The sequence below is a fragment of the Oncorhynchus kisutch genome, linkage group LG2, assembly GCF_002021735.2.
Source record: "Oncorhynchus kisutch isolate 150728-3 linkage group LG2, Okis_V2, whole genome shotgun sequence".
NCBI classification, from domain to species: domain Eukaryota; kingdom Metazoa; phylum Chordata; class Actinopteri; order Salmoniformes; family Salmonidae; genus Oncorhynchus; species Oncorhynchus kisutch.
Genome location: NC_034175.2, coordinates 45,548,877 through 45,620,819, shown reverse-complemented (window position 1 = coordinate 45,620,819; position 71,943 = coordinate 45,548,877). Strand labels below are relative to the sequence as shown.

The window sequence follows — 71,943 nt, the reverse complement described above, 5'->3', positions numbered from 1 at the left end:
CAAAATACAGCTATTACATTTTCTCCGCGCTGTCTCGTACTTGTTGCCCATATGAGAGCTTTGGTAGAGAATATGTGATCATCAAACGATATGACAGTAGATAGGCTATGGATATTTTTTAAGGGGTCTGAATAATGCACTGTATTCTGTCATTCTTTGAAGGAGGTTATCAGGCAAGCTTAGCAACTTTGCTCAATGGACTTTTGTTTAACAACTGTTACAATGTTTTTATGATTCAACAAAGCTATACTCGGGATGTGTTCTGCGCTTCCTGTGCGCACTCTGTGTTGAGATAGCCTACTGCTGAACGGCGCTGAATGCTGCAACAAGTATTAGACATTCATTCATGGTCCTCATACGCCAATTTCGAAGTTGTTCCAAACGTCAAATTTCAAAGTGTTTAGGGTTAAGCTTAGTCATTAACTCCAAAATATTAAGGTTAGGTATTAGTTCAGAATGGTTAAGGTTTGGGATAGGCTTAAAACGAAATATGCAACCTTTTACACCAGAAGAAGATGCTTACGCCCATCCACAACACCCTAGCAAAACTGAAACCTTCTTGAAGGTAACAGCGCTCACTGTTGCCCCTAGTGGCTGGTTTCTACATCTCCCGACATCCTCAGACATTGATGGACGTCTAATACTGACATGTATCATGGGTGACCTGGCTGGAATTAATTGAGGAACATGATAACACTCTGAATTTATAAACAGCCTGTTTCAAAATTCACAACAATGTCATTGGCGATCAAAGATATACTCATGACTAAATATCAGTTTAATTTGCTCTGAAATCATTACATAGTGACGCAGCCAAGTCAACAAGGTGGCTCAGTGCTCTCTTATTTGGGGAGAACCCTGGCATAGAGACCATATCTTGGTTTTAAACGCTTTAAATGGTCACTGGATAAATATGAATTATTACCTGGATTAAAACTTGGTAGATTTGGGGGAAAAGATTCATTCCTTGCTGTAACTGTATCTGAATACATTTCTATTTTGCATCAATTATTGTGTAATATGTATTCAGTGAACACACCTTTGATCGCACATGGGATAGAAATTAGGACAATACGAGTTTCAGTACATTTTGATGGGTAGTGCAAGTATATTTTCTAATGTGAAAACAGTGTAAGGGTTTTGAGTTTTGTACTAAGAGTTTTGAAAATTCACCACATGCTTGTGAAAATAGCACCAAAGCGATTTGAACAAAAATGGTAGCAAAGGGGTTATTTTCCAAAGAGGTCTTGTTGCATGTCATGGTTTCTTCATTCAAGCTTAATATGTTAAATGGCCATTTCAATAATCCACATTATGTCAACATTTTAGTTTTCATAATTTCTGCAGTATCAATAACAGGATATCCTAAAAAGATATTGAATGAGATATATCACTCTTGTTCTTATCAGTTGATGCAAGTTCCTGTTTTGCAGAAAATGTGCTCCTTCACATTCAGGGTAAGCTCTTTCAGGAATTCTTCACTCTCAACCTAAAAATGTTTTCTGCATATGTATTTTATTCCCTCTTGAAAATAAGTATGTAATTTATTGTAAAAACAAGTAAAGCATGGTCCTGATGTTTTATTATAGGGTCTTGTGTAGAATGAAAGTTCCTGTCCGACTTTACAACAAGGTAACATTCTATTTTTTGTTCCCCTTGTCTTGAAGTTGGTGGATGGTGGTCTCATGTTTCTGCTCCTCAGTTTGACTAGGATTTCTGCCCAGAGAGAAATGTCCTTAAACCCCACTACAATAGGTCATTACACAGGTATAGCATCTTCTTCAGATTTCACACATTTCTACATCCCATTATTACAATGTATAGTGAATATATTGTACTTTGAACAATAGACCTCTTTTCCTTCACATGCAACTTAATCGGGTAATGTATGTTCATGTTTTGTCAGAGTCCCCATGTCAACTATTTGACAAGTATGAAACTACTGTGACAGAGGGAGAGGCCCTTAGTTTGCCAGCCTACTATGACCTGAGTGAGTTGGTTTGGGCCAGCGTGACTGAGTTTACCTGGTACAGAAACAGAACCCAAGAGCTCCCGTCCTCTGAGGAAGAGCGTGTGCATCATCATGGACCGGTGCTCTTCTTCCTCCCCCTTTTAATCAACGACTCTGATCAGTACTACACCTACTGGTAATACAACAACTGTGTGTGTGTGTTTAGGGGTTACATTGGTAATTGAGAGCGAGGGAGCCCTGTTTGGGAGGGTGAGGGTTGAGTCTAGGGTTAGTGTTGAACCTGGATGTGTACATAGGGCTAGGGTAGGCATGCACATTTACAAAGAACAAACCTTAGGGTCCCTTGTCTTGCATGAACGTTGAATAAAATTATATTTGAACTTACTCTGCCGATTGAAATTTGAGACAAAATATCCACAGAAAACTATTATTACCAACTTCAAAACGCAGAAGTCTGTGTGTGGCAATAAAGATGTTTGCTCCTGACCAAGCACAAGACGGAAGGACATGCACAATGATGCATGCATATTGACACAAATTCTGCAGGTGTTTACATGGTTTTGAGCATGTGCCAGGTGATAGAAATTTCAACGGCAGTTGGGTAAATAATACTTTCCTGTGGATATTTTGTCTCAATATTCGACCCACTGAAGGACCAACCACACAAAGAGCTGGTAGGGTAACATGTAATACAATTGTATTCAACATTTTGGCTTGTAAGGAAACTTTCTAAGTATATACTCTTAGAAAAAAACATTTGCTATCTACAGCCTAAAAGGTTCTTGAGCTGGCCCTCAGTTAGAACCCTGTTGGTTCCCTTTTGGATAACTGGTACACTGTATATGCTTATGTTCCAGGAGAAATGCAGCAGGCACCTGCCTAATTTTTGTGACAGAGGTGATTGTGGTCAAAGTCCAACCGTTCGATCATTCAGTCCTGTTTAACGATATCTCAGAGTCAGCAGACAACATTGCTATCCCATGTCCTGAACCCGTGGAAAAACTATGCCAGGATGGAAAAGAAAACTTAACCTGGTATAAGGTACTGAACATGTCCGGAATGCTAACACAAACCTCAAGTCTGCAAAACTATTCAACATTGGTTCTCAACTCCTGTCCTAAAGCTCCTAAGGGTGGCACCGGCTCTTAATGAGTGGAATCAGGTGTGTTACTGCTATTTCAGCAAAGAAGTTTGTCAAATTGTTTGTCTTTAACTTCAGAATTTCAGTCTCATTCCAAACGAGTCTGAGAGAAATCTGTGGGTGTATGGCGCCTCCAAAGCAGACGAGGGCATCTATACGTGTGTGTGCACGTGGGAGCACAATGGGACGGTTCTCAAAACTTCTGCATCCAGGAGACTAAAGATCCAAGGTATGTAGGTTGTGACTTGATGACCGCTCTGTCAATCCTCTCAGCAGTTTATTTATTTGATTTTAGCTTTGCTGAAACCTCATCCAAGATGGCAGCAGGGTCAGCAAACATGGAAACTCTAGGCTGCATTACAGCAGGTTATTAGGCTACACTAGGTACATTAGCCTCCATTTATATCAAACAGAATCAAAAACATCAAAAGTGACCCTCATATCACATGTGGTCTTTGTGACAGCAACAATCATCAATAACAACGTTTTGGATGTATCCAAAAGTATCTTTCTGACTAAACTGTGTGTTTGTCTCCTTCAGCTCCCTCTGCCTCGCATCCTCCTCAGATCAACCTGCCTATAAACGGAAGCACAGAGACCACTGACCTGTGTAGGGATCAAACCTGGCTCAAATACTTGTGTTGTGCTTGATTTGGTTTGCCCGGTATATCTCTCTGTCTTCATAGTATCTCTTATTCTTCATAGACACCACAAAGAAGTTGAGGTGTGAAGCGTTTTGTGGGCAGAACATTGAAGACGACTGTCACGTGTCGTGGGAGATAAATGGAGTGAAAGTGGGCTTGCAGCAGCAAGGCTACTCGGTGAACACCACCAGGTAGGTACACACATGCACACACACACACATGGATTCATGCATACACACAAGCACACACACACTTGTTTTTGAGAACAAGGTAACAGAATTACCAAATTTCCTTGAAAGCAAGACCCCAGATTCACCGTTGAGAATTCGCTGTGTGAATGTTTTGTGTGTATGTGTTACTGTAGCGAGGTGGAGGTATCTTCAATGCGGAGTATCTTCACAGCTATCCTGACCATAAACACAGTGACTATGAGGGACCTCCAGTCAAAGTTCACATGTGTTGCAATGAACGACCAGAAATGGGATTATGCAGTGGTTACTCTCAAGCTAAGAGGTAAGTGCACACACTCTTAAACAAACATCACACAGACACACGTCACACAAACACACAAAATCACACATGCAAACTCTGTAACTTTCTTGGTGTTGTGTTCTCCCTGTCTCCCCCCCCCCCCCCCCCCAACAGGTTTTATGTTTATGGGTCTATGTGTGGTGCTACTGCTCTTCTTCTTGCTAGCTGCTGTGGCCATCAAAGTCTTTGACATCGATCTGGCGCTGCTCTTCCGTGGAGTTTTCAAATGCTGTGGTCGATCTGAGGGTAAGAACATCTAGCCACCCACTGAAGTGTAATGATGCTATTTCACAAAGATATTTCATTGTACAGAAATGCTTATTCAGCCTACATGATCTATATAGTATTGGATACCATATAAACATATTACTACATTTAGTTCTTAGTCACCACACTGAAGCATGGCCCACCGATTGTGCAGTGCAGTTGTCTGCAGTTGGCAGTAGGCCCTTCTCAACAGGCCACGGTTGGGGTCAATCCCACTGCAACAGTAGAAGTAGTGGCCCATTCATTATAAAATAACTCAATTTCAGTTCAACTAGAATTTAATCAAATCTCTACAATCTACTCCTTTCCTGCTGAGGTTTGACAGAAACCTCTTTGTCTGTGTTTTCAGATGGGAAGGTCTATGATGCTTACGTTGTCTACCAGATGGATGGCGTAGACAAGGAAAGGGAGGAGAAAGTGTATCACTTTGTGAGCATTGTTCTGCCCACTGTCCTGGAGCAGAAGTGTGGCTTTAGACTCTTCATCCACGGCAGAGACGACTTACCTGGAGAAGGTTGGTTCTTTCAGACTGTGTCCTACCCTCTGAGAAGCAAATGTAACAGAAATAAACATCAAAAGTTATTAACTTCTCCCGCTTCTCTCTATTCTGTTGTCCCCAGACCGCTTGGAGTTGGTGGAGGCCTGCATACGGCTGAGCAGGAGGCTGATTGTCATCCTGACCCCCAGCTCAAGCACATTGTCAGGCTCAGGAGGTCAAGGGTCATGTGGCTACACATCTTTGTTGACCACAGCGGAGGACTATGAATGTCAGGTGGGGCTCTACCAGGCTCTGGTCCACAGTGAGATGAACGTCATCCTCATCCAGCTGGGGGACATGGGGGAGGGTGGCTACACACACCTGCCCCCCGGCCTGCAGCACCTAGTCCGCAAGAGTGCCCCCTTAATCTGGCATGAGGGAAGGCGTGGGTCGACGCTGCCCAACTCAAGCTTCTGGAAGAGGGTGCGTTACATGATGCCTTGGCCGCGCTCAACTAGTTTTGACAACCAGTTAATATGACTGTTCTATGTGAACAATCAGGTCTGAGGACTTGAAGTGCGTGTGGAGGTCTGCGATTCTGTTATAGAAGAGAACACCCCCAGGTTCTCTGAAAATCCTTATTCCATTCATAGTAATGTCATTAATTATTCCAGTGCTGTGCAGAGATATACACAGGTTAGCTGAGAACGTCACAAAAACGATGTGTACAATGTGGCAGAAGGCCGTGTGTTGTTGTGATTCTGGATGGCTAGCAACAATGACAAGAAACTGCCATGTGGGGAATAGTAAGTGGCTAATTTCAGCTAGTTTTATCTTGTTCTTGATACCATGTCTTGTTTTTAGGTATTTTGACTGATGTCAAGTCTATGCTAATATGGCAAAATGTGCTTGCTTACTAACCAACAACTGTAACAATGTATTTGTGAGAGAATAAGTGTTCATTGTGCAACTTTTTTATGTTTTCAATAAACATTGGAGACTAAACATAGTTTACATGTTGTCAACAATCTAAACCAACCCCGTTCTGTTTTGCTCCATATTTTTGCACATGTCTGTTTTGTTGCTAAACAACCAACCTGTCTATGGTGCCATAGTGACGGGAGGGAGGGAGTGAGTGAGTGAGTGAGTGAGTCAGTCAGTCAGTGTGTTGAAAATATACATTTTTGGAGTGAATTTAACTAATCTGATGCCCTGAAGATAGTCATTGAATAAACTGGATGGGGAAAAGGACACGACTGTAAACCTGAACAGTCAGCATTACAGATACCATGTAGGCTAATTATGAAAGTGATAACTGCTGCCACAGAAGATCATCAATCAAGAGATTTATTGTTGTATTTTTCTGTGATGTTATATCAATTCCCGTTGTCATTTCATGTTGTTTTCATGTGTATCTGAGCTATTGCCTTTCAAGCTGGCAGAAATACAGCAGGTATGACGAGTTTTGTATTTCTGCCTGCTTGAACAGCAAACAGGTCAGATACACATGAAAACATGAAATGAACACAGGAATCGATAGATCGCTCAGAAATGCACAAAAATGATATGACATTCAAAATGGGTGAATGTTCCCTTAAGGTCTCATAATAGCCTAGAACATATCAATGGTAAAAGACTAAGCAGAAAACACAGGATGGTAAAGGAAATATAACAAACATATAGTTCACAACAACTGACTTGAGAAAGACTGATAATGTGAATATTTTGCTAATGGGACCACAAACAAATCATAAAACTAGGAGATCTACCAGCCAGTTTCTCTAGTTGATTTTCATTCCTTTATTACTACTGATACAGTATGTGATTGAGGTAGAAATGTACAACCTTTAACTGCTTCCGGTGCTGCAGTCTTTAATCTTTTAACCACACTTTGGTTTTGGTAGAAAAGTCACTGCCAGGAAATGCTTATGTTTTCTTTTTTTTATGAATAAAAAAACATTATTTTATTCACCAGAGAGTGTGTCTGAAGTTACACATCCCAGTATTACAACAGTTTCACTGTTTTGAAATAAAATGTTCAATATATGTTCTTAAACATCCTCTTGTTATACGCTTTGGGGTTCGGTTCAATTTCGTTTTTGGATTTTGTTTTGGATTTCAAGGTTGGTTCTCTTCGGGTGTTGCTTGCCTTGATTGGTGTCATCCTCGTAGGTCAGGATGTGTTGCACCATCCTCTTGTCTCACCAGTTTGGTTTGTGCCACGTTTATTTGCACTCTCTTGCCTAAGTTGGTGTAGGTTTTCTTTTCCTTTAATTTGGCTGATATAAGGCAAATCTATTGGGCGTCCATGGTGGGTGTTAAGATCAGGCTTGGAAATAAGTCATTTCAAATCATTTCGTTACTGTAATTGAGTAGCCTTTCTGTGCAGGAAGTGCAGAATTACATAGAGCTTGACAACATATTTTATGACAAACAGTTTATATATGTCCTTTACCATTATAAACTAATTTGATTTCTAAGTTAAGAGTTTAAATTAAATATGTAGACAAAATAAATATCTTTCTTCTAAAAAGTGGGCTACAAAGTGGGGTTGTGTCCGCGACAAGGTCGTCATGGCAAAAAAATAAACAAGGGACCGCAGAGTGGAGATAACTTCAGACTTCCTGTCTCCCCTATCTTAGACATAAAGGCTGTGAGAACTGGTTAGAACCTAAGGAAGTGGAGCCAATTACCTATCTTTTTTTATATAGATACTAAAGAAAAATAATGCAACAAGTAAAGTGTCAGGCCCATGTTTCATGAGATGCAATAAATGATATAAGAACATTTCCGTACATTCAAAAAGCAAATTTCTCTCAAATTTTGTGCACAAATTTGTTTTACATCCCTGTTCGTAAGCATTTCTCATTTGATAAGATAATCCATCCACGGGTGTGGTATATCAAGAAGCTGATTAAGCAGCATGATTATTACACAGGTGCACCTCATGCTAGGGCCAATAAAAGGCCACTTTAAAATGTGCAGTTTTGTCACAACACAATGTCACAGATGTCTCAAGTTTTGAGGGAGCAGGCAATTGGTCATTTTAATGTCATTTTAGAGAATTCATGTCCAAGGTCATTCACGTCCAAGGTCATTCACATCCGACTTCTTCACCTGTAGGATTGTCTGAGACCAGCCACCCGGACAGCTGATGAAACTGAGGAATGTTTCCGTCTCTAAAAGCAGCCTTTTTTGGGCTGCTCCCCTGCCCAGTCATGAAATCCATAGATTAGGGCCTAAAGCATTTATTTAAATTGACAGAAATCTTTATATGAACTTTAAATCAGTAAAATCGTTCATTGTTGCATGTTGCGTTTATATTTTTGTTCAGTAGGTTACCTCCCCCTAGAAGGGGGTATATAGCTCCTTGTGTAGATGAGGTATATATAGACTGTAATTTGTAAACAAACAAGATCCTCTCTGGTATATCCTGAGTTCCTTTCCAGTATATCCTGAGAATTCCTTTCCGGTATGTCCTGAAAGTTACTCTCCAGGTTCATCCTGAGAGAGTGATCTTGCTTGCGATTGCTTGAATAAACCTCTTATTACTGATAAATTAGTTCTGCTGATTCTTCTAACGAGTTTTCCTCTACAGTATGAGTCATAATACCCCTAAAACCTAGAGGACAAACACGGAAATGGTTCCAATAATTTTCCCAACATACATTTTTCCATAGGGGATTTTTAGAACACTTCATGTTCTATGTTTCATGTAGGTTTTGATAACCATGTAAATCTCTCTCGGACAAGGTAGATTATATGAAGCTTATATGAAATCCCTCTTTGCCCTCCGACGAACAATCAAACAGGCAAATCGTTATAACAGGACTAAGATCGAATCGTACTACACCGGCTCCGACGCTCGTCGGATGTGCCAGGGCTTGCAAACTATTACAGACTATAAAGAGAAGCACAACCGAGAGCTGCCCAGTGACACGAGCCTCCCAGACGAGCTAAAAAACTTCTATGCTCGATTAGAGGCATCAGCTGTTCCGGACGACTGTGTGATCATGCTCTCCGCAGCCGACGTGAGTAAGACCTTTAACAGGTCAACATTCACAAGGCCGCAGGGCCAGAAGGAATACCAGGACATGTACTCAGAGCATGCATGTACCAACTGGCAAGTGTCTTCACTGACATTTTCAACCTCTCCCTGTCTGATTCTGTAAAACCAACATGTTTTCAAGCAGACCACCATAGTACCTGTGCCCAAGAATACTAAGGTAACCTGCCTAAATGACTACCAACCCGTAGCACTCAGGTCTGTAGCCATGAAATGCTTTGGAAGGCTGGTCATGGCTCATATCAGCACCACTATCCCAGAAACCCTAGACCCACTCCAATTTGCATACGTCACCAACAGATCCACAAATGATGTAATCTCTATTGCACTCCACACTGCCCTTTCACACCTGGACAAAAGGAACACCTATGTCAGAATGCTATTCATGGACTACAGCTCAGCATTCAACACCATCGTGCCCTCAAAGATCCTCACTAAGTTAACTTCTTGATGACTTGGGGGGCAGTATTGAGTAGCTTGGATGAATAAGGCTGCTACTCAGCCATAAAAGCTAGAATATGCATAGTAGATTTGGATAGAAAACACTCTGAAGGTTCTAAAACTGTTTGAATGATGTCTGTGAGTATAACAGAACTCATATGGCAGGGGAAAACCTGAGAAAGAATCCAACCATGATGTGGGAATCCAACCATGAGGTTTGGTCGTTTTCCAACTCATTCATGGGATATTGGTCATGTTGCACTTCCTACGGCTTCCACTAGATGTCAACAGTCTTTAGAAACTTGTTTGAGGCTTCTACTGTGAAGGAGGGGCTCATAAGGGCTCTTTGAGTCAATGGTCTGGCAGAGTGCCACGGGCTCGTGACGTGCGGTCATGAGAGTTAGCTCGCGTTTCATTGCTTTTCTACAGACAAAGGAATTCTCCGGTTGGAACATTATTGAAGATTTATGTTAAATAAAAACATCCTAAAGATTGATTCTATACATCGATTGACATGTTTCTACGGTCTGTAACGGAACTTTTTTGTCTGCTCCTAGTGAACACGCTTCGTGACTTTGGATTTGTTTACAAAATGCGCTAACAAAAGTAGCTATTTGGACATAAATGATGGACATTATCGAACAAATCAAACATTTATTGTGGAACTGGGATTCCTGGGAGTGCATTCTGATGAAGATCATCAAAGTTAAGGGAATATTTATAATGCTATTTCTGACTAATGTTGACTACACAACATGGCGGATATTTCTTTGGCTGGTTTGGGCTCTGAGCGCCGTACTCATATTATTGCATGGTGTGCTTTTTCAGGAAAGTTTTTTTGAAATCTGACACAGCGGTTGTATTAACTTCTTGGATATAGGGGCCCTCTTAATTTATGGATAAAAAAACGTGCCCGTTTTAAGCGCAATATTTTGTCACGAAAAGATGCTCGACTATGCATATAATTGGCAGCTTTGGAAAGAAAACACTCTAAGGTTTCAAAACTGCAAAGATATTATCTGTGAGTGCCACAGAACTCATGCTACAGGCGAAACCAAGATAAAACTTCAACCAGGAAATGGGCAGAATTTTTGAAGCTCTGTTTTCCATTGTCTCCTTATATGGCTGTGAATGCGCCGGGAATGAGTCTGCCCTTCCTATCGTTTCTCCAAGGTGTCTGCAGCATTTTGACGTATTTGTAGGCATATCATTGGAAGATTGGCCATAAGAGACTACATTTACCAGGGGTCCGCCCGGTGTCCTTTGTCTAAATTGGTGCGTAATCTACAAGCTGCACGCAGTCATCCAGTGATTGAGGCTTTCAACGAACGATATATCATGAAGAGATATGTGAAAAACACCTTGAGGATTGATTCTAAACAACGTTTACCATGTTTCAGTCGATATTATGGAGTTAATTTGGAAAAAAGTTCTGCGTTTTGAAGACTGAATTTTCGTTTTTTTTTTGGTAGCCAAACGTGACGCACCAAACGGAGCAATTTCTCCTAAACAAATAATCTTTCAGGAAAAACTGAGCATTTGCTATCTAACTGAGAGTCTCCTCATTGAAAACATCTGAAGTTCTTCAAAGGTAATGATTTTATTTGAATGATTTTCTGGTTTTTGTGAAAATGTTATGTAATGCTAACGCTAAATGCTACACTCGGTGCGCTAGCTGTTACACAAATGCTTGTTTTGCTATGGTTGAGAAGCATATTTTGAAAATCTAAGATGACAGTGTTGTTAACAAAAGGCTAAGCTTGAGAGCTAGCATATTCATTTCATTTCATTTGCGATTTTCATGAATAGTTAACGTTGCGTTAGGGTAATGAGCTTGAGGCTGTATTCACGATCCCGGATCCGGGATGGCTCGACGCAAGAAGTTAAGGAGAAGTTTATCTAAAGTTCCATGTACAATAGTTGTATCTTTTATCAATGTTTAATACTGTGAATTGATGTGGCTCTCTGCAAAATCACCGGATGTTTTTGGAACTACTGAACATATGGCACCAATGTAAACTGAGATTTTTTTTATATAAATATGAACTTTATCAAACAAAACAGATATGTATTGTGTAACATGAAGTCCTATGAGTGTCATCTGATGAAGATCATCAAAGGTTAGTGATTATTATTATTATTATTTTTTACCCCCTTTTTCTCCCCAATTTCGTGGTATCCAAATGTTAGTAGCTACTATCTTGTCTCATCGCTACAACTCTCGTACGGGCTCGGGAGAGACGAAGGTCGAAAGTCATGCGTCCTCCGAAACACAACTCAACCAAGCCGCACTGCTTCTTAACACAGCGTGCATCCAACCGGGAAGCCAGCCGCACCAATGTGTCGGAGGAAACACCGTGCACCTGGCGACCTTTGTTAGCGTGCACTGCGCCTGGCCCGCCACAGGAGTCGCTGGTGCGCGATGTAACAAGGATATCCCTACCGGCCAAACCCTCCCTAACCCGGACGACACTAGGCCAATCGCGAAAGAGCCTGGGCACGAACCCAGAGTCTCTGGTGGCACAGCCCTTAACCACTGTGGGAGGCCCCACCCGGGAGGCCCCTTTAGCGATTAGTTTTATCTCTATTTCTGATTATTCTGACTCCTCTCTTTGGCTGGAAAAATGGCTGTGTTTTTTGGCTCTGACCTAACATAATCGTTTGTGGTGCTTTCGCTGTAAAGCCTTTTTTTAAATCAGACACTGTGGAGGGATTAACGATAATTTTATCTTTAAAATGGTGTAAAATACTTGTATGCTTGAGGAATTTTAATTATGAGATTTTTGTTGTTTCGAATTTCGAACTTTCACTGGCTGTTGCGGGGTGGGACGCTACTGTCCCAAATATACCAGAGAGGTTAAGGACCCGGGGACTAAACACCTCCCTCTATAACTGGATCCTGGACTTCCTGACGGGCCGCCCCAGGTGGTAAGGGTAGTTAACAACACATGCCCCACACTGATCATCAACACGGGGGCCCCTCAGGTGTGCGTGCTCAGTCCCTTCCTGTACTCCCTGTTTACTCATGACTGCACGGTCAGGCACAACTCCAACAACATCATTAGGTTTGCTGATAACACAACAGTGGTAGGCCTGATCACCGACAATGATGAGACAGCCTATAAGGAGGTGGTCAGAGACCTGACCGTGTGGTGCAAGGACAACAAACTCTCCCTCAACGTGATCAAGAAAAAGGAGATGATCGTGGACTACAGGAAAAGGAGGACCGAGCATGCCCTCCATGCCCCCATTCTCATCGACGGAGATGTAGTGGAGCAGGTTGAGAGCTTCAAGTTCCTTGGCATCCACATCACAAAGAAACTAAAATGCAGACCAGCTGGTGTGTTTACGGACATATTCAATCAATCCTTATCCCAGTCTGCTGTTCCAACATGCTTCAAGAGGGCCACCATTGTTCCTGTTCCTAAGAAAGCCAAGGTAACTGAGCTAAACTACTACCACCCCGTAGCACTCACTTCCGTCATCATGAAGTGCTTTGAGAGACTAGTCAAGGACCATATCACCTCCACCCTACCTGACACCCTAGACCCATTCCAATTTGCTTACCGCACCAATAGGTCCACAGACGATGCAATCGCAACCACACTGCACACTGCCCCAACCCATCTGGACAAGAGGAATACCTATTTGAGAATGCTGTTCATCGACTACAGCTCAGCATTTAACACCATAGTTCCCTCCAAACTCGTCATCAAGCTCGAGACCCTGGGTCTCGACCCCGCCCTGTGCAACTGGGTACTGGACTTCCTGACAGGCCGCCCCCAGGTGGTGAGGGTAGGTAACAACATCTCCACCCCGCTGATCCTCAACACTGGGGCCCCACAAGGGTGCGTTCTGAGACTTCTCCTGTACTGCCTGTTCACCCACGCATGGCCATACACGCCTCCAACTTAATCATCAAGTTTGCGGACGACACTACAGTGGAAGGCTTGATTACCAACAACAATGAGACGGCCTACAGGGAGGAGGTGAGGGCCCTCGGAGTGTGGTGTCAGGAAAATAACCTAACACTCAACGTCAACAAAACAAAATAGATGATTGTGGACTTCAGGAAACAGCAGAGGGAGCACCCCCCTATCCACATCGACGGGACAGTAGTGGAGAGGGTAGTAAGTTTCAAGTTCCTCGGCGTACACATCACGGACAAACTGAATTGGTCCATCCACACAGACAGTGTTGTGAAGAAGGCGCAGCAGCGCCTCTTCAACCTCAGGAGGCTGAAGAAATTTGGCTTGTCACCAAAAGCACTCACAAACTTCTACAGATGCACAATCGAGAGCATCCTGTCAGGCTGTATCACCGCCTGGTATGGCAACTGCTCTGCCCACAACCTTAAGGCTCTCCAAGGGTAGTGAGGTCTGCACAACGCATCACCGGGGGCAAACTACCTGCCCTACAGGACACCTACACCACCCGATGTCACAGGAAGGCCATAAAGATCATCAAGGACAACAACCACCCGAGCCACTGCCTGTTCACCCCGCTATCATCCAGAAGGTGAGGTCAGTACAGGTGCATCAAAGCAGGGACCGAGAGACTGAAAAACAGTGTGTGAGAGCAAGGAGGCCTAAAAACCTGACTCCGTTACACCAGCTCTGTCAGGAAGAATGGGCCAAAATTCACCCAACTTATTGTGGGAAGCTTGTGGAAGTCTACCCAAAACGTTTCACCCAAGTTAAACAATTTAAAGGCAATGCTACCAAATACTAATTGAGTGTATGTAAACTTCTGACCCACTGGGAATGTGATGAAAGAAATAAAAGCTGAAATGAATCACTCTTTACTATTGTTCTGACATTTCACATTCTTAAAATAAAGTGGTGATCCTAACTGACCTAAGACAGGCCATTTTTACTAGGATTAAATGTCAGGAATTGTGAACAACTGAGTTGAAATGTATTTGGCTAAGGTGTATGTAAACGTCCGACTTCAACTGTAGATGTTCCCATTTCAGTAATCAAGCAAGCTAGTAATATTTACTTTTGTCTTTCATACAGGTGAACTGGAAACCCAGTGTCAACAGGTGGGTTTGCAGCCAACATTTTCTTTTGGGAAAGAGAAATGGCCCTGTATTTACCAGAAAAGGTAGCTCATCCACCATGGCAGAAGATGAGGATCCAGAAACATCAACCACGGCAGAAACAGTTCCAGGTTCCTTGGCCGCTGAAGGATGTAGGAGGCTGCTGTCTTCACAGTTGCAAAATGTTCTCACTGTGTTGCATCTTGAGGAAAAATTAACGCAGTTCAATGTTCTACATGAGAATCAGCTGTATACCCGCAACAGGTATTTAGCATCACAGCTGACTGATGAAGTACTTCCAGACAAAGGCATGTCCAACATCGTTGTTGAACACCTGGAATGTTGCAAGGACTGCGTTGTCTACTTTGCCAAGTAGAGGGTCGAGGTGCAACCATTTGAGGATTAAGTGTTTATGGCACTTATGAAGTTGCGTCACAGTTCCACCAACTTGCACCTGGCTCAACTATTCCATTGTTGTGCAAACACTGTCAGCAATGTTACCATCACTTTCATTCACACGATCCACAATCTTTTTTCAATAGCATCATGAAGACTGTTCCAAGTCAGAAGAACCTAACGTGCTTGCCTGTGTCTTTTCAGGGTTCCAGCAAAAACTTCAGAATGGTCATTGACAGTACGTTGAAGTTGCTACTCCAAGTCAGATGGATCTGCAGAAGCAAATATTCTCTGTGTACCGTTCAATGAACTCCATCAAGCTTCTCCTGGGAGTTGCACCTAATGCTGTGATAACATACTGCAGTGATCTGCATGCAGGATCTGTGTCAGACAAAGCCATTGTCCAGAAGTCAGGGTTTGAGAAGATCTTCATGTCTGGAGATATGATTTTAGTAAGGCAAAGGTTTCTTGGTCGAGAGCTTGAGGCTTGCAGGAGTCACTGTAAACATCCCACCATTCCTGAACCACAGAAGGTTCAGAAAGTGTGAGATACATCTCACAGAAGAGAGAGAGAAACAGGATCCATGTTGAGGGCAAATGCTTGACTAAAAGATTCAAAAATGCTGAGATTCATACCAACCTTATTGTTAAGAGAATTATGTTCTCAATGTTCATAAACTGAACTTCAATTAACTACTCAGTCTGCAACCCAGAATTTGTAAGATACTGGTTGAAATGAAAACAGTCAGAGGCCCAGCCTACAATTGTCAAATGTTTATTCACGAGAACGTTCTGAAGTCCACAATACAAAGACATCCATTTTATAGCGGCGCACGTACTTCCACACAAACAGTAGGTATCCCAAACACATACTGTATCATTACCCAGCCGACAAAGATTATGGGACCGTGAGAAGCACTCCCTGTCCTCCCCCAAGATTAGGGAGGCCGTGAGAAGTACTCCCTGCCCTCTCCCAAATCTCTCAGTGGCCCCTAGCCAAGGTTGGCACCAAATTTAGCTCAGACAGTCTGTGTTTAAGATACTATAGAGGCATATTGTACAGATATATTGTTTTGCCCATATTCTGACTAATACTACACACATCATTTATTATAATTTTACTGACTAAAACTACACACATTATTCATAATAATTTTATGATTCTAATCAATTCCATACAATTATATGGTTTCAGGGTGGAATATTCTAATCATTCATTTAAACATGTAAATTCCATCAACACTTATCTACGTTGTTATGGTAATGTGCTGGTGCAGACTTGCTGTGCACATGTAAGCCTCCAAGACAAACTCATCAGAGAAGTAGCTGATGATTGGGAAACAATCATCATCAAATATGATACATTTTTGCGTAAAACATTGAATGCATCAACTTGTTGACTTCATGTCACCTTTTCCACGTGTTTTTGACATAAGGTGTGACATGCGGAACATCAGGCTCACCCCATGAGCAGCAGTGCATGATCAACGCCATCCTCAGCAAGAAAATCTGCTGGAAGCGATGGCTCTCCCATCGTTAGATTTACTCTCTCTCTAGTTAAACAGTCCAGATTTACGCAGGGCGTGTCCTATCCAACTCTACTTACTACTCACTTGGACATCAATGGAGACAGAGTTCCAGGCAACGTCAGTTATATTGAAATATTATCAGTTAATCATTCCACTTAAACTGGCTGTCTAGTTAGCAGACAAACTAACATACTGTGCAGAGATGAGCTACATTACTTTAGTTGGCTGCTTTGAGCAAAACTTGAATGCAATGTAACATATTCTAGGAGCCTATTGTTTGTGAATGATCTTTATTAATTTTAACTTGTTTTTTAACAATGTCAGGTTCAGACAGAGATGAGTGGGGCCTTCGTCAAGTACAACATGGGGTTAGAAAATAGTTCAACATCACATATCAATTCCCACTGTGCCGATGATAAAGTTATCTACATTATTTTAGTTGTCTGCTTTGAGAAAAACTTGTATATAATATAACCTTTTCTGGGAGCTTAGTGTGAGTGTATGCACTAAGCAATTGTCCCTTCCAGTGATGTGGAGCTACCCTTGGACCTGGTGCCAGTAAGGATGGTCTTCACAGAGGCGATAAGACCCTCCCTCCTCCTGGATATAGAAATCCTTCGTCTTCACTGCCTCTTCAATGGTAAGGTCCCTGGCACCATAGGGACACTTGACCTCCACCACTGCTGTGGTGCCCACCAGATCATCCGGTGAGGCACCCAGGATCCCAGACCCCGTGACCCAAAGCCCTGACTCCTGCACATCCATCCCTGTAGCCATTTTTATTACCTTTTTATTATCTGTGCCCCACTTTAAAGACAACACCCCATCCAACAACTATGATCGGATAACCCTTTTTAGCAGCAATGGTGTAATGCGTTTGGCCCTAACCACTGCTCCATAATTGCTGTCCGTCAACCTCCTTCTCCTCATGGTGTGCCAGTTTGGGTTGGTGCGCTGTCAAACTGTTGCCTGCCGTATAGCCTCTTGCTGCTCAGATTACAGCACCATGCCAGCCAGGATGCCTGCATGACCCAGGCACACTTTTTTAGAAGTCCTGAATGGCATGAAGCTTGGTAGCAGTGATGTATTGGGCTTTACCCACAACCCTTTGTAGTGGTTTGCGATCGGAGGCCTAGCAGTTGCCATAACAGGCAGTGATGCAACCAGTCAGTTATTGCAAGACTTTCTTGAGATACAGTTGAAGATTGTACCAAAGCAGCATACCACCCTACATACCCACTGCTAGTTTGCTTCTGAAGATAAGCAGGGTTGGTCTTGGTTGGTCCCTGGATGGGAGACCAGATGCTGCTGGAAGTGGTGTTGGAGGGCCAGTAGGAGGCACCCTTTCCTTTGGTCTAAAAATATATATCCCAAAGCCCCAGGGCAGTGGTTGGGGACATTACCCTGTGAAGGATGCAGTCTTTCGGATGGGACTTTAACCCTGGTGTCCTGGCTAAATTCCCATTCTGGCCCTCATACCATCACATCATTCTGGCCTCCTAATCATCCCCAGCTTACAATTGTCTCATTCATCCCCTGTAATTATTCCCCAGGTTGTTGCTGCAAATGAGAACGGGTTCTCAGTCAACTTACCTGGTTAAATAAAAATAAAAACAAAGAGGCCCGCTCCCTTCAACCTGCTTGTGCAAGAGATCTGCTGTTTTCCCCCCTCCTTAGTGAAAAACGCCATTCAGTAAAATAACAGCATGAGAGTTGATTCTCAGCTTGTCTTTCAAAAGGTTTATTATTGCCAAAATATGGAAGCAACGGTTCTGCTAAATACAATTATAATTTAAGCTAATATAACATATTCAAAATGGATTAAATTGAATGTATTAAATTATTTATATTATATACAGCTTCTCAGAGTTTGGGACACACATAAGTAGTCCAAGTCTATGGTAGGACTTGAAAATAAACCATGGGTATATGTAACACATGGGTGTTGCATTGTGATATTGCTGTATGAAGGGGGTGACTGATATGTATATGTACCTGGTTAGTATACGGTCCTGAGGATGGAAGGATGATGTTGGTGATTCAAAGAGCCTCCCCTGTGCATTGCAAAAAGGGAAATCTTAAAGTCTACAGTTAATATCTTATATTTACGCAATAAGGCACCTCAGGGGTTTGTATAATATATGGCCAATATACAACGACTAAGGGCTGTTCTTATAAACAACGCAACTCGAAGTGCCCAGATACAGCCCTAAGCCGTGGTACATTAACCATATACCACAAACCCCAGAGGTGTCTTAGTGCTATTATAGACTGTTTACCAACGTATTTAGAGCTTAGAAAATTATTGATCGGCCCAAACACCAATCTCAACGTCTACAATGAAGAGGCGACTCCAGGATGTTGGCCTTCAAGGTAGAATTGCTAAGAAAAAAACAGATCTCAGACTGGCCAATAAAAAGAAAAGATTAAGATGGGCAAAATAACACAGACACTGGACAGAGGAACTCTGTCTAGAAGGCCAGCATCCCGGAATCGCCTCTTCACTGATGACGTTGAGACTGGTGTTTTGCGGGTACTATTTAATGAAGCTGTCAGTTGAGGACTTGGGAGGCGTCTGTTTCTCAAACTAGACACTCTTGCCTCAGTTGGGCCTCACACTCTTTCTATTCTGGTTAGAGCCAGATTACACTGTTCTGTGAAGGGAGTAGTACACAACGTTGTACAAGATCTTCAGTTTCTTGGCAATTTCTCACATGGAATAGCCGTAATTTCTCAGAACAAGAATAGACTGACGAGTTTCAGAAGAAAGGACTTTGTTTCTGGCCATTTTGAGCCTGTAATCGAACCCACAAAATGCTGATGCTCCAGATACTCAACTTGTCTAAAGATGGCCAATTGTATTGCTTCTTTAATTAGCACAACAGTTTTCAGCCATGCTAACGTAATTGCAAAAGGGTTTTCTAATGATCAGTTAGCTAATCCAAGTTTATCATTTTAAAAGGCTAACACAACATGACATTGGAACACAGGAGTGATGGTTGCTGATAATGGGCCTCTGTACGCCTATGTAGATATTCCATAAAGAAATCTGCCGTTTCCAGCTACAATAGTCATGTAGAACATTAGCAATGTCTAAACTGTGGGTATATATATATATATATATATAATATATATACAGTGCCTTGCGAAAGTATTCGGCCCCCTTGAACTTTGCGACCTTTTGCCACATTTCAGGCTTCAAACATAAAGATATAAAACTGTATTTTTTTGTGAAGAATCAACAACAAGTGGGACACAATCATGAAGTGGAACGACATTTATTGGATATTTAAACATTTTTAACAAATCAAAAACTGAAAAATTGGGCGTGCAAAATTATTCAGCCCCCTTAAGTTAATAGTTTGTAGCGCCACCTTTTCCTTATATACTGGCGCACTATTGTTTGTACAGATGAACATGGTACCTTCAGGCGTTTGGAAATTGCTCCTAAGGTTGAAGCAGACTTGTGGAGGTCTACAATTTTTTATTCTGAGGTCTTGGCTGATTTCTTTTGATTTTCCCTTTGATGTCAAGCAAAGAGGCACAGAGTTTGAAGGTAAGCCTTGAAATACATCCACAGGTACACCTCCAATTGACTCAATTAGCCTATCAGAAGCTTCTAAAGCCATGACATAATTTTCTGGAATAGTCCAAGCTGTTTAAAGGCACAGTCAACGTAAACTTCTGACCCACTGGAATTGTGATACAGTGAATTATAAGTGAAATAATCTGTAAACAATTGTTTGAAAAATGAAAAGTAGATGTCCCAACTGACTTGCCAAAACTATAGTTTGTTAACAAGAAATTTGTGGAGTGGTTGAAAAACTTGAAAAAAGACTCCAATTTAAGTGTATGTAAGCTTATGACTTCAACTGAATGTCGTAACCAAAAAAAACAGTTAAACAAATCAAAATACATTGTTTATTTCAGATTCTTCAAAGCCGCCACCCTTTCCTTTGCCTTGATGACAGCTTTGCATACACTTGGCATTCTCTCAACCAGCTCCTCGAGAAATGCTTTTCCAACAGTCTTGAATGGAGTTCCCACATATGCTGAGCACTTGTTCCCTGCTTTTCCTTCACTCTACGGTCTCTCACAATTGGGTCGAGGTCAGGTGATTGTGGAGGCCAGGTCGTCTGATGCAGCACTCCATCACTCTCCTTCTTGGTTAAATAGCTCTTACATAGCCTGTAGGTGTGTTTTGGGTCATTGTCCTGTTGAAAAACAAATGATAGTCCCACTATGCGCAAACCAGATGGGATGGCGTATCGCTGCAGAACGGAATGAGTAGGTGTCCATACTTTTTTACTGGTACTGTATATATATATATATATATATAACTACGTGAATTATTATTCAATACAATATATAGGCTTGCTTAGATGTAACTTTTTGCAGTGTGTGTTTCTGCCATTGTCTGTATTGATAGTTCATGTCAACCACAGGTCGCACCTTAATTGGGGAGGACAAGCTCATAGTAATGGCTGGAATGGAGTGAATGGAAAAGTATCGTACACATTTAACATGGTTTCCATGTGTAGGATACCATTCCATTCATTCTATTCCAGCCTCCCCTCAGCACCCTCCTGTGATGACTTGGTCTCATTAGAATGACATCTGGATTCTGCTGCAAACGGAGAAATTAATTCAGACAAACTGACAGCATTAGAAATCAACCGTGATTAAATCCTTTAATATTCTTAATTGTTTAATTGAATAAACAGATATTTAGAAAAAGGACAAATTAGTGGCACATCTTGACTCAACTTTTAAGCCAAAAAGGGTCAGATTTCAGTGTCGTATTTCTAACGTTACCCAATTCTTAAGTTTCGAAAACTTGACCAAAAATGAGAAATTCAAAGTTAGTGGGATTTTTTTCCCCCAAGTAAAAACCCACAGGTTAACTTCTCTGCATGTTCTGTTGCACTGAAATATATACACCTTATACACAGAGCTGGACTGATAGATACCTGAGGGAGAGGTGGTACTGTGGTTTGGAGTTATGGGAAGTAGACTGGAGAACATTATGCCCCAAAACTTAGAACATATATCTCCTAAGCTACTGTGACAGATGTAACAGGAGTTGTAACAGAGGTATCGAACACAGAAGCATCACGGGACAGTAAGTATTATTAAAATGGGGCCCTCTTAACTATTACTGTAACTAGGAGCAGATTCTCATGGGACCCTCATCTCTTCAGCTTTACAAATAGCTATACTTTAACTAACCCTAACCCATTTTTTCTGGAGTGAGAAATAAAACACGAGTTCCCCGTCATTTTAACAGAGGGCAGACTTATGTGAATCTTACTGAGTCAGTGTCCCTCACTACTTGCCAATCAAAACCTAATACTACTGAGAAAGTGTTGTCTAAGTTCACACACACAATGCAATGAAGCTGCACTCTGTCTGTTAAGGCTTGCATGAATCTGTCCTGGTTAAAAAAACATTTAACGCAAAAAAAAAAAAGAACATCAACATAGGGAGACAAGATGGTGACTGGGAAACAGAATGGTGTTCTTTAGACTAGTGATGACGTGTTGCTATCATGTTTGCATGTTGCACTGACAATCCTAGTTATAAAGGAGTCACCCGCCTCCCTATACACCAACCCCTCAGACCACAGATGGGGCGGGTAACCATTAAGACTACCATCATAGAGTGTAAATAATTGTCCAGTGTGTAGAGATAAACAATGTAACATGTTTTAAAAGCAAATGCAGTGCCTGAGCCTAGGGTGGCGCTGTGCCATACAATGAATTGCAGCAAAATAAAATGAGGGAAAAAAATTACAAAATAAGAACTATTCCTTCCTGTGCAATTCAGGACTCATAGCTTTAGTAACTTCATGTTACTCATTGGTGGCTACTGATAATAAGGTCCTATTGATCCTCGCACCTCAACATATACCTTGGCATAATAAACCCATAAACATGTCAGTACTACCCCGGAGAGAACTCAACTACCCACAGTGCACCATTATGGATGAAGGGTTGGTGGAGTGTGTCTGAATAGAAGACTGTAGTGGAGGGAGAGATGAGGTGGGGAGGGAACCTAGCAACCAATCAAACAATCACCCTTGCCTAAGCAAACTTGAATTAAGGCAAACATTACTACAGTCTAGAGCTGAAGAGCAGAATCAAATGTCCTTTCAGTAATGAGGTTACAAGTGGACAGTAGTAAGTGCTGGGTTTCCGTACACTAATGCCACTACCAACCCCATCACTGTTTTAGGAGAGAAGGGGGTGGCAGTGAGACCAGCAGCTCTCAGCTTCATTAGAACATCTCATTAATTCAGTAAGTACCGCATTTCAATTATAAAGGGTAGCTGGGGGTTATCATTGTCTGTTCTGACTGGAATTGGTGGTTAAGGTTATTATAAGAGGTCACACTAACAACGGGGGTGGTTTAGCATGTTTAAACCAGAGCAGAGATGGCAGGAGAACAAGTTCATAGTTCACTCGGGAACTGGCATGGTAATATGTGTGCAGATATCTACTGGTGAGCAAGCAATGGAGAATGCTGTAAAACCTACATACATAAAATAATTAGGGTCAGAACCCGGTGGCGTTGGAATAGTTGTGTGGAATATCATGGCAATTTTGTAAGTTACCATGAAGTTAATGAATACAGAGCCCTTGCTGTAGTCTTAACACACAGAACCCTGACTCAGTATTTAAAACACTGGAAGTCCCATCTCTGCTGTTGAACATAGCTCTGTTAAAAATAAGTCCCTAAGTAATATTCAACAGCAGCCAAACTCTATCTGACTGTCTTGGTAAGAATGCATAGACTTGTAGAATCATAGAACCACCCCATTATATTTGCTCATGAATAAAAATGGTTCCCACAACAGAGAGATGAAGCACAGTGAAAATAAACACCTTTTTTTGCTCAGAGGTAAAAAGCAACGTGGACACCTGGCAGGGCTCTACACTGACCTTTTTGTACAGGGAGCATACGTATGCCTAAGTTGAAGAAAGTACACAAAGAAGGAGCACAATGAAAAATATTTGGAGGTAACAAGCCGTTTTCTTTGTAGTAATGGTGCAATTACAACGGTCATGAATTTGCGCTCGGTGTATTCCCCATGGCACTCAGGGGCTACGGTACAGTGAAATCATTGCAAAATTATCATCTGGGCGATTTTTTTTTCTAGGCGGACAGCAACATATTTAGGCGCGTAGGCGAGGAAAATGGTCGCATTGTAGAGCTCTGCCCGGCTTTTCGGTAGAACGAGGGGGAGATATACTGTACTGTATGTTACAAGGTGAACACTGAAGTAACACCTCAACCTCAAATGAAAAACTAGATTCAAAAGAAAGTTATGGAAAGGAGAGCTGCTGATAGGCTTGGTTCCTAGGATCAAAGGAGTCGAAGAGTGCGAGGTGGCGGGGGGGGGGGGGGGGGGGGGGTTGGATAGTCCACAACAGTACCTCCTGTTCTCAGTCCTGCCCTCTCCTACCCCACATAGAGCTGGCTGCAGATGGTCTCCTTTCTCTCTACACTCCTCCCATGGTCAAACCCCTCCTTCTCTTCCTTCCCTCATCGTCCAGATCCCCCCCCTCCCCCCGGAGTGCTTGCTCGCACACACAGACAGAATAGGTGGAAGGGGACCGCAGGAGGACCGTACGAGAGCGACCAACCGCGGGAGGGAGGGAGAGTTCTAGTTCTGTTTCTTAGCCCCCTCGTCGCCGTAACTGGAGCCCGTCTTCTTTATCTCGGTGACACCGATCAGGCGCCGGATGGCTATGGAGGCTGAGGAGGACCAAAAAGATAAGACAGAGATTATGGACCAAATCTCAATGGAGGCAGAAAACATTAGTTGTCAGGAACTACGCACATTAGTCAACATCTCAGTCACATTCCCATGTGTTAAGAGTTAGCTATAAACCTCATGGTTATTGGATCGACGTCCCAGCCCCAGCCTAAGGTAAGCGTAACGAGGAGGCATTATGAACCCTCTACTCACCAATGATAAGGAAGAGGCTGAAGCCGAGGATGAGGAGGGGGGAGCCACTGACCACCACACCGCAGGCGAAGTTTATGAGGGGCGAGAGCAGCAGGGTCGCCCAGAACAAGAAGTTAAGTAGCGTCCACAACCGGCGAGGAGGGGTGATGGTAGGACCTGGGAAAGTGCCCTCTTTATGATAGTGTTCTTGCAGAGCATCCTGGAGAGGGACACAGAATGAATGTCAAGGTACTACCAAACCTGGTTAAACATATTTTGTTGTTACTTCCAAATAAGGTATGCGTGTCAGTAACTCATCTCACATGGGAGTTTATCTGTGTGTGAGACTTGTACAGGGAACAAAACTACATTTAACCATATGCAGTTACAACTCAAGCACTGAAGAGCCCTACCTTCTCCTGGTAAAGCTTATGAAGCCAGTTGGCACACTCCTTCTCATCTTCTGGGATCTCATCTACAGGGAACCGTCTGTAGGGAGAAGGAGCAGGGGAGACAAGCAGTCAACACAAAATCAGGAGATAGCAGGGGGAGCCTGCTATGGAGTGCAGTAGAGCAGGGTTTCCCCAAACTCGGTCCAGTCCCCCCGGGTGCACATTTTGGTTTTTGCCCTGTCACAAACCAGCTGACTTCACATTTAAAAAAAACTCACCATCAATCGTTGATTATTTGAGTCAGCTGTGTAGTGCTAGGGCAAACACCAAAACGTTCACTCAGGTCCACGTTTGGGAAACCATGGAGTAGAGAATGAGTCTGGTATTGCAGCATCTAACCACCAGGGGGCAAACTCACCAAAGTCCAGATGGGGCACCTCAGACAGTGTTCATCTCCAGTAAAACAGCCTTGGGATGTATAGCATTATGTATCATTTGCCACAAGCACCTGTTTTTGCCACACCAGGCTACTCTCCCCGTTTAGACTCACAGGGGGCTCATTCACACAGTGGAGCGGTTTGATATGCCCCTCTGTGTAATCTAATTTAAAGGAAAGGCTTTGAAGGTCTCTCAATGTTCTCATTCAAATGGTCATTATGATTTGAAAAGAAACGGCCCATGTCGTCATTGACAAATGGCTCCCTGTAAATCTTATAGTTTTACTCACCTCTCCCTAAGAGTTTTTTTTTTTTTTTTTTTTACTGAAGGCTGGTACTGTAACTCGTGATTGACTTATGGGCTCACGGACATAAGGCCGCCGAGTAATGTTTTTCACCGCAGGGCAAACCGTGATCTCTGTTGATGCCTTTCTCCCTTTACCTCTGTGGGTTGGGTAGGACAGGACTACCCCAGCAACACAAAGGAGTGTTAGGTAAAATTCTGGTTCAGTTCTGAGAAGTCCACTGTCCCGCTTACTATTAAAAAGAATAGCGATGTGCTTGGAAGAAAGCCAAGAGGCTAACAGAACGTCATGGCTTTTCGCTTGAAACGGCTCAAGTAATAACCACAGGGTCACACATATTGATTAGTACCCACCTGATTCTCATATCTGCCATGTATTTCTTGCCGTTGATGATGCCCAGCAAAGTGGGGACTTGGTGGTCTTTGAAATTCAGTGTGACATCATACACGGCAGACACTAAAAACAATGAAAGACAAGAGAAAACCTATAATAAATACGAGACCTTATTTTGAACTGCGTGGGTTTGTGTGTGTGTGTGTGTGTGTGTGTGTGTGTGTGTGTGTGTGTGTGTGTGTGCGCGCGCGCGCGCGCGACACGTGCATGCATGCCCCACCTGTGCCCTTGAGGCATTTCAGTGTTGTGGTGAAGCCTTTGGTCCTGGGCAGCAGGTGGTATTTGAGCTTGGGCAGGCCTTTATTCTCTGCCACTTCCATACTGATCTGGTGTTTCTTCTCTGTGAAGCGAGTGCCTTCGCAGTACAGCAGGAACTTCGGAGACAGGAAAAGGAGCGTCAACAAACGCGCACTCACAAGGGATTCACAGACGCGCGCAAAACGTTGAGCTTAGAGAAACACACGCAAAGATAAAAAAACAGCAAGTTTAGAAATACACAAGATACACTACTGGTTCAGACAGGCACACATCAGCTGAGGTGACCTCCTTTCCCCTATCCTCTTAAGACTCCCCAGCAGGGCCAGCTTGTGTTACAGATCAAGTGCACCTCCAGGAAACGTTACTCGAAATAAAGTTCTCATCATACCTCAAGGACTTCCATTTAGAGTGGGTGCAGCGTCAACAAAATATACATCCTCACAGACAGAAGACTGTTTAAAAGAAAACACTGCACATCTTGTTGTCCTCCTGTCCCCGAGGCGAGTTGGTCAGTCATGCGATTCCTAGGTGTTGCTTAAATCAGATCAGACGACCTGATTAGCCAAATCTCTGTCATTCCCGGTAACCGTAACAAGAGGTGGAAGTGGAAACTTGCAGCCTGAGCAACAACATGTCTAAAGATCGTTAGGGAGGGCTATTAGGAGCCAGACCAGAATCCCACTGACCTAGATTGCCCTGTGGCATTTCAGCTTGATGAATAACACTAACCAGACCTACTCCAGACAAGACCAAACTCCTGGACCTAGTCCAATGAGTTACGGCAGACTGAAGCTGGGAGGTCAAGGATCAGTCCTGTGTGTAGATTCACTGTACGAGCTGTCTGGGCCTAATGTGCGCTGTCAACAGAATGTCAAGAAATGTAGTCATGTGGCCCAGGATAGAAAAATGTAGGTCTTAGCCCTTTACACTCGTACCCATATTCGGGTAGAAATTTGCAGATTTGGGCACTGATAAGAAACTAAATTGGAACACAGTGGCTGTACAGTTCAGGCTCTCCACTTTACAGCGTTGTATGGTTTTTGACTGACAAGACGTTCTGAACTTGAGCAACACACGAGACAAGAAGTTGCCCCCATCCCTCCCGCTAAATTGGGCAACTTTTTTTTGTCGTCTGACTGAGGGAAATGCTGTAAATTAAGAGGACTCAATGTATTTTGAAAGATGAGATGTTGAGGATTATAATAAAATACCACTTTGATGTCACAGAGGCAAGTAAAACAGTCCAAATGTCATACAGTGTCAACGTTTATGGTCAGCATGTTTGATTCAGAGTTCCAAGATCACACGGCGTCATACCCTGGGTAGTCCAGAACACGCACCTGAAAGCACTCATGACTAGGGCTGTGGCGGTCACCACATTTTGCCGGCTATTGTCAAGCAAATGACTGCCGTTCTCACAGTAATTTACCGTTAATTAACATAAACATGTTTAGCATCTCCAGTTCATTTAGCAGAGAATATATGCTTATAAGTCACGTGCCATTATTTTATATGATTTCATAGTAAGAAGAATATAATTGAACTTAGCTGAATAAAATAATAATAATAATAATATACACACACACAATACGTTTTGATGTAGAATGGTCCGTTGTCAAATGGGCAGGAACAGGGGTATGGGAAAAAAAGAAACATCATACGTGTGCACTCGAATAGTGAATGGAGGCCGCTTTCCACAGTTCGGTTTTTCATAATCATGCAGGGTAGGCTATTCCAGTTTTATAGTGGAGCAGGTGCTTAATACTAGCAGCTGAGAAATAAAGTCGCAGCTGGGATCATCCTCTTTTTAGTGGCAACCATCAAAACTCTTTCATACGGGACTACATATAGAAGTGTCTAGGCTGATCAGACCCCTTATTTCACTCCATGCATCAACCATGGAGAAGCATGCAGCCTTAACTTTGGAAACCAACTGGAATCTGTTCCGTAAAAATAAAAAAATTAAATAAATTCTCAACAAAACATATTCCATTAACTGTTGACAGCCCCTGTCTCTGCGCGGGGGGGTGGGGGCTTGGGCTCAGACTGTATTAAGGTCTATCCATATTTTGAAAGCACTGTCCATTTCCTCGTGTTTGGCTTTGAAACAACATCCACCATGTTTTCCACTCAGTTTTGAACTTTTCAAAAGCATGACACTGATAAGTGTTTGATGTGATTTTCTATTGCATTTGCATTGCTGTCAGAGTGGTTAGAGGGACAATAGAGCCCTGAGAACCAGACCATTAGCGACCTGATGGTCGTTAGCGAGTTGGGTACTAGTACCAACGCACGTACAGAGTGCACTAAACGAGATTACCGTGATTCAACATTCACGTGGAATTTGACTGCGATCATGACTCATGATGACTGGTGTGGCGGTAATATGGTCACTGCAACAACCCTACTCATGACTCATTTCTATGCGCACCAAAATGATGATCCTTTTGTTGGCAAAGAGAACAAGCTTTCAAAGTATGCCCACCTGACCCAGATGGCGATTTAAAAATGGGCTGCTTTTGGATTGCATAAAGAACAGTAATTGTGTGACGGCGGGGATGCAGGGTTGTGTTCCAAACAAAACAACTACTAGTGTGCTTGCTCTATTTCCTCAACGGCACAGCTAGGAGAGCTCAACAACAAAAAAGCACCCCATAGTTTAAGACCCTTCTGTGAGCATGGCAATTACTTAGAAACGGCACACTTTGGAGAGGTGTGTTGCCACTTTGTGACACCAGTTAGTCCTCTCACTCAAACTCGTTGCACCTACCCCACATTTTCGTATGCCATTTTCTTATGCTACTGAATGTATCCAAAGAATCGTCAGATTCTGTTATCAACAAATGCGGTTGAAAAGTACAGTATATGTAAAATGCACATAAAATCAAGCAAAATGTTCAGATTCAGTCTCGTGTCAGGTGAAATGTTGTCCCCTCAACTTCAGGTGTAATAATTTCCCCATAATCTCCAAACTGTTTCAATTGCTACTATTCGTATGCATATGCTTTTCATATGTCTTCTGTAAGAAACATTTTAATTTAGCCCCCTCCATATAGGCCAATTCCCATGAGTGTAAAGGGTTAACCAAAGGAGAGACACTCACCCACATAAACTCCGGGTAGTCTTTGAGTCTGTCCAGACCTCTGAACACAGTGTCTCTGTCCTCCTCCCACTTCCTCTTACAGAACACAATTTCCAGGAAGTACCAGGTCCATCCAATCAGAGGCACTTTCAGCAGCTCATGTTTGGCCAGCACCTTGGAACTCTGGGCAGGAAAAGAAAGCGTGGGAACGGTAAGAGTCCTGAAGTGTATCTCTAGGATCAATATCATCGACTTCTCTTTATCGCTACGGAATCTGAAAACGCACAACAGTTGAGAGTAATATGGGAAGGCGTCATTTGGTTTCACATGTCTGATTCTTTCAGATCGGGGCTGATAATAGAAAGGCGGCAAAGTAGGGAGGCCGATGAGTTTGGACTATTGAGATGACCCCCATTTAGTGACTGATGAATAGTAGATAGTCGAGACGGAAGATATACTGACCCCTAGGACTCCGTATCGCTCACACATTGTCCAGCCGCAGAGGAAGTCAATCTCGTAGTTGTGGTTGAGGATGATGATGACGTGCTCCGTGCCAAACTTCTCCACCGTGGCCTTGTCTGTATAAAGGGTGCATTCGGTGCCCGACCACCACTCTAGCAGCATCACCAGCTCTGCAACAAATCCAAATATGGAAATTAAAATCGACTCAACTACCGTCCACGGAGTCAAAATTATCAAGATCGAAGCGCCAGATTAATTATTTCACAAGATCCCCTTTTGAGGTGTGACACAAGGTCTTATAATGCACACAGGATCTCTCTCTCTCACACACACACAATTCTAGCGTGGGGGACTCACGGCTCCAGAGGGAGTAGGAGAGCCTGGTGTTGATCCTGCGGTAGAGCTGCTTGTTGAAGGGCCACAGGACACAGGTGAGGAGCTGGATGAAGTTGATGATGAGGCCGCTCACCACGAACACAAAGCCCAGGAGGAGCTGCAGAACAAACTGGGTCTTCAGATAGGCTAACAAACCCATGGCTGCTGCTACTGAGGAGCCTCCTCTCCTCTGCACACTACTAAGGACCTGTGGGAAAAGGGAGAGAGAAGAGAGAGTGGGAGGGTGCAGGAGGAAGAGGGGGAAGCGAGGCAGGAAGGTGAAAGTAGGTAAGATAACAAGAGGGGTCGTGAAGAGAGGAAGAGAAGAGGGAGATTTAAAAGGACAGAGCAGTAAAAAGGGGAGAGCAAAAGGAGAAACAATGAACATGTTGTTACATTAAATGCGTTTGCTCAGAGAGAAGATCAAATAAATACATTTCAAACGACGTGTGCGGTTGAGCGAGCCGAGAAGACATCAATGTTTCATTCTCACCACGGTGGACTCCCTCTCTATAAGCCCCTCCTGCACGGCCCTTCACTCAGTATTACGGACCTGGGAAAGAGACAGACCGAGAGAGAGACAGGTCAACACAGGCAAAAAACAGAAAAGCCTACTGTAAACCATAGTGTATGGTTGCACAAAAGTGTACAGTCAAGAAGAAGTGATAGAGTAGAAGCTGGTCTACCTCATTAACAACCAGAACCTACTAAACTCTAAGCTAGCAGACAGAGGGGTTGGGGGGGGGGACCTCTAGCCGTTGTCTAGATTCTGTATTACTGTGTGTGCGAGTGCCTGTCACGGAAAATAATGAATAAAGTCACAGACCGAATGAGCGTCACAGACGAGGAGGCTTACATGTGTTGTTACAGAAGGTGTGTCAGAGCACAGGGACTATAAGTGGGTCTCTGTGATGCATTTTCACTCACACAGACCAGTGAGTCACAAGACAGCCCTCCAGTCCACTGTGACCTTCAACCCCATGCAGGAGCATTTTTAAAATGTATTTATTTAATTTCACCTTTATTTAACCAGGTCGGCTAGCTGAGAACAAGTTCTCATTTGCAATTGTGACCTGACCAAGATAAAGCAAAGCAGTTCGACACATACAGAGTTGCACATGGAATATACAAACATACAATCAATAATACAGTATAAAAAGTCTATATACAGCATGTGCAAATGAGGTAAGGCAATAAATAGGCCACGAAGTTGATGATGAGGCCGCTCACCACGAACACAAAGCCCAGGAGGAGCTGCAGAACAAACTGGATCTTCAGATAGGCTAACAAACCCATGGCTGCTGCTAACAAACCCATGGCTGCTGGTGGCAAAGTAATTACAATATAGTAATTAAACACTGGAATGGTAGAATGTGCAGGTAGAGATACTGGGGTGCAAAAGAGCAAAAAATTATAATAATATGAGGATGCGGTAGTTGGGTGGGCTATTTACAGATGGGCTGTGTACAGGTGCAGTGATCGGTAAGCTGCTCTGACAGCTGACGCTTAAAGTTAGTGAGGGAGATCAGTCTCCAGCTTCAGTGGTTTTTGCAATTCATTCCAGTCATTGGCAGCAGAGAACTGGAAGGAAAGGTGGCTAAAGGAGGAGTTGGCTTTGGGGGTGAACAGTGAAATATACCGGCTGGAGCACGTGCTATGGGTGGATGTTGCTATGGTGACCAGTGAGCTGAGATAAGGCGGGGCTTTACCTAGCAAAGACTTATAGATGACCTGGAGCCAGTGGATTTGGGACAAATATGTAGCGAGGGCCTGTCAACGAGAGCATACAGGTCGCAGTGGTGGGTAGTATATGGGGCTTTGGTGACAAAACGGATGGCACTGTGATAGACTACATCCAATTTGCTGAGTAGAATGTTGGAGGCTATTTTGTAAATGACATCGCCAAAGTTATTAATAATAATTAAGATGCACGCATGACTAAATTGATTTTTGGATAAAAGCGTCTGCTAAATGGCATCTCTCAAAAAGGAGGCAATGGGTTGCAAAGTGTGTATTTGTGAGAGGAATAAGATGCGTTTTGTTCGCTCTCAGAACAGGCCAACCATGTCTCCATTGTTCGGGGCAAATGACCAGCGTTCCAGAGAGGGAGGAAGACAGACAGAGAGAGATTGTGTGCAAGTGCAATGATGTGTGCAATGTGTACGTGTGTAGAATCGTTTGGCAGAAAGGCAGCAGTGCAGACTACATTTCAAACACTACCTTCCTAAGTGCAAAACATTCTTAGTATCTCATCTTGCACAGTTCTGAGAAGTCAAGTCTGTGTGCTGTATTGAACATCACTGAATGGGTGTTAAGCCAGCTCCATTTTGATGTTTGTCCACTACACAGCAGGTGATGGGGATATTTTAATCCAGACTGTAGCCTATAAACGAGATCAAACACCCATGGAAGCTCAAGCCTTATTCTATTCTCTGATTTAAAAGGACCGGAGGAGATTTTGCCTAAGTGTTGCCCTCACAATTGGCTTAGCTTAAATCATGGTGATGGGCATAGATACAGTAAAATGGCAGTGTCATATTAGTAGTGTGTGTGCTCTTTCCAGAAGTGGCTGCTCTTTGTTTAAACCATGGATGGGCAACTGGTGGCCCCCCTTTTGTCGGCCCATGGATCAATTTCACACACAAAAAAAGATACTTTTGAGAGTTATATTATTCTAATAGAAATTGCACTTTGTGTATCAGTCACTCAGACCATGTCAGTAAAAAAATGTTTTAATGGTAAATTAGTCTAGCGACCAGCTGTCTAAACTTGTAATAAGCATGGTCGAATTACCGACTGGGGTGGGGCCCATTGATCATCAGTTATCATATAAAAAACTGCAAACATTTTCCTCCACCCCGTGGCAATTTGTTTTTAAATTGCATGAAATTAGCAAAAAAAATCGAATAAAATTCTCTGCACCAAGGCAAAAAGCGTAGAATTTCAGCAAACTTATTTTAAAAACAGCTACATTTTCTATATGCCTCATGGCAAAATGTGCAGAAAATTTACTGAGGGGCCAATAGAAATAGTGATTGTTTTTGGATAAAAATTACACACCCTGCCTAGCTGTAAACTTTTCTAAGAGAAGGAGCCTGTGTGGTTTTGAATTGCTTTCATGGAGGACTGGCTGAAATGTTAAGGATCCATAAAATATTATTTTCACCATGAGCAAAAGCGATTGGCTTTCTACCCAGTTGCAAAGGCTTTCTACCCAGCCGAGACCAGCGGATTAAAAAAAACTGGATTATCAGCCTCCATTCAATAAAACGCACAAAACCACTTCGACAAGGCCAAATATACACACATTACTACCTTATTACAAGATGGCGTTGACAGATATGGCAGCTCTGCTTCTAGCTTCACAAGCATTTCGTACAGCTGCAAAAACATCTGCACGTGACCAATAAAATGTGATATCTATTATAGACATGTTTGCGCAGTGGCGAACCTATTGGACATAGGCTCAGTGTGGAGCATTGCATATACTCACTTCTAAATCCCCACTGATGTGTATCAAAGTGGCCTACATAATCACAAAGCACGTCAAATATATTCACATGCCACACAGCCTAGTTTCAGCGGAATACCATCTGCAGGCAGCAGGAGCGCGCAGCTCTCAGCTGGTTTAAGACATGGAGCAGCTCAAGATTCATGTCATTGGCAGCTGGAAGAAAAGACATTTGAATGTTTGTGATCTACCAGTAAACGGTAAGTAAGGCAACAATGGGTATTCTAACCAGGTTTTGAAAAGGTTTACTCCGAAAGTCTTAGTTAGTAGGCTATTTATGAAGCTGAAAATAATATAATTAGAATGATCATTATTATTTTATAAATCCTTAGCCCTTCTCTCAAGGCGTGGAAGGTCCTCATTGTTGCCCACTGTATTTGGGTTAGTAATAAATTTGTAGTGTGGCACCATACAGCCTACATTTGACCTTCAGAATCCATATGTTGTTCTGAAACATGAACACAGAAATACTGGACATTTTCAACTCTTATGATGGTGGCGATTTGACAAAATTACAATCATGGTCTTGATTTGGGCTCTCACTGTTCTGGTCTCGGTCGACTGTCTCGGACCCCTTGTCCTCCTCCCGATCTTGACTGTTTGGCCCTCCCTCTGGTCTTGGTCTAGACTTGGATTCGATTTGCTCCGGTCGGTCTTACTTTAGGTGGTTTCGAACTAGAGGTCGACCGATTAATCGGAATGGCCGATTAATTAGGACCGATTTCAGGATTTCATAACAATCGGAAATCGGTATTTTTGGACACCAATTTTGCAGATAAAAAAATTTGTTAACTTTTTTTACACCTTTATTTAACTAGGTAAAGTTAGTAAAGAACACATTCTTATTTTCAATGACGGCCTAGGAACGGTGGGTTAACTGCCTTGCTCAGGGGCAGAATGACAGATTTTTACCTTGTCAGCTCGGGGATTCAATCTTGCAACCTTACGGTTAACAACGCTCTAACCACCTTCCTCACGAGGAGCCTGCCTGTTACGCGAATGCAGTAAGAAGCCAAGGTAAGTTGCTAGCTAGCATTAAACTTACCTTTTGAAAAACAATCAATAATAATAGCTAGTTATAACTACACATGGTTGATGATATTACTAGTTTATCTAGCATGTCCTGCGTTGCATTTAGTCGATGTGGTGCGCATTCACGAAAAAGGACTGTCGTTGCTCCAACGTGTACCTAACCATAAACATCAATGCCCTTCTTAAAATCAATACACAGAAGTATATATTTTTAAACCTGCATATTTAGCTAAAAGAAATCCAGGTTAGCAGGCAATATTAACCAGGTGAAATTGTGTCACTTCTCTTGCGTTCATTGCACGTAGAGTCAGGGTATATGCAACAGTTTGGGCAGCCTGGCTCGTTGCGAACTAATTTGCCAGAATTTTACATAATTATGACATAACATTGAAGGTTGTGCAATGTAACAGGAATATTTAGACTTATGGATGCCACCCGTTAGATACGGTTTTTCACTGAAAGAATAAACGTTTTGTTTTCGAGCCTTAGGTCATTAATATCGTCCAATCCGGAAACTAAGGCTCGTATTTCTGTGTGTTATTTAATTAAGTCTATGATTTGATAGAGCAGTCTGACTGAGCGATGGTAGGCACCAGCAGGCTTGTAAGCATTCATTCAAACAGCACTTTTGTGCGTTTGCCAGCAGCTATTCGCTGTGCTTCAAGCATTGAGCCGTTTATGAATTCAAGCCTATCAACTCCCAAGATTAGGCTGGTGTAGCTGATGTGAAATGGCTAGCTAGTTAGCGGGGTGCGCGCTAATAGCGTTTCAAACGTCACTCGCTTGGAGTAGTTGTTCCCCTTGCTCTGCATGGGTAACGCTGCTTCGAGGGTGGCTGTTGTCGATGTGTTCCTGGTTCGAGCCCAGGTAGGAGCGAGGAGAGGGATGGAAGCTATACTATTACACTGGCAATACTAAAGTGCCTATAAGAACATCCAATAGTCAAAGGTATATGAAATACAAATGGTATAGAGAGAAATAGTCCTATAATAACTACAACCTAAAACTTCTTACCTGGGAATATTGAAGACTCATGTTAAAAGGAACCACCAGCTTTCATATATTCTGAGCAAGGAACTTAAACGTTAGCTTTCTTACATGGCACATATTGCACTTTTACTTTCTTCTCCAACACTTTGTTTTTGCATTATTTAAACCAAATTGAACATGTTTCATTATTTATTTGAGGCGAAATTGATTTTATTGATGTATTATATTACGTTAAAATAAGTGTTAATTCAGTATTGTTGTAATTGTCATTATTACAAAGAAAGAAGAAAAAGAAAAAAAACGGCAGATTAATCGTTATCGGCTTTTTTTGGTCCCCCAATAATCGGCATCGGTGTTGAAAAATCATAATCGGTCGACCTCTATTTCGAACACAACACTACTTTGTTAAGAAGTTGTTTGGTCCAAATCAGATGTTGGGTATTATATTTAATGAATATTATATGAATAGAATGGCCAATTTGGGTGCAATCAGTAAAAAAATATATATATAAGTTTAAGTCAAAATTAAGCTAGCCTATTGGTTACACCTACCCCTTATGCAGTTCTCTCAGACCTACAAGAAGTGTCTAGACCAGAGGGGTCAAAACGTTTGGATTGTATGTGTGTGGGGCTGGCCTAGTCCTAGTATATTTCGTATTGGCAAAATGCATTCCAACATGTTGCACAACCTGTGAGACAAACAGGCAATCAAACCAAAGGGACGAGAAAGCAGTATGTTGTGAGTAGAGACATGCCTGGTACCACGTTGCCAAACTGCACTGGAAGGTTGCCCAATAATTCTCCCACCCATTGCTCAAGTAGTGCCTTGAGAGCATCTGAGAACACAGAGGAGAGGGCTACCAATTGGGGTTATACACCATTGGGGGAATATTCCCATGTCATAATCAGTTAAAAATGGAAAGGCATTATGCTTTGTAGATTATTCAGAGTAATCCCCTACATTTAGACAATTAACCTGACTATCAGAATGACAGATTGCAGTGTACCTTTGTAGTCAAAGCTTCAAACAGGAGCCAAAAAAAAAACTTTTCCAACTGAGACAAAAAAAAAAGGCACTGGGTTTTGAGGTAAAGTAAAGAGCACGTACACACTTTCTCTCCCACATGCACAGCCTGTTCAGATGGGATCAATTTATTTTCCAGCTCACTGCAATAAATATTGGAAGAAAATGCTTTCGGTGTGCATCTGTGCACTTACAGTAGCAGAAGTGGGGACAGAAATATTTTGTAATTTTTTATGAACAATTGGATCAACTGGGAGTCCTAAAAGAATTCTCCGCTTTAACATCCTCAAAGAAACATATGTTAAGAGTAGCCATGGTAACAGACCCAGATGTAACACACTAGGTAATGGGTATTATAGGTGCTCCTTCCGCATCCAGTTCCTCTCTTACCTTTCTAGCCATTTTAAAAAGCGACAATCTTTAGTTGAAACAATAAAACATGCCCCAGTTTCAGTAAAAAGCCGAGGGATGGGGCTGGAGAAATGTAACCACCCAAATTCATAGAAAGATCTCTGGGTGCAAGGACTGACCATCCATGTTTTGAGGCTATATAGTTTTTACAATTTACAGTGGTTATAACATTGAAGTAAAACAATCATATTTTTGGTTCTGATAGTGTACGACGGTTGAACTAAGCTCATGAGGCATTTAGAAGATGAATAATTTAAGAATCAAAATGGGTAAATATAAATTCTACAAGTCCAGAAATGGATGTAGCAACTGCAGATTGCCTCTTTAAAGGCTTTCCAGACAAGCAGGAGTGTCCCATTCATTTCCAATGGAGCTAGGTGGGGAACAGAATTACATCCAAAAACAATAATTGTATTCTAATCTATTTTTGGGTTAATAATTGTGGTTGCCAGTAAATCATTTTTTATGCATGCTTACGGTATTACAGCAATTCACTTTTCAGAAGTCGAAAATGTTGTTTGCTTTGTTGCTATGGTCACCGGCGGTCAGCTGTTGCCCACATTGTGTGAAGGCAGTAGCTGCTTTGACAAGAGGGGTAAACCAGGCGAACCCCACTCTGCCCAGCATTTTACTCTCTCCCGCTCCATCCCTTTCAACCAGGATCACCTCCAAGACCAAGGTTGGTGAGCATTACCTCAGACTAGCCCTCAAAGAATCATATAGTAGTTGCTTCTTCATGGGAAGCAAGACCTGAGGGACCCAACTCAAGTAAACAGGCAGCGTAAGCAGAGCTCCAGCCTAGCCCCAGGAGCCTGAGAAAGAAAGCAAGGCCCACCTGTGGCCTCACACATTCCTGGGAGAGGATTACAGAGTACAGACACTGGGTTAAAGCTGCTTAGGAAAGGAACAGCTGCCTCTCCTCAATCACCTGGTTGCAGGTTCACTGGGGGATATGGTTATGTAAGGCCATAGGAGCCATCTATTCTACAAACACCAGGGAAGGTCAAATTAGGATTTGAGAAAACCATTAGCCCACATCTGGCCAATAAGGGACAAGATTCTCAAAGTCCATTTGATACAACTGCCTGGGTCATAACAAACATGTAGAACATACCGACGAGGGGATTAAAGATGGGATATGAGCTGACTACTCTTGAAGCTCCCCAAGCAAAATGCCAGGCACCCATTGAAGTCACAGAACTGGTCCAGATATCTCCCGGAGGCCATCTGAACGGCCCTGGTTAGTGGCTGGTCCACCCCCCTCCTTCCCAGTATGACTTACCAGTAGACGTAGTAGCCCATAGCCAGGACCACCAACGCCCCACAGATCCCGGTGAAGATCATCACCGCACTCTGATTCAGCATATTGACCTTTTGTGTATCCCACCAAAATAAAATGTAAAAGTTGAATAAAACAGATCGGGAAGACAGCGGATTGTCACTCACGGCCTATTCTGCTGCACAGCCATGGCAATCCCTCAGAAGGAACTAAGGAGAATATGATGAAAGTTGTAACTCAACCAGATCCCACTGGATGAGGTGTAGGTAGGAGGGGGGAGATCCCACGGAAAACTGCCCTCTACAATGGGCCAAAATAACTGAATTCCAACAAAGATGACCCAGAGGAACAGTGCACCTCCAACTACCAGTCCACTTCAATTCAGACTCACTGGATGAAGCTAATGAGAGCTAGGTAGGCAAGAATGGCCAGTGTCTCCCTTCTAGAGGACAGGCATACATGTAAGCAGTATCTTACATACCTTACTCATCTCTAATCCTCGGTGGATCAGATTAGCACTGATTAGGGAGCTACAGGCACCCTGGATAAGTCACTTCAAATTTCCATCAAACTGGAGGGGGCTGCGTTCTCTTGGAAAGGGGTGGAGTTAGCATGGCAGAACCTGCCATGGTAACGGTTTGACTACAAGTTGTTGGTTCTGGCTTTACTCTGCCGTTGGCTACCAACCAGTGCCACTCAAGAAAGGGCTGGAGAAATGACCTCAGAGCTAGGTTAACAGCTAGCTCCTTAGCTCATTTGCAGCAAGTGTCTTCTTTGTTTCTTGTTGCGGTTTGTTTTGTTTTTTGAAGACATGGTGGGCTAAATAAACACTTGTCCAGATGGCAGCTATTTCCGCCACAACATTAAAATGTAAAGGCGGCTCATTCTCCTCACAAATAGCCCGACCAAGAAGAGAGGGCAAAGCTGGCCGCCGAGGAAGCTAACATGAGCCCTTGAGTTGGACATACAGTACACCAGCAGTGCTCGACAATAATGGTGGTCCGCTTACCCAGGGCAAGTTAAAAATTTTTTTGGGACAAGCAGATTATAGATTTAAATTGTCCGAATAGACAAGTAACAAAAAAAACAAAAAAAGTCACGCAAAAATCACAATATCAAACAATTAGGCTGCTCCGGTAGGAATTGGATCAAAGGGTCTTTCAATCATGCAGTTAAGATCAAAGCAAGGTTAGCTAACTCCTATGCTGTCAAGATCTCCCCTGAACATTTTACCCGTAGATATAGATAAACATCTTAGGTACCTCACCGAACTTAGCAATTTGATACCTGGTTCATTGAATGGAATTATTTTACAAAAGGTTGTTGGTTGTAATTGTAATGTTGCAGGGTGGCCAACCATTCTCCAGGACTCAAGTGACTTGAGATTTCGGGCAAGTAAAAAGTCAAACATCGTGGCTATAAAAGTTCAGTGTAGCCATAGATTCTGAGCTGTAAGGGAGAGATGACTGATAAGACATGAGGATCCAAGAGGTACTTCTTCCTGCAATCAGCAGAACTGGGATGGCAGCCGTTAGGGATTCCACGCTTCATCAGATTGTATGCCTTATGATTAATGAGTCGTGGTGTGATCATAACAACATATAGGAAGTCAAGTACTTTTGTTCACCTGACCTAGAATTCCTTACAATCAAATGCCGACTGCATTATCTACCAAGATAATTCTCTTAGATTAAAATCACAACCGTGTATATCCCCCCCCCCCCCCCCCAAGCAGACACCCCGACAGCCCTGAAAGAACTTCATTAGACTCTATGTAAACTGGAAACCACATATCCTGAGGCTGCATTTATTGTAGCTGGGGATTTTAACAAGGTTCATCTGAAAACAAGGCTCCCTAAATTGTATTAGCATATCAAATGCGCAACCTGGGCTGGCAAAATTCTGGATCATTGCTACTCTAACTTCTGTGACGCATACAAAGCCCTCCTTCGCCCTTCTTTCAGCAAATCTGACCACAACTCCATTTTGTTGCTCCCAGTCTATAGACAGAAACTAAAACAGGAAACGCCCGTGCTCAGGTCTGTCCAACGCTGGTCTGACCAATCTGATTCCACGCTTCAAGATTGCTTCTATCAAGTGGACTGGGATATGTTCCCGAATAGCCTCAGACAACAACATTGATGTATACACCGATTCGGTGAGCAAGTTTATTAGCAAGTGCATAGGTGATGTTGTACTCACGGTGACTATTAAAACATTCCCCAACCAGAAATCATGGATTAATGGCAGCATTCGTGCTAAACTGAAAGCGCGACCCACTGCTTTTAATCATGGGAAAGCGACCAGAAACATGACCGAATACAAACAGTGTAGCTATTCCCTCCGCAAGGCAATCAAAGAAGCGAAGCGTCAGTAGAGAGACAAAGTAGAGTCGGAATTCAAAGGCTCAGACACCAGACGTATGTGGCAGGGTCTACAGTCAATCACGGATTACACAAAGAAAACCAGCCCTGTCGCGTACACAGACGTCTTGCTCCCAGACAAACTAAACAACTTCTTTGCTCGCTTTGAGGACAATAGTGCCACTGACACGGCCCGCTACCGAAACCTGCGGGCTCTCCTTCACCTCGGCCAATGTGAGTAGAACATTTAAACGTGTTAACCCTCGCAAGGCTGCTGGCCCGCCATGTGCAACTGGGTCCTAGACTTTCTGACAGGCCGCCCCCAGGTGGTGAGGGTAGAAAACAACATCTCCACCCCGTTGATCCGCAACACTGGGGCCCCACAAGGGTGCATTCTCAGCCCTCTCCTGTACTCCCTGTTCACCCATGACTGCGTGGCCATGCACGCCTCCAACTCAATCATTAAGTTTGCAGACGACACTACAGTGGTAGGCTTGATTACCATCAATGACAAGGCGGCCTACAGGGAAGAGGTGAGGGCCTTCGGAGTGTGGTGTTAGAAATAACCTCACACTCAACATCAACAAAATAAAAGGAGATAATCGTAATCAATTAACAGCAGAGGGAGCACCCCCCTATGCACATCGACGGGACAGTAGTGGAGAAGGTGGAAAGTTAAGTTCCTCAGCGTACACATCACGGACAAACAGAAATGGCCCAACCACAGACAGCACGGTGAAGGCACAACAGCGCCTCTTCAACCTCAGGAGGCTGGAGAAATTTGGCTTGTCATCAATGCACAATCGAGAGTATCCTGTCGGGCGGTGGTAATGTATTGGGCCTATAGTTTACTGCACAAATTGTATTGCTACAGTACCATTTTGAATTGGTTAATGTTGCAGGTTCACATTTTCTAAGTCATGATAAAAAAAATCTGAGTGGTAGAGCTCGGCTTGCATTTTGACTCAGTGATCTTGACTCAGAAAGGGTTAGTGTCCACTGTTCTAGACTTTTCCCTGTTAACACTACCAATGTTTCCCTTTACTGTGGTAATTCCTATCGAATCAACCCAATATTAAACACTTTCAATGTAACATACCGAAACAAAACTAAGCAATATGCAGAACGCATCGAAGTTGGCTTCTATTGCATTGACATGCACGACTCAGCCCATATTCTACACAGACCTGTGTGACAAACAGTCAGAGCTGTAGTAGGCCTATATGCAAATAGACCTTTGCCATATATGGATCTGTGCCATTCACTTTGAACTGGACTGTGTTTACAGCATGAGTGGTCGTGAGTAGATGTGTTTGTTTTGTAATCAAAGCGAGAGCTGCATGTGGCCACGTGTGCACAATGTTCATGTCCTTTGCTAGTTTGTGAGTCATTATCCCAGTTAAATCATTGTAGTCAAAAATAGGGGAGCGATTGCTTCCTACAGGAGCACAAAACATGTACATTTCTAGACACATCTGAAAAGCGAGTCATGTAAAAAGCTTTTAATTTTTTTATTAAAGGGGCAGTATTGTATTTTGAGTAAGGCTTGAATAAGCTAAGTAGCCAATAGGCAGAGGGTAGCATAATTTGTCTGATTCTCTATAATAATGGTACGGGAATAATAATGCATTTTATTTTGTAAAGTGGTTTCTTGCGTCAAACAACATTTTCAGTCACCTAGTCTGAAGGACAAGTGGATAACAGGTTAATGTCAAGCCCTGCATGTTTTTGTCTCATGGAATGTAGGCCTGCATTGAAAGTCACATATTGGCTGCTACTGTAGGCTGAATGATAGAACGGCTATTTCTAAGTTAAAATGTTATGGTATAGATTTTCTCCATTGTTTTTAATGGTAGGCCACTCTGGTAGGTTTACATTATGTTCAAATAGCCACAGTAGCCAACTTGGGCACTGTTAAAACTAACTTGAAACGGGTACAGCCTTAGTCTTCACAGTAAACACGCGCTGGAAGTTGCACAGAATTTTCAAAAAGTTCAAGTTTGCGCTCAGCATACCTGAAATTTGCTCAGTCCCCCCAAAAAATGAGGGAACATTGCTTTAGACTTTAACAAGAAGAGACTTGCCAGTCTTCCATCCCATTTTCCCCACAAAGGCAGCACTCACAATGACGAAACAAGTACATGGTATACAAACACGAGAGAGAGAGGGATATATTAACAGGACCAGTCAAAAGTTTGGACACACCTACTAATTCAAGGTTCTTCTTTATTTTTACTATTTTCTACATTGTATAATAATAGTGAAGACATCCAAACTATGGAGTAACACATATGGAATCATGTAGTACGCAAAAAAGTGTTAAACAAATCAAACTAAATAATAATAAATATTAAACGGTAGTGTATATAATGGTTATATTAAACGGTAGTGTATATAACGGTTCTACGGTGGACAGTGCACATCAGAGCAAAAACCAAACCATGAGGTCAAAGGTGCACCGATATGACATTTTGTCCGATACCAATGTTGGATATTTAACTTGTTAAAAAAAAACTATACCGATAACCGAATTTGAGCGGCCTTTTAAGCATTCTAGTACAGTTAAATAGTTAACACACACATGGACGCAGCAGTCTAAGGCACTGCATCTCAGTGCAAGAGACGTCACTAGTGCTTTGTCATTAAGGGGTATTGAGTCTTATTTAGTTATTGCTTGCTTTTGTTTTGTTTTTAAGTCCACCAACCTTGCCAGCAGGCTTTCCAGCAAAGATAGTTGGCGAAGATAGCTACTCTAACTTGATTGACAGCCTTGTGAGAACAGAAATGAGAAGATTATGTTATAATACTGTTATTGCATCAAATGGTTGTTTTATGCAACAGATTTTTTATTTATTTTTTACTCATCTGTGTGTAGACTGAAAGAGGGCCCCATGGGAGATTTAACACTGACAGTAGATTTACGATGGATTGATGATAAGACAACATTCCATTCCATGATTAGTGTCTGTGTGTCTGTCGGTAACAGGGAGAACCAGTCTCCAGCTTCTTTAAAGAAAGAATTTAGTACTATAGGTTGCGTTAGTATTTTGTATAAGCAAGCAGTAAATGAACTAGACAGATATTTGGCACCATGTAGGACTGGGCGATATGGCAAAAATCTCATATCCCGATAACGATACATATCACGATATAGCAAATTTTCTGTCAATTCAATGAATAAATATTTTATAAAAAATTACCACATGTAAAGGCCTATTTCTTCTTACGTTATACTAAAAAAATAAAAAGGTACTTACTGATAATTTACTATTTATTTAGAACCTGTGCAAATTTTCAATTAAGCATGTAACAAAATATGAATGTATAAAATCTAAAAAAGGTAAATAGAAAACACAAAATAAATAGGTCTAAAGGAAAAATTATATATTTGGGGGCTTGCCTGTTTTGCATGTTATTTGGACATTAATACGTGTCACATATCAATTGGAATTATGTACCTTGGGTCAAGTGTAAGCACCATCTCACGACCGTGTAAACTGGGGCCATGTCTTTGTAGATGTAAGTTGTAACGGCAGCTGTTATTTCCTTCCATCTTCGTGATTCTTTGCCATATGGTGTGCCGCGGGCAAAAGCCTCTTGAAACGTCTGAGTCAGGGGTTTGTTTTGAGCACTCGACTGTACATTTTTGGGTCTCACCCGTAGACTCTCTCCGTACTGTTTCACATGATTCTTGCGTAGGTGGTAAGAGGTTAGTGGTGTTTGGACCTGTTGTCAGGACCGGCCTGTGCCATATTTTGCAGTGGACGGTTTTCTGGTCCGTGTCAGACTTTTCATACCCAAACCACGTCCATGCGACTGAAGTGCCCCTCTTTTAGGTACGAGTTCCGTGTCTCCGTCCTCTGTGTCACGTTCACTCTCTTCCATGTTTGTTTGTGTTGCAAATTTCCTTCCACAATATTGAAAAATATTGCTGTAGAGTATGATTTGCGACAACAAAATAAACAGAGCATAATATGAAATGATAGAAAAATGTCTATCGTCACACAATATATATCGTCATATCGCCCAGCCATGTAAATTTGAATGTACATTTTGCTCTCATGCAACAGACCTTTGTATAAATTCTATCATCTGTGATTTGTCATGAACATCCAGGATGGACTTTGCTATAAAATGCTGTGGCTTAGTCCTGCTGGTTGGGCTCTCAACGAATCCCCTACAGGTGGGTCCATTACTGCAGTAATTAAATAATAACTTTGACTTGTTTTGAAGAAATGTAAAAAGTCTCCTTTTGATTAGAATAATTCCACGACAGCCTGAACTGGCTTATTGGTAGCTAGTTATGAGTTTGGGAATCTATTTTGGCTAGCTAAAGCAAACTTCATAAAATTGCTACGCGGCTAGTAGTATTAGAGAGAAACTAAAAAAAATACATGTCTTTTTGTTAAACAGGATCAATCTGAGGGGACACATGCTCCTTGGTTCATATTAAGTCTTTGCCCTAACACTTCGCAATCTGGCCCTCATACCATCACGGCCACCTAATCATCCCCTGCTTCCACACCCCTTCTCTCCGCTGTAACTATTTCCCAGGACAATGCCGTAAATGAGAATGCATTCTCAGTCAGCTTACCTGGTAAAATAATGGTTTAAAAAATGAAATATCAAAGCTTGATGATTAATTGATTATGGTATGTAGTGCTAGGGCAACAACCAAAACATACACCCCTTGAGGTCCCCAGGACCAAGTTAGGGAAACCCTGCCCTAAGTTGAACAAAAAGACAAAGTGAGCATGTGCAAAAGGTAACATCATGAAGATCAAACATGCACATCATCCAGGTAGCTAGCAACATCTCAAAGAGATGCTTTAAAATGATTAATTTTAGTACTGGTGCAATTTAATAAACTGTACAGTACAGAATCGCCAAGGCACGCAGAGTCTGTCATCCCATCGGGTTACTTTAGTGCAATGTACATATGCCAAGTCAGCTATACTTGCCTCGATCTGACCAATAGCTTGATTGCATGAATGCTGCATAATACATTCTGCAGTCGAACTTTTTTCATGATGTAATCCTAAATGTTGTGTTGCACACAAATCCACTAAAGTTCGACATTTACCATCTGCTTATATTTATATAAGGTCTACACATACGGTTTAATCACATTTTCAATTAAATGTATTTATAAAGCCCTTTAACATCAGCCGATGTGGATAAATCCAACGTATGCATCACACAGAACTATGTCCCAAATGCTGCAAGGCAAACGCAGCGTTCCATTGGAAATGGAAATACACTTCTGGTGTAACCAAAACGTAACTACGCTCTGTCTGATCGAGGCATGACAGAGAAACACATGCGGTGTCAACGTCCAAAAGTGAGCGATACCCACATTTTCCAATGTAACGTTACAATTCCTGAAAATAGTTTTCACAAAACCAAGCAAAATGTGCATCAGGAATTGCATATTATTTTACACAAGATAGCTACTGTGTTTGTGATATGAATTTTGCTAGCAACTACCTAACAAGATTGAAGCTAACTACATAGCTTTCCCAATAAATACGTTGATTGCTCATTAAACTTACTGTTAGCGAAATACTGTTGGCTAGCCAATTACACAAACACAATAGATGGGACCAATCCAGCTAGCTATTCGTCTGGAAAACGAATACGTGATTGTAATTACGTAACTTACCATGTAAGGTATAACACTTAGCAATCAAGCTTTCTGTTACCTACCTAGCTAACTGGTAGTTAGCACACAACATCAGAAGATTCGTGCTTACTAGCACTAGCCAGAAAGCTAACGTTACTCCATGCTGTCACTCGCCGTGATAATGTTAACGTTACCTGATTTCTGCGTGTGATGGGTCTCCGGATTTGTTCCAGTTTTGAAGATGCAAGCTTCTTAGCTAGTTCAAAACTAGTGCAGTCACTTTGGATTCTTCTGGATTCCAAGCTAAATTATTATCAGTAGCTAGCTAGCCAGCTAATTCAGTCATCATAGTGGTTGCTATGCTATTGTTTGTCGCTGAAAGGACCAATTGAGGTATGAAAGAGCAGAGCTGAGACGATATCAAACTTCCGGTCCGGCCCTTCACCCATATTCGGAATGAAACAGTTCATGTCATTTGGCGGTTCCCATGAATAGATTTTTTGATAGAGTTTTATTAGGATTCCCGTTACCCGACGCCAATGTCGACAGCTAGTCTTACTGGGGTCCGACAAATACAATACAGACTAAATAATTTACTATTTACATACATTATTAAAAACCTTAACATGTAGTCGGTGCTTAATTTGTGCCGGATACCGCACCTCTCAGTTTTGGACTGTTTCGTTCCGGAACCCATTTTCTAGGATCCGGTACCTCTCGTGGCATGAACAATACTTTTCACTGTTTGCAATGTAAACAATAAATTAATATAATAAAAGCAATCAGAGTTAGGCCAATTCAAGTTGACTCCTCTGTACTTCTCCTGGCTGCCCCATAAAATATAATATGAAAATATGACAGATAATTGATTCGTGTTGGGCCGGCCCGGGATTATAATTTGCGCAACATTGTAGACTATATAGACCAACGCGTGGACATTGATGTGGTGAGAGAGAGAAGCGCGCCTGTATCTTGCACATAACTAGAATGATATTCACGCTCTGTGATTTATCTCCCTCTACTCTGATAGACATGAGCCTGCACATTTTAACATTTGTAAACAAAATACAAAATAAAACATCACATATTTTTTAATTAACCCTTATTTTACCAGGTAAATTGACTGAGAACACGTTCTCAATTACAGCAAAGACCTGGGGAACAGTTACAGGGGAGAGGATTGGGATGAATGAGCCAATTGTAAAATGAGGATGATTAGGTAACCATGATGGTATGAGGGCCAGATTGGGAATTTAGCCAGGACACTGGGGTAACACCCCTAATCTTATGATAACTGCCATGGGATCTTTAGTGACCACAGAGAGTCAAGACACCTGTTTAACATCCCATCCAAAAGACAGCACCCTACACAGGGCAATGTCCCCAATCACTGCCCTGGGGCATTGGGATATATTTTTTGACCATAGGAAAAGGAGCCTCCTACTGGCCCTCCAACACCACTTCCAGTAGCATCTGGTCTCCCATCCAGTACCAACACTGCTTAGCTTCAGAAGCAAGCCAGCAGTGGGTTGCAGGGTGGTATGCTGCTGGCCTATGTTTTGATTGGATTATTCAACCCCATGAGTCAATACATGTTATAATCACCACAGCAATTACAGCTGTGTCTTTCTAAGTAAGTCTAAGAGCTTTGAACACCTGGATCATACAATATTTGCCCATTATTCTTTTATACATTCTTCAAGCTCTGTCAGGTTCGTTGGTTGATCATTGCTAGACAGACAAATTTAAAGTCTTGCCATAGATTTTCAAGCCAATTTAAGTCAAAACTGTAACTAAGCCACTCAGGAACATTGAATGTTGTCCTGGTAAGCAACTCCAGTGTATACTTGGCCTTTTGTTTTAGGTAATTCTCCTGCTGAATGGTGAATTTGTCTCCCAGTGTCTGTTGGAAAGTAGACTGAAAATCCTCTAGGATTTTGCCTGTGAGCTCAATTCCGTTTATTTTTATTCCCCCCAAAAAACTCCCTAGCACTTGTTGATGACAAGCATACCCATAACATGATCCATGCTTGAAAATATGAAGTGGTACTCACTGATTTGTTGGATTTGCCCTCAACATAATGCTTTGTATTCCGGACAAAAAGTTCATTTGTTTGCCACAGTTTTTACAGTATTACTTTAGTGCCTTATTGCAAAAAAGAATGCATGTTTTGGAATGTTTTTATTCTGTACAGACTTCCTTCTTTTCACTCTGTCTTTTGTGTTGGTATTGTGGAGTAACTACAATGTTGTTGATCCATCCACAGTTCTCTCCTATCACAGCCATTAAACTCTGTAACTGTTTTAAAGTCACCATTGGCCTCATGGTGAAAACCCTGAGCGGTTTCGTTCCTCTCCGGCAAGTAAGTTAGGAAGGTGCCTGTTTCTTTGTAGTGACTTGGTATACTGATACACCATCCAAAGTGTAGTTAATAACTGCACCATGATCAAAGGGATATTCAATGTCTGCTTCTGTTTTTTACCGATCTACCAATAGGCGCCCTTCTTTGCGAACCATTGGAAAACGTCCCTGGTCTTTGTGGTTGAATGTGTGCCTGAAATTCACTGCTCGACTGAGCGACCTTACAGATAATTAATTGTATGTGTGGGGTACAGAGATGGGGTATTCATTTAAAAGGCATGTTAAACACTTCTTTTCACCATGTGACTTGTTAAGCACATTTTTACTCCTGAACTTATTTAGGCTCGCCATAACAAAAGGGTTGAATAGTTATTGGTTCAGAACATTTCAGCTTTTAATTTTGAATTAATTTATAAACATTTTTTGAAACATTGATATTAGGGGTATTGTGTGTACATCGGTGACACAAAATCTCAATTGAATCCATTTTCAATTCAGGCTGTAACAAACGTGGAAAAAGTCAAGGGGTGTGAATACTTTCTGAAGGCACTGTACATCTAGGTAGGGGTAAAAGCTGAGTGTGAAAGTTTGTGCACAGTGAATGAATGTGTGTGTGTTTTGTGTCTGTGAGTGTACAGTATGTAGTGTGTATGTGTGTGCTGGATTGCAAGTACAGTGCATTCGGGAAAGTATTCAGAACCCTTGACTTTTTCCACATTTTGTTTTACGTGACAGGGTCTGAATACTTATGTAAATAAGGTATTTCTGTTTTTATTTTTAATACATTTGCAAAAGTGTCTAAAAACCTGTTTTTGCTTTGTCATTAAAGGTTTGTGTGTAGATTGATGAGGATTTAAAATGTTTTTTATTTAATCCATTTTAGAATAAGGCTGTAATGTAACCATTGTATACACCATGCCTACACTTGTTTTTGTAACCTTTATTCTATTACATACACTGTAATGTATACTTTTAAATTATACTGTGAGCTCAACATAAAAATAAATTATTTTAAAAAGTATATAAAAACATTTTCCTTCAAGTATAATTTTTTTGAAAGTTCTAATGTTACTGTCCCCACTGCAACAAAATACTACTAAATACATGTAATTTTGTCCTTTCAATGTTTAATTGAAATACTGTAGAATTGCATGAATTCTTGTGGAGGATATGGCCGATTGGTGGCTTCAAAGCCTCCCATTGGTCAGTACAGAACATCAGCAATCCAGGGTTTATATACATTGAATGAGACACAGTAGCTCAGATACAGACAAATTATGGCCTTTTTTTTCACTCTGGGAATGTGGCACTGTCTTGCTTAACTGTTAGTCACAGTCATCATCATCATCATCATTCTCATCATCACACAGAGGTGAAAGAGACAATACATTGAAGTAGTACAGTACAGGGAACTACACCCACATAAGGCTTTTTTTAAACACTGCAGTGCAAGTCAACCCACTATACATCATGACTGCCAATATTCACACATGCCAAATAAAGTGCTTTTCTAAATACCCATTCCAACAATCAATAAGATTCATGCTATCCCCTAATGGTTATTGATGGTCCTCTGTACAGTCATGTACAGCATGGGATGGGTCAGGGATAACTGTCTTTGACGCCCTCTGCTGGTTACTGTAACTAACCACTGCCTCCTAGAACTCCAGTTGAGCTCCGGTGTTGTTGCTGGGCGGACAGGCCTGGCACAGTTACGGTCAGACACCCCAAACAAAAAGCATGACTCATCAACTTGGTTGGTGTTTCCTTGGCACAGCGTGAGCTTCTTTACTCAGCCTGCCTGTTAATTTGGGTAAATGAAAACTATCCATACTGGGATTAGGGCTGTGTTACCTGCCCCTAATCTCACCAGAATACAACAGGCCCCTAGGCCCCCAGCCAGCCAGTAATTTAATTATCTGTAATATTCTACCAATCTATTTATATAACCTAACATTCACCTTCTGTGGCATATTATATCAAGCACTAACACATAAATACAGAAAATAGAAATTCACTGCTGGCAGAAATCATTTATTTCCAGGCACCAGGCTCCAATACCTGTGGGATCAATTAATACTCCAATGAGAATGTCACTTAAAGCTAGTGTGGCCCTAGGACTCGAAGCGTAGAACAGAAGAAAAAAAAAACTGATCTCATTGTAATCCCACCCAAGGGAGCAATAGCAACAGGTGCAGAAGGCCCTCACTTTAGAGACACTTGAAGAAACTACAGAGACCCATGGATTAATTAAAATACTAATATTTTATTATTCCTCATCATTTATTATATTCACTCCATCTCGGAGCTACAGCTTCAAGTTTGGCACTTATCTAACATTGTGTAAAGATTTAATTAATTACCTTTGCAGGCACAGACACAAAACACATTCCTCTAACAGACTCTGCTAAGGCCAATTTGTACTTGTTCATACCGACATAGGCCTGTGTTCTAGTAAGGATATGAAAATAGTGAGACAATCAAGACCATGAAAAACATTTAATGATTACAATTAATGATAAACATGTTTATCAAGACTATCTGTGCAAATATTGGTACCTCAGTTTGAAATGTGTTAGACATTTAGGAATTATATAACAAGTATTAGGACAGACAAAGCACATTAATAGTACAAGTAAAATGAATATCTATTAATCATTTACATAATAAAAAATAAAAACATCTAGAATTGTCAAACTATCAAATGATATACTTTTTGCCTAAAATGAAACATTGACAATTGAAAATCCAACAATCAAATGTGCACAGATTAGTATTGCATAACATGATAATGGTAGCACAACTCATGTTGATGCATCAATGTATCTGATAAAAGCCTATGATCTATCCCCAACCCATAACTGAGGCTCAGAGAATTCCCTGGTCAGCTCACGTTGTCAGGGGATACTCAGGGCCCATGCCATGCCAATGCCAAATTGAGGGCCAATCAGGTATCCAATACCTCCACTTCTGTATTCTGATGTACGGTAATACCCACACCCTGTTTTTGGTCCTCTAATACCATCTACCATGTTTCCAATGGGTGACAATGCTCAGGTCATAGTAAAGACACATGGCAGTGATTAAGTATAAGAGTGTGTGCTGTGCGCAGGGCAAATACCCAGACTGAAAACATAGTGCTCTCTACGAGATCCTATAAGGCAAAGTCAAATGACATTTCATGGTGTAAAAATCCTATGTCTATTTATGAGGCATTGGGTTATAAGACGATGGCCTCCACTACAATGGCCGGGTACTCAATGTCCTTTTTGCTCTGGACCATCCTCAGCTCCAACTGAGCAGGGCTGGGTCTCTTACCAGGGCCGGCCATCTCTGATGGAGAGGAGAGATATTAGAAAGACAAATATAAATTAGACAGGCATACAGACAGGCAGGCAGAGACTTCTATATCATCTTACTGTTGGCATAGGTAATGGTCCTCTTGATAACATGGTGCAAGACAGAGACAGTCTTCTCACAGGCAGCCTAAGAGAGATGACAAAGTAGGTAAGAAAAGAGACTAGTTCATCCAAACCACATTTATTACATTAGTAAATGATAATGGAACTTGGTTGTTATCTCTGTATTACTGACCTTCAGGTCTTTGGGGTGGTGGTGGGTCCAGGCCAGCAGCATGGCAGCGAACAGATCTCCTGTTCCCACAAACACTGCATCCACCTTGGGCATTTCCATCCGAATCTTCTGGGTGGACGTAGTCCCATCTGCTCTCACTGAAGGACACAGTGCGAGTATGAGTCTTTGTTACCTTTTAACATGTCAAGTTAAACATTCACATATAATATCCAAAACCTACAGGGACACATTTCTTTACCAGTCAGAGCCCTTCCTTCCGACCCTTGCCTTACCCATCTTCTGGCTTCCAAGGGCCACTAGGAACTGGTCCCCGTGAGGAGAGATCAGGTCTGTGCTAGTGAGGACTACCATATCAGGGCCCATCTGGTGGAGCAGGTCCATCACCTGAGCGAGCAAGGACCCCTCATCAACATCTTCACCATCAGTCAAGATTAAAACCATCCTCATCTTCACCACCATCATCATCCTAACCATTACAACCATCATCATCTTAATGTGTATTAGCTCTACAAGATTTAAGTGATGGACAATGGAACCCACCTCAAGAGCATCTTTTTCTGTGCTGATCTTTCTCCCCGTCAGCAGCCTAAGAGACACATTCTCATAGGTTATGCACACACAGTACACGCACAGAGGTTCAAGACACAAGTGCATAAATACACACATCAAAATGCTCTGTGTAAAAAATGGCCCCTTCTTTTGGCCAATGTTATTTTACATTTGTCCAGAGGGTGAACTCGTATGCGGGGCAAATCAAGTCAAGCCATGCGTAATGACGAACGCATAAACCAGGGCACAGTGTTCACTTAACGGGCTGGGAAAAAGGTTTGGTCTGCTGCTCTACAAATAAAACCTAAGGGATCAAAGGCTTTTTTTTGACCAATAAGGGTTATTTTGAAAAGGGCTAAGAACAGCTACCATGATTTCTTTCTTGGGTAGTAATATTGCACTAGGCATTCATTCTGTCGTTACTGTGATAACTACATTATGGCATGTTGTGTGGCACATTGACATAGCAACTTAATATATGCAACCCAATGTGTCCTAGTAGCAAGTGTACTCACTCTGCCTCAAACTGGTTGGGTGTGAGGATATCAGCCACTGCTACGACTTTGTCTCTGTAAACAGGCAGTATATTCTCAGGCACATACTGGAAAAGAAGAGGGTAGTAGGTTCACGAGTGCACATATTACACATATTGTGAACATGTTTGAAGAATAACAGAACTATATAATAATACAAGTAAAATGACTATAATAAGCAAGGATAAGAAATACTATAATAAAATGACTATAAGCATGGTATACTTACCATAGATCCTTGGTCTCCCATCACTGGATCACACACTGATAACACAAAGCAAACATGTAAGAGCACACCAACATCCAAGCTCTACATTCATCCCGAGCCTTACTGTGTGGAGCTATATGGGATACACGTCTGTGTAGCAATGGTTACTCACCGTACACCAGTTTTGGGTTCAACCTCTTCAGCTCCTGAACAATGTCCACCACCGTCTCTAGGAAAGATGTGTCCCTGGTGTACCCTTGGGGAAGAGAATATCTATGGGTAATGCAAAGGTCACACACCTCATGTGTAAACATGAAAGAAAACTAACTGATTAGAATCATTACAGAACATAGGTTAAAGGTCAACACAGTTATAATACTCCTACATACATATAATTGTTTTTTAAAAACTGCTCAACTGGCAGAATCCATATTGACAATGGAAACTGGAATCTGTCTCACCTGTGAGGACGTAGTCATAATGGTTGACGTTATTGAGTTTGATACCCTCATAGAGAACGTTCAGCTCATCTGCTGTCAGCACTTGCCCTTTCCAATGAGCGTAACCTTGGAAACAAGAGGTCAATGGTCAGAGGTAACGGAAAACCTTAAGACTTCACTCAGATTGACAAGTCTGCAAGTGCCTGCTAATACCCGGAATGAAGAGTTCAGGGTATTAGCAGGCTATCGTTTATGGAAGGATAGTGTGGACTGGTAAATTGGCCAGACTGGGTTCTTTGAAGGTATTCCAGGGAGGAAGACTTGGTTGCTAAGGTGATTATAGAAACTCTGATCTGCCAATCATCAATCATTATAGTCCATGGCTGCTACAGATACAAAGTTTTGACCCACACCCCCCTCCAGGAACCGCTTTCTTAAAGCTAAGGATCCAGAACATGTTCTGTGCATGTGTTATTTTACACACACATTAGTTTTGTGCACAACATGCAGTTTGTAGGCAACACCATTGACCAGACAAAGGCGATCAAGGAAGGGGTAGCGGCAACGGAACACTCAGCACCGCAGCTACATATGCAGTCGGAGTGGGCACTCAGTAATGTAATAAAAATACAAAATCTAAAAAACCTGCACACGCACAGAAACCTACATATTTTTTTAGAGCTTGAGCAATGTTTTTTTAGGTCCGATTCCAATTTTTGTGGGGACAACCAATATACAGTATACATTGCCAGCAGCATATCACCCTGAAGTCTTTGGCCTGAATGCCAAGAGTCACGTCTGGAGGAAACCTGGCACTATCCCTACAGTGAAGCATGGTGGTGGCAGCATCATGCTGTGGTGATGTTTTTCAGTGGCAGGGACTGGGAGACTAGTCAGGGTTGAGGGAAAGATGAATGGAGCAAAGTACAGAGGGATCCTTGATGAAAACCTGCTCCAGAGCGCTCACGACCTCAGAATGGGGCCAAGGTTCACCTTCCAACAGGACAACAACCCTAAGCACACAGCCAAGACAAGACAGGAGTGGCTTCGGGACAAGTCTCTGAATGCCCTTGAGTAGTCCAGCCAGAGCCCGGACTTGAACCCAATCTAACATTTTTGGAGAGACCTGAAAATAGCTGTGCAGCGATGCTCCCTATCCAACCTGACAGAGCTTGAGAGGATCTGCAAAGAAGAACAGGAGAAACTCCCCAAATACAGGTGTGACAAGCTTGTAGCCTCATACCCAAGAAGACTTGAGGATGTAATAGCTGCCAAAGGTGCTTAAACACAGTACTGAGTAAAGGGTCTGAAAACACATTTACATAAGTTATTTCAGTTATTTTTTATAAAAACCTGTTTTTGCTTGATCATTATTGGGCATTGTGTGTAAATGGATAAATTGTTTTTTTTAGAATTTTAGAATAAGGCTGTAACAAAACAAAATGTGAAAAAAGGGGTCTGAATTCTTTACGAATCATTTTCAAATCTGCCGATACTGTTTTACAGCGGGGAAATGAAAAAGTGTCATTTTTCCAAATTGAATTCTCATAAATTGCCATCCAAAAGAGCAATTGTCCAATAGCTGTGCTTCAAATGTTAATTTCATACATTGTGACAATAATGACATCATGAGAATGGCCTCAAGTGGTCAGATGAGCACAAGAGTCCCTTTTTTCATCCTATTTATTGAAAATCGGTTATTGTTGGAATTATTGGCCGACACAGTGGTAAAAAGGCCAATATCGGTCTATAGCCTGGGAAATTGTGGTACAGAACTATCTGTAGCCATTTGATTCATTATATAGTCTAGTTGTGTTCTTCTTATGACCAGCAGAAGGAAAAGTTAAGTGGAAGTTGTCGAGCAGTTAATCAGGGTTTGGATTTGGGAGATTGTTGGGAGAGACGAATGGAGGCTGAGACAACCAAACATTCTGACAGAGGAAGACTGATTACAATCTCCATTGTTAGAATTCAGTTACCTGCATCAATCATTCCTCTAGCATCTGTCTCTCTGACATTGGGCTGAGGACATAGCAGCTCATTTAAATAGTTTAAAATAAAATAAAAACATTCACAACCGAGCAAGAAACAGGCTAGCAACGATTATAATCTCTAAACATATTCCAATAAACCACCTGCAGGGGAAGAAAGAGTATCGTCTTGGGTTTTTAGAGCTCAAACATATAAGGAATGTGTTTATTCACTTCTAACCCGGAACGTGAGTTGAACACATTCAAGGGAAATTATAGTAGGTCATGAGCATGGGCTAGTACTCAATAAACAATTGGTCAGTAATGTGATAGGGTGTGGACACAGTGGGCTGAACTCCAAGGTAACGCTGTACATGCACTTGAAGCATCCCATAATTCATTTCCATCAACAAATAATTTATATGCACAAAAACTCTATGCACGGTCATAGACCTTATTGAGGCCAGAGTGAAGTTATCGGGCTACAAAATGTCTGTCTGCTTTTTTCCCCACAGTATCTCTCCCCTATCTACAGTCACTCCTTCCTTGTCCTCCCCACCAGCACTCTGTTAGTCTTCCCTGTAGGTAGTGAACATTCAGGTTTCACTTTAGCGAGATAACCTGATTACTCTTAACACTAACAGACAGGAGAGCAAATCACTGAACTTTTTTAAAACTGCACTGTACTTTCCTGTATGTCAGATAACAAATATGGTAAGCACAAGCTTATACAGTTGAAGTCGGAAGTTTACATACATTTAGGTTGGAGTCATTTTCAACCACTCCACAAATGTATTGTTAACAAACTATAGTTTTGGCAAGTCGGTTAGGACATCTATTTTATGCATGACAAGTAATTTTGCCAACAGTTGTTTACAGACGGATTATTTCACTGTACCACAATTCCAGTGGGTCAGAAGTGTACATACACTAAGTTAACTGTGCCTTTAAACAGCTTGGAAAATTCCAGAAAATTATGTCATGGCTTTAGAAGCTTCTGATAGGCTAATTGACATCATTTGAGTCAATTGGAGGTGTACCTGTGGATGTATTTCAAGGCTTACCTTCAAATTCAGTGCCTCTTTGCTTGACATAAATGGGAAAATCAAAAGAAATCAGCCAAGACCTCAGAAAAAAAATTGTAGTCCTCCACAAGTCTGGTTCATCCTTGGGAGCAATTTCCAAATGTCTGAAGGTACCACGTTCATCTGTACAAACAATAGTAAGCAGGAATAAACACCATGGGACCATGCAGCCGTCATACCGCTCAGAAAGGAGACGCATTCTGTCTCCTAGAGATGAATGTACTTTGGTGCGAAAAGTGCAAATCAATCCCAGAACAGCAAAGTAAAACGAGTCCAATATCGACATAACCTGAAAGGCCGCTCAGCAAGGAAGAAGCCACTGCTCCAAAACCTCCATAAAAAAGCCAGACTATGGTTTGCAACTGCACATGGGACAAAGATCCTACTTTTTGGAGAAATGTCCTCTGGTCTGATGAAACAAAAATAGAACTGTTTGGCCATATTGACCATCGTTATGTTTGGAGGAAAATGGGGGAGGATTGCAAGCCGAAGAACACCATCCCAACCACGGGGGTGGTAGCATCATGCTTTGCTGCAGGAGGGACTGGTGCACTTCACCAAATCAATGGCATCATGAGTATGGCAACTTATGTGGATATATTGAAGCAACATCTCAAGACATCAGTCAGGAAGTTAAAGCTTGGTCGCAGATGGGTCTTCCAAATGGACAATGACCCCAAGCATACTTCCAAAGTTGTGGCAAAATGGCTTAAGGACAACAAAGTCAAGGTATTGGAGTGGCCATCACAAATCCCTGACCTCAATCCCATAGAAGATTTATGGGCAGAACTGAAAAAGCGTGTGCAACAAAGAGGCCTACAAACCTGACTCGGTTACACCAGCTCTGTCAGGAGGAATGGGCCAAAATTCACCCAATGTCACGACTTCCGCCGAAGTCGGTCCCTCACCTTGTTCGGGCGGCGTTCGAAGTCACGGACCTTCTAGCCATTGCTGATCCACTTTTCATTGGTTTTGTCTTGTCTTCCATCACACCTGGTTCCAATTCCATCAATTACATGTTGTGTATTTAACCCGCTGTTCCCCACCCCCCATGTCCTTGTCGGTAATTGTTTCTTGTAGTGTTTATGCACGGTATGCTGGTATGCACCGGGTTTTGTTTGACCCATTTATTGTATTGTTCGGTTTACGGTGGTTTATGGATATTAAAACAACACCGTTGTAAATCAGTTCACACTCTCCTGCGCCTGACTTCCCTGCCGCCAGTACGCACCTCACTACACCCAACTTATTGTGGGAAGCTTGTGGAAGGCTACCTGAAGCGATTGACGAAAGTTAAAGAATTTAAAGGCAATGCTACCAAATACTAATTTAGTGTAAATAAACTTCTGACCCACTGGGAACATGATGCAGGAAATAAAAGCTGAACAACTATTATTCTGACATTCTTAAAATAAAGTAGTGATCCTAACTGACCTAAAACAGGGAATTCTTACTAGGATTATGTGTCAGGAATTGTGAAAAACTGAGTTTAAATGTATTTGGCTACGGTGTATGTAAACTTCCGATTTTAACTGTATGTTAAATCATGAAGAGACATTCCAGGATCAAGAATGAATGAGGGGAAAACATTTCCAACCAGGCAACACAGGCTTCCCACTGAGTTTAGAGGAGGCCCCCTTGGCCCAGACCCAAGATCAGAGAGAAGGGGGACTCTGGGGGTGATGGGGGAAAAGTAAAGGAAAAATAGAGCTCCGCTGTAGTAAAGGAAGATATCTAATTGGGCACCATAGTCCGTTCCTATAGCTTGTTTAATTAAACAGATTGGTCTGAGATCTGTAGGCTATAGGCGTAACTTGTTTCATGGCCGAACATTTTGTCCATTTCATCCACTGCCATCCCCCATATTGAAAGGTGAAGCATGAGCTAACATAGCTACTGCAGCCTACTAGAAGTTAAAAAACAACCATCCCAGTGTTCAATCTCTGAATGAATGGTATGCACTCTATGAACCCATTACTTAACAGCTCAGTATCTCCCTTCTTTCCGTACAGTTGCATTTAATTGATGGACTATCAATCATTTCCAAAACCTTACAGAGAACTTGGATTTCGTGTAATGTGTGAGATCATTGTATCATCGTTTACTCCAAACGTTCACTATTTTACAACCTAACTTTAGAAAAAGTGTTTTGTGAGACAGTGGGTTTGTGAATTGCACAAGTTTGAGCCCAAAACTAATTTTGGATAAGCACAAAGGCTTGATTATTCTTCTCTGAGTGAAAGTGGGACACTGTTGAGCTTTACAACAGAAGGGTATTCACCCTACAATTGGGGGAGGTTAAAAAAAGAGCTCCCCAAAAAGTAGAGGATGAGACTAGTGTTACAGACCACTATAGCTAGGCTACACACTGTGCTTACTAAACACATTTACTGAAATCTTGAATGTGGGCCAAGACGATATTGGCTACTGATACGGACCTAAAAGGATCCAAAGACATGGTCTGTGGGGTGGGATAGGATTTGATTCTTGATTTAATTTTTTTCTGGTGTGCTTTATATAAGTAGCCTATTGTTGCCTCTGGTTACCAATTGTTTTTGTAAAATTGTATATTAGCGCATGGAATTACTGCACTGTAGGCCTACATACCTGTGTGATTGGAGAATTGCACAGAGTTGATGGAGTCCACTTCAAACCCCAGAACCTGACAGGAGACAAACAGCTCATAACAATGCTTCACTTTTGTGGTCTTATGACATTTTCTTAATGAACACACACACAATCATTTGAGTACATCATAAAATTCATTGTATTGATTATGCCTGAATGAACAGGTTGCGTACACTGTATCCTCTGTTATTCTGCATTACTATTTTGAGCTTTTCCTACCTCTTCTATTCGAATACACTAACTGAATGCTAAAACACATTACTGTATGCACATGTGACTGTTATTCTGCTAATCTGACCAGTTCTGCGAATCTCTCTTGTACTCTCTTCCCAGTTCTCAGAATCTTCAGTAGCCAGGCTAGTCGAGCAGAGCTGTCAAACGTGCACACATTGCAAACCCCCTGCAAGCAACGTAAACATATTCATTTCTTACCTGCAATGGGAATGTTGCCGATTTATTCCCGACGTATCCCCTGACCACATGACTCTGAACAGACAACACACGGCACTCCATTTCAATAATTAAATTTAAAGATACGAGGACTGTGGAAAAATATTTAATTCGTGTCCGAGCCAACTAACCACGCTTGAGCAAATTATTATTATTTTTTTTTAAATCCTATACACGAACGTTTAGCTACACGAGGAAACTCAATGCAAATGAGAAAACTCCAGCAATATTAATTCCACTGGGCTGTATACACTACAAAAAACTAACACGATACCACATTGACACACTTCCAGAAGACTGACTGGCTGCAATATCTCAGGCAACTATATGGACACCTAAATCAACGGCGCCTCAAGTGGATAATGATTTACAAGTTTATAATACAATAAATGAATCAATCAGACTATCCCAATGTAAACTGACATTCAAATTGATTCATGCATGGGTTGCATAGGGTCGGAGTTAGACAAACACAGTTTGTTTAGACACATTCAACTTTAAAGGCGGTGATACGGAAGTGAGATCCTTTGAACTTGCTTTGTGAAATTCACTGAAGTTGCAAGCTATGCAAAGAGCATAGAGTTCTGCTTAGAGCATAGAGTTCAGTTTAGAGGACGCAATATTGAATGTGTCCCATTATGGAGTATGTGAGAGCATGGGCAGCAAGTATAGGTAATGGGAGAGCTACAGTATATGGGGTAGGGTGTCTTAACTGTTCTACATTCTTTCAATATGGGTGACATGTGATACAGCTGCCCAGTGGCAACAGCCAGAAACACCTCAATACAACACCATTTCACTGGTCATTCACTCCGCCTTGTCATTACGTTAACGCATTATTTTACGGTGACATCCAGATTCCAAGTGGTGACGAATAACTTACTAAAAGTAATTTCCCCCTTGCCCATCTAAATAAACACACGTTATTTTACAAGGTTTAAACTAGCAACATGCTGCTGTTGTTTCCAGGTAGCCAGCAGCATAAAACAGGATGACTGACTGAACCAAATATATTAATCTCCACTTGATTCTCACCAGCACGACATAGTTCATAATTTTGTGCACCAGGAATGTTCTTTTAGCCTCCCCCATGGGTAACTGCATACTCAGTCTGGTTTCATAGACTAGACGTAACATAGTAAATGTACATTTGTAACGTATCATATGTTTCGCAATTATTATTTTTTACATATTTTACAAATTGCAGTTGTAACATATTATACGAATTGCATTTTTTAAAATATATCATACAAATTGTAATTGGTAACATATCAAATTAAATGGATGATGGCCTTCCACATATTAATACTTGGAGCTAAAACAGAATGATAGGCAGAAACTGCTTCTCCAATAGAAATCCTCGATCTCAATTTTAGGTGATGTCATGGAGACATCGGCTAGCTAAACTCGTGCACTTTATCGGGTCTAACGGTCGTCTTGTGCCAAACTGCGCATGTGCATGCCGTCAAGTCAATCGCACTCCTTTGATATAAAGTTGATTTTGAGAAAATGTTCAACGTGTCACTTTAACAAGGTTGGAGTAATAACATGTTCAACTACATAAGATATTGGCTCGAATCTGGATTGTGCCTTAATATTTCAAGAAAATAATAACTAAGGAAGAATTGTTCACTTCTCAAACCCCAAACTCAAGCCTGGTCTGTTTGGTGTGTTTCGCAAGCGTTCCCGGAAGTCTCGCGATGTTGCGCCTCTGGGTTTAGAAGCTCTGTACTCGAAGTGGGCCTGAAAGTGGGTGTGGCGAAAGAAGTGGGTGAATCAACAGCGATAGGTGTGACATCAGCACTCCGTTATTGGTTAGACGGTTACAGTATATGGGGTAGGGTGTCTTAACTGTTCTACATTCTTTCAATATGAGTGACTCTCTTAAAATAGCCTGTTTTGTTTTTGTGCAGGCATCACCCTTACTTAAACAAGCCCTCACCGGAGAAGTAGAAATTAAATGGAGAGAAACTGGGAATTGAATAACTGCAGTTGACATAGTTAAGTAAATAGAATAATACTCTTATTGCAATGTGGGTGGCTCTTGTGTAGTCTATGGCACAAGGTGTTGCCAGGGCACAGCACCCTCTTCAAGAAGCAGGAGGTGAAGTTCTCCCGCACATGGATTTCCTCCCATGCTGTGTTGTTGGCCCCCATCTGTGCAACATCCTGCATAGCAGACCTTGCACTCGCAAACAATGCACCCAACCGTGCAGTGCCCTACACAGTAACTGTGGGCAATCATTTTGAAGGAATCTCCAGTTGCAAGGTATCTGTAAGAATATGCAAGGTAATGTCATTATTAGACTTTACATCACCAGGCCATTGTGTATTACTAAAGAATAATATATCTTATAACACTTACATTTTTTTTAAATTAACTAGGCAAGTCAGTTAAGAACAAATGCTTATTTACAATGACAGCCTACCATGGAACAGTGGGTTAACTGCCTTGTTCAGCAGCAGAACAGATTTTTACCTTGTTAGCGCTGGGATTCGATCCAGCAACCTTTCAGTAACTGGCCCAACAATATAACCACTAGGCTACCTTCCGCCCCAAATCGTGATAACACTGGATCGATGGATGCATGTGAGTACATGTGTAGCATGTGACAACAGCAGGTTCATATCAAGGATAGCATCACAAATTATGTGAACCGCTTTGAGTCCGCAGGACCAAGACTGAGAACCACTGCTCTTCATTGGGACCTGTTCCTCTGCAAACACACTGTCCCAGCTCTTTATCTGAGGACATAAAACATCACAAGACACATACTTCATTGCACTCAAATTAGACATCACTGAAAATTATGAATATTATGTTGCTATTATCTCAGTCCTCAGTTATTATTTCTACGGACTGGAACTACACAAAAGTTTCCAGAGTAGCCTACTCTCTCCCTTCTTTGACAGCTAATGCTTCTATCCTTTCACGCTCTTCCATGGCTGTTAGCTAGCTACCTACAAATGCATTTGGAGTTTGTGTTTAGCTAGTTAATATGAAGTTAGGTAGCTGGTGATATTTAATTCACTTACAGTAGCTAGTGTAACAGTATAACTTTAAATCTAAATCAAATCAAATCAAATTTATTTGTCACATACACATGGTTAGCAAATGTTAATGTGAGTGTAGCGAAATGCTTGTGCTTCTAGTTCTGACAATGCAGTAATAACCCACGAGTAATCTAACCTAACAATTCCAAAACTACTACCTTATACACACAAGTGTAAAGGGATAAAGAATATGTACATAAAGATATATGAACGAGTGATGGTACAGAACGGCATAGGCAAGATGCAGTAGATGGTATCGAGTACAGTATATATATATGAGATGAGTAATGTAGGGTATGTAAACAAAGTGGCATAGTTTAAAGTGGCTAGCGATACATGTATTACATAAAGATGCAGTAGATAATATAGAGTACAGTATATACTGTACATATACATATGAGATGAGTAATATAGGGTATGTAAACATTATATTAAGTAGCATTGTTTAAAGTGGCTAGTGATATATTTTACATCCATTTCCATCAATTCCCATTATTAAAGTGGTTGGAGTTGAGTCAGTGTGTTGGCAGCAGCCACTCAATGTTAGTGGTGACTGTTTAACAGTCTGATGGCCTTGAGATAGAAGCTGTTTTTCAGTCTCTCGGTCCCTGCTTTAATGCACCTGTACTGGCCTCGCCTTCTGGATGATAGCGGGGTGAACAGGCAGTGGCTCGGGTGGTTGTTGTCCTTGATGATCTTTATGGCCTTCCTGTGACATCGGGTGGTGTAGGTGTCCTGGAGGGCAGGTAGTTTGCCCCCGGTGATGCGTTGTGCAGACCTCACTACCCTCTGGAGAGCCTTACGGTTGTGGGCGGAGCAGTTGCCGTACCAGGCGGTGATACAGCCCGACAGGATGCTCTCGATTGTGCATCTGTAGAAGTTTGTGAGTGCTTTTGGTGACAAGCCGAATTTCTTCAGCCTCCTGAGGTTGAAGAGGCGCTGCTGCGCCTTCTTCACGACGCTGTCTGTGTGGGTGGACCAATTCAGTTTGTCCGTGATGTGTACGCCGAGGAACATACTACCCTCTCCACTACTGTCCCATCGATGTGAATAGGGGGTTGCTCCCTCTGCTGTTTCCTGAAGTCCACAATCATCTCCTTTATTGGTTAGACGGTTTTGATTGAACAATGTTGTTTTTAGTTTTCTTCCAACTACTTTACGGTGAGAGCATGGACTTTGAAGCCAGAGGATGAGTCTGATTTGTATTTCAATGTTAAAAATAATATTAAATTTTCATTTAATAAAATTGACTATTGTTTAGTTTTTGTTAAAAGTACTGATGATGGGTGAACTGTTGATTGTATGTCTGTGCTTACTGTGACTGTCACCCTGATAGTGGCTACACTAGGTAATCTCCCGATTTTATACACTAGGTAGCTACTTCCCATGCTGTTGCAGGACAACGGTGCCTGGCAACAACAGTGCCTGACAAGCGAGAGCGAAGGACACTGTATCCCGGTGTTGTTAACATTCATTGCCTCCCGACTGAATAGACTGTATCAAGATCTATACTGAACAAAAATACAAACACAACATGCAACAATTTCAACGATTTTACTGAGTTACAGTTCATATTAGGAAATCCGTCAATTGAAATAAAATCATTCGGGACTAATCTATGGATTTCACATGACTGGGCATGGATGCAGCCATGGGTGGGCCTGGGAGGGCATAGGCTCACTCTGATCTGTTTCACCTATCTTTGTGCTTGTCTCCATCTTCCTCATTATCTCCACTGTATTTATACCAGTGTTCTGAGTTTGTCTGTTGTCAGTTTGTCTTGTCAGGTCTTACCAGCATGTTTTCCTGTCTCCCTGCTTCCTCAAGTTCTGTTTCCCTGGTTCTGACCATTCTGCCTGTCCTGACCCCGAGCCTGCCTGCCATTCTGTTCCTGTCCTGACCCAGAGCCTGCCTGCTGTTCTGTACCTTATTGACTCTGCCCTGGATTTACGGACCTCTGCCTGCCTTTGACATGTCTTTTGCCTGCCCCCTGTTTGGGTCAATAGACTTCTGGGACTCTAGCTGTCTGCATCTGGGTCTTATCCTCTGTCCTGATAGTACAAACTGGTCATGACTGACCCAGCAGACTCAGACCAGCTCCACAATGCTCTCCCTGAAAGGAGCCACCCTTGGAAGATACAAGGAGTTACTGCAATGTCTTAGGGTGAGCGAGGCATTCGGTACATTGCTGGAGCAATTCCACGGATTCCCCACATGTATTCTCCCAGCCTACCCCAGTGTCCCGAGAACCCGCTTACCTCCTCTGGAGTGCTACGCTGGAGATTCCAGAAACTGCTGGACTTTGCTTTCCTAGTGATCCCTCATTTTTGAGCTGCAGCCTTCTTCAGTCTCCTCGAACCGCTTCGAGGATAGCGTACATCATAACGCTGATGTCCGGGAGGGCACTCGCCTGGGCCACGGCGGTGTGGGAGCGACAGTCCGTTGTCTGCCTCAGTCTGGAGGAGTTTGTAGAGGAAGTTCGGAAGGTGTTTGATTCACCATTGTCTGGGAGAGAGGCTGCTCGTAAGCTGCTCCAGCTGCATCAAGACTCCCGTAGTGTGGCAGACTACACAGTGGATTTTCAAACATTGGTGGCTGAGAGTGCTTGGAACCCGGAAGCATTGATCGACATATTCCTTCATGGATTATCAGAGGTGATCAAAGATGAGCCTGCAGCTGGGAGCTCGTAGGAGGGAGAGGGAGTCTGTGCCCTGTCGCCCTCGCTCACCCTTGATTCCAACCTCGCCTCCGAAGAATCTCGGAGTCCCCCGAAGTCTACATATCCAAATGAACCCGACGTCATCCGAGTATTCTCGGGAATCACAGAGGGCTGCAGACTCACCTCCTTCGGAGTCCATGCACCTGGGTAGGTCTAGATTGACTCCTGTTGAGAGCACACGCCGACTCCACACCCAAAGCTGTCTATGTTGTGGAGCTACGGGACATTTTGTAGCTACCTGCCCAATAAAAACCCAGGTTTATCAAGAAGGGGCAAGTACTCTGGTGGGCCATACATATACCTTTTCCTCCCTCATTATTCACACCACTTTCCATGCCCTCCTGCTGTGGGGGAACCAGTCAAAATCTCTACAGGTACTTATCGACTCTGTGGCCGATAAGACTTTTTTGGATGCTACCCTGGTGTCCGAGCTGGGCATCCACACTCAGCCCCTCTCCATTACCATGGACGTTAGAGCGCTGGATGGGCACTCTATAGGCCAGGTCACTCACAATAACACTCCCATCAACATACGAGTGTCAGGGAATCACAGCGAGGCAATCCAATTTATGCTGATTAAGTCTCCTCAGGTTCCCGTGGTATTGGGATTTTCTTGGCAACAGCGACACAATCCCATCATAGACTGGACTGCTGGTGCCATTATTGGCTGGAGCCCGTTCTGCCATGCCCATTGTCTGAAGTCAGCGCAGCCTGCCCTGGGACGTCTTCCTGTGGGCTCGGAAGTTGCTCCGGACCTCTCCACCATTCTCGAGGTGCACCAGGACCTCCGGAAGGTTTTCAGTAAAGCCCAGGCCACTTCACTTCCTCCGCACCGACCCAATGACTGTGCGATCAACCTTCTCCCAGGCATCACACCGCCCCGGGGATGACTGTACTCTCTGTCGGGTCCAGAGACCAAGGCTATGGAGACGTAAAGTTGAAGTTGGAAGTTTACATACACTTAGGTTGGAGTCATTAAAACTCGTTTTTCAACCACTCCACAAATTTCTTGTTAACAAACTATAGTTTTGGCAAGTCGGTTAGACATCTACTTTGTGCATGACACACATAATTTTTCCAACAGTTGTTTACAGACAGATTACTTCACTTATAATTCACTGTATCACAATTCCAGTGGGTCAGAAGTGTACATACACTAAGTTGACTGTGCCTTTAAACAGCTTGGAAAATTCCAGAAAATGATTTCATGGCTTTAGAAGCTTCTGATAGGCTAATTGACATAATTTGAGTCAATTGGAGATATACCTGTGGATGTATTTCAAGGACTACCTTCAAACGCAGTGCCTCTAGGCTTGACATCATGTGGAAATCAAAATAAATCAGCCAAGACCTCAGAAAAACAATTGTAGAGAGCAATTTCCAAACGCCTGAAGGTACCACATTCATCTGTACAAATAATAGTACGCAAGTATAAACACCATGGGGCCATGCAGCCGTCATACCGCTCAGGAAAGAGATTCTGTCTCCTAGAGTTGAACGTACTTAGGTGTGAAAAGTGCAAATCAATCCCAGAACAACAGCCCAAGGACCTTGTGAAGATGCTGGAGGAAACAGGTACAAAAGTACCTATATCAACAATAAAACGAGTCCTATATCGACATAACCCGAAAGGCCGCTCAGGAAGGAAGAAGCCACTGCTCCAAAACCGCCATAAAAAGCATGGGGGTGTCAGCATCATGTTGTGGGGTTGCTTTGCTGCAGTTCAACTGGTGCACTTCACAAAATAGATGGCATCATGAGGGAGGATAAGTATTTGGATATATTGAAGCAACTTCTCAAGACATCAATCAGGAAGTTTAAGCTTGGTCGCAGATGGGTCTTCCAAATGGACAATGACCCCAAGCATACTTCCAAAGTTGTGGCAAAATGGCTTAAGGACAACAAAGTCAAGGTATTGGAGTGGCCATCACAAGCCCTGACCTCAATCCTATAGAAAATTTGTGGGCAGAACTGAAAAAGCGTGTGCACGTAAGGAGGCCTACAAACCTGACTCAGTTACACCAGCTCTGTCAGGAGGATTGGGCCAAAATTCACCCAACTTATTGTGGGAAGCTTGTGGGAGGCTACCCGAAACATTTGACCCAAGTTAAACAATTTAAAGGCAATGCTACCAAATACTAATTGAGCGTATGTAAACTAAGACAGGACATTTTTACTAGTATTACATGTCAGAAAGTGAAAAACTTTAATGTATTTGGCTAAGGTGTATGTAAACTTTTGACTTCAACTGTATCTATCTTTATGTGCTAGAGCCACTGGCTCTCAGCAGGGGTAAGCATAACATGTTCACCTGCTCAGGAGAGGTGACGCAACAAGCAATTTGTGAATTCATCCCGGTTCATGCTGGGTTCATAGCCGGAACAAGTGTCCCAACTGTTCCAAATAATGAAGGCGCTGACGTAAGTGGCGTCAACATGCAACTGCAAAATTGCTGCAAATTGCGCTGTGCTGAAGTTGCCCCGCCCCCGCCTAGTCCAATCAAAGAAAATATGTTTCAAAGTTGATACATGTGCATCCAGGTACACTACTGTTCAAAAGTTTGGGGTCACTTCGAAATGTCCTTGTTTTTGAAAGAAAAGCACATTTTCTGTCCATTGAAATAACGTCAAATTGATCAGAAATACAGTGTAGACATTGTTAATGTTGTAAATGACTATTGTAGCTGGACACTCTAATGTACTTGTCCTCTTGCTCAGTTGTGCTCTGGGGCCTCCCACTCCTCTTTATATTCTGGTTAGAGCCAGTTTGCACTGTTCTGTGAAGGGAGTAGTACACAGCTTTGTATGAGATATTCAGTTTCTTGGCAATTTCTCGCATGGAATAACCGTCTTTTCTCAGAACAAGAATAGACTGACAAGTTTCAGAAGAAAGTTCTTTGAGCCTGTAATTGAACCCACAAATGCTGATGCTCCAGATACACAACTAGTCTAAAGAAGGCCAGTTGTATTGCTTCTTTAATCTGAACAACAGTTTTCAGCTGTGCTAACATAATTGCAATAGGGTTTTCTAATGATCAATTAGCCTTTTAAAATTATAAACTTGGATTAGCTAACACAACGTTCCATTGGAACACAGGCGTAATGGTTGCTGATAATGGGCCTCTGTACGCCTATGTAGATATTTCATAAAAAATCTACCGTTTCCAGCTACAATAGTAATCTTCAACATTAACTATATCTACACTGTATTTCTGATCAATTTTATGTTATTTTAATGGACAAAAATTTAGCTTTTCTTTCAAAAAGAAGGACATTTCTAAGTGATCCCAAACTTTTGAAAGGTAGTGTATACTCCAAGTCATAATTCACATCATTAACAAGTGGTTCAACCATCTGCACCCAATCAATTTATCCTAGATGTACGTAGTTATTACTTCTAAACAAAAAAACATTTTTGTACTTCCAATTTTTGATTATTGCTTGAAAGGTCGCTAGAATAATAATATTTGGTTGTGATCATTGCACAATACATATTTTGGATGCTGCAGTAGCAAAGACTGTAGCAAAGCTACCTAAAAAGCCATTTTACTGGTTGAAGTTGATGCATTGTTTAAGTATAATGCAGTTGATTTGCGACGATGACACTACCATTATATTAAGCAGGACATTCATACTAGCCTTACAATCTAATTATTATCAAATAGTAGTGTGAAATTCACTCCTAGCAACATGTTAAAAAAATTTGATGTCAGTTTCAATCAATCAAATGTATTTATAAAGCCCTTTTTACATCAGCCAATGTCACAAAGTGCTATACAGAAACCCAGCCTAAAACCCCAAACAGCAAGCAATGCAGATGTAGAAGCACGGTGGCTAGGAAAAACTCCCTATAAAGGCTGGAACCTTGGAAGAAACCTAGAGAGGAACCAGGCTCTGAGGGGTGGCCAGTCCTCTTATGGCTGTGCCGGGTGGAGATTATAACAGTACATGGCCAAGATGTTCAAATATTCATAGATGACCAGCAGAGTCAAATAATAGTAATCACAGTGGTTGTGGAGGGTGCAATAGGTCAGCACCTCAGTAAATGTCAGTTGGCTTTTCATAGCCGATCATTCAGAGTTAGAGACAGCAGGTACGATAGAGAGAGAGAGAGAAAGAGTCAAAAACAGCAGGTCTGGGACAAAGTAGCACGTCCGGTGAACAGGTCAGGGTTCCATAGCCGCAGGCAGAACAGTTGAAACTGGAGCAGCAGCACGACCAAGTGGACTGGGGACAGCAAGGAGTCATCAGGCCAGGTAGTCCTGAGGCATGGTCCTAGTGCTCAGGTCCTCCTAGAGAAGAGAGGAAAGAGAGAAAGAGAGTTAGAGGGAGCATACTTAAATTCACACAGGATACCAAAAACTATTGCAGCATAAATACTGGAGGCTGAGACAAGAGGGGTCAAATATTAGTCACATTTGCCGAATACAACAGGTGTAGACCTTACAGTGAAATGCTTACTTACGAGCCCCTAACCGACAGTGCAGTTACGGATAAGTGCAAATACGTGCAAATACGGATAAGAATATGAGACAAAAGTAACAAGTAATTAAAATAACAATATATACAGGGGGGTGCCAGTACAGAGTCAAAGTGGGGGTGAACCAGTTAGTTGAGGTAGTATGTACATGTAAGTAGAGTTACTTAAAGTGATTTTGCACAGATGACAACAGAGAGTGGCAGTGGTGTGGAGAGGGGAGGGGAGGGGGGAATGCAAATAGTCTGGGTAGCCATTTGACTCGATGTTCAGGAGTCTTAAGGCTTGTGGGTAGAAGCTGTTTAGAAGCCTCTTGGACCGAGACTTGGCACTCCGATACCGCTTGTCACGTGGTAGCAGAGAGAACAGTCTATGACTAGGGTGGCTGGAGTCTTTGACAATTCTTAGGCCCTTCCTCTGACACCGCCTGGTATAGAAGAACTCGATGGCAGGAAGCTTGGCCCCAATGTACTGGGCCTTTCACACTACCCTCTGTAGTGCCTTGCGGTCAGAGGCCGAGCGGTTGCCAAACCAGGCAGTGATGCTCTCGATTGTACAGCTGTAGAACCTTTTGAGGATCTGAGGACCCATGCCAAATCTTTTCAGTTGCCTGAGGGGAAATAGGGTATGTCGTGCCCGCTTAACGACTGTCATGTTGTGCTTAGACCATGTTAGTTTGTTGGTGATGTGAACACCAAGGAACTTGAAGCGCTCAACCTGCTCCACTGCAGCCCCATCGATGAGAATGGGGGCATATTCGGTCCTCTTTTTCCTGTAGTCCACAATCATCTCCTTTGTCTTGATCACGTTGAGGGAGAGGTTGTTGTCCTGGCACTAGACGGCCAGGTCTCTGACCTCCACCCTATAGGCTGTCTCGTTGTTGTCTGTGATCAGGCCTACCACTGTTGTGTCATCTGCAAATTGAATGATGGTGTTGGAGTCGTGCCTGGCCGTGCAGTCATGAGTGAACAGGGAGTACAGTAGGGCCTGAGCACGCATCCCTGTGGGGCCCCTGTGTTAAGGATCAGTGTGGCGGATGTGTTGTTACCTACCCTTACCACCTGGGGGCGGCCCGTCAAGATATCCAGGATCCAGTAGCAGAGGGAGGTGTTTAGTCCCAGGGTCCTTAGCTTATTGATGAGCTTTGAGGGCACTGTGGTGTTGAACGCTGAGCTGTAGTCAATGAATAGCATTCTCACATAGGTGTTCCTTTTGTCCAGGTGGGAAAAGGCAGTGCAATAGAGACTGCATCATCTGCGGATTTTTTGGGTGGTATGTAATTTGGAGTGGGTCTAGGATTTCTGGGATAATGGTGTTGATGTGAACCATGACCAGCCTTTCAAAGCACTTCATGGCTACAGACGTGAGTGCTATGGGTCTGTAGTCATTTAGGCAGGTTACCTTAGTGTTCTTGGGCTCAGGCACTATGTTGGTCAGTGCATGCTCGCAGTACACGTCCTGGTAATCCGTCTGGCCCTGCG

The 71,943-nt window shown here is 42.3% G+C and overlaps 3 protein-coding genes across 5 annotated transcripts; 1 reads left to right on the top strand and 2 right to left on the bottom strand.

Annotated features, from left to right (window-relative positions):
• The first annotated feature begins 1,380 nt into the window (after positions 1–1,380).
• Positions 1,381–6,002, top strand: LOC109902634 (interleukin-1 receptor-like 1). Its single transcript, XM_031795968.1, has 11 exons — positions 1,381–1,457; positions 1,668–1,767; positions 1,907–2,147; positions 2,830–3,013; positions 3,192–3,342; positions 3,655–3,723; positions 3,819–3,948; positions 4,122–4,270; positions 4,403–4,534; positions 4,905–5,069; positions 5,176–6,002. Exons 1-11 carry the CDS (start codon positions 1,413–1,415, stop codon positions 5,571–5,573), a joined length of 1,764 nt encoding a protein of 587 aa, XP_031651828.1. The 5' UTR covers positions 1,381–1,412; the 3' UTR covers positions 5,574–6,002.
• A 15,173-nt stretch (positions 6,003–21,175) lies between these two features.
• On the bottom strand, positions 21,176–47,106 carry LOC109867234 (1-acyl-sn-glycerol-3-phosphate acyltransferase gamma-like). Of its 3 annotated transcripts, none has more exons than XM_020456266.2 (10): positions 46,589–47,106; positions 30,655–30,714; positions 30,144–30,369; positions 29,787–29,956; positions 29,346–29,507; positions 26,205–26,358; positions 25,945–26,047; positions 24,871–24,946; positions 24,479–24,677; positions 21,176–24,264 (listed from the first exon to the last, which is right to left on the bottom strand). In XM_020456266.2, exons 3-10 carry the CDS (start codon positions 30,319–30,321, stop codon positions 24,173–24,175), a joined length of 1,134 nt encoding a protein of 377 aa, XP_020311855.1. In that variant the 5' UTR covers positions 30,322–30,369; positions 30,655–30,714; positions 46,589–47,106; the 3' UTR covers positions 21,176–24,172. The 3 variants fall into 3 exon arrangements, with proteins under 3 accessions (XP_020311855.1, XP_020311865.1, XP_031651823.1); XM_020456276.2 differs by having other exon boundaries at positions 30,597–30,714; positions 46,589–46,817; XM_031795963.1 differs by lacking the exon at positions 46,589–47,106 and adding an exon at positions 38,412–38,854.
• A 4,132-nt stretch (positions 47,107–51,238) lies between these two features.
• Positions 51,239–60,545, bottom strand: LOC109867226 (pyridoxal kinase). Its single transcript, XM_020456254.2, has 11 exons — positions 60,196–60,545; positions 59,743–59,797; positions 54,102–54,206; positions 53,813–53,896; positions 53,662–53,696; positions 53,415–53,500; positions 52,891–52,936; positions 52,623–52,734; positions 52,351–52,487; positions 52,176–52,242; positions 51,239–52,089 (listed from the first exon to the last, which is right to left on the bottom strand). Exons 1-11 carry the CDS (start codon positions 60,274–60,276, stop codon positions 51,977–51,979), a joined length of 921 nt encoding a protein of 306 aa, XP_020311843.1. The 5' UTR covers positions 60,277–60,545; the 3' UTR covers positions 51,239–51,976.
• Positions 60,546–71,943: the final 11,398 nt, after the last annotated feature.

Excerpts from the sequence above, each read along its gene's own strand:
- LOC109902634 (XM_031795968.1), top strand. The coding sequence starts at position 1,413 with ATGCAAGTTCCTGTTTTGCAGAAAATGTGCTCCTTCACATTCAGG. Across the intron at positions 3,724-3,818 it reads CACAGAGACCACTGACCTGT|ACACCACAAAGAAGTTGAGG; the intron begins GTAGGGATCAAA and ends TATTCTTCATAG. Across the intron at positions 5,070-5,175 it reads AGACGACTTACCTGGAGAAG|ACCGCTTGGAGTTGGTGGAG; the intron begins GTTGGTTCTTTC and ends TGTTGTCCCCAG.
- LOC109867234 (XM_020456266.2), bottom strand. The coding sequence starts at position 30,321 with ATGGGTTTGTTAGCCTATCTGAAGACCCAGTTTGTTCTGCAGCTCCTC. Across the intron at positions 24,947-25,944 it reads ATGGCAGATATGAGAATCAG|ACGGTTCCCTGTAGATGAGA; the intron begins GTGGGTACTAAT and ends TTCTCCCTACAG. Across the intron at positions 24,265-24,478 it reads CAGCCTCTTCCTTATCATTG|CCTCCATAGCCATCCGGCGC; the intron begins GTGAGTAGAGGG and ends GGTCCTCCTCAG.
- LOC109867226 (XM_020456254.2), bottom strand. The coding sequence starts at position 60,276 with ATGGAGTGCCGTGTGTTGTCTGTTCAGAGTCATGTGGTCAGGGGATAC. Across the intron at positions 53,501-53,661 it reads TGGGAGACCAAGGATCTATG|TATGTGCCTGAGAATATACT; the intron begins GTAAGTATACCA and ends CTTCTTTTCCAG. Across the intron at positions 52,488-52,622 it reads CCTTGGAAGCCAGAAGATGG|TGAGAGCAGATGGGACTACG; the intron begins GTAAGGCAAGGG and ends TGTGTCCTTCAG.